The sequence below is a fragment of the Furipterus horrens genome, unplaced genomic scaffold (genome assembly GCF_987537825.1).
Source record: "Furipterus horrens unplaced genomic scaffold, mFurHor1.1.pri manual_scaffold_8, whole genome shotgun sequence".
Lineage (NCBI taxonomy): Eukaryota > Metazoa > Chordata > Mammalia > Chiroptera > Furipteridae > Furipterus > Furipterus horrens.
The window spans coordinates 74,794,551-74,866,639 of record NW_028327178.1 but is presented as its reverse complement, the minus strand read 5'-3'; the positions used below and the strand labels follow the sequence as shown (position 1 = coordinate 74,866,639).

Sequence of the window (72,089 nt, the reverse complement as noted above, 5' to 3'; positions counted from 1 at the left end):
GAAATCTAAGGCATTTCTGTACACCAACAATAAAATAGCAGAGACAGGAACAAAAGAGAAAATACCATTTACTATAGCAACAAGAAAAACAAAGTACCTAGAAATAAACTTAACCAAAGAGATAAAAGACCTGTACTTTAAAAATTATGTAACATTGAAGAAAGAAATTAAGGAAGATACAAATAAATGGAAGCAAATATCATGTTCTTGAATGGGAGGAATCAACATCATCAAAATGTCCATACTACCCAAAGCAATTTACAGATTCAATGCAATCCCTATTAAAATACCAATGACATATTTCAGTGACCTAGAACAAATACTCCAAAAATTCATATGGAACCAAAAAAGACCCCGAATAACCAAAGCAATCTTGAGACAGAAGAACACAGCAGGAGAAATCACAATACCAGACATCAAACAATACTACAAAGCCACTGTGATCAAAACAGTCTGGTACTGGCATAAGAACAGACATATAGATCAGTGGAACAGAATAGAGAGCCCAGAAATAAATCCAGGACTATACGGTCAACTAATATTTGATAAAGGGGAAAGGAACATAAAATGGAGTAAGAAGAGCCTCTTTAACAAATGGTGCTGGGAGAACTGGACAGGGGCATGCAAAAAAATGAAACTAGACCACCAACTTACACCACACACGAGAATAAACTCAAGATGGATCAAAGACTTAAATGTAAGCCATGACACTATAAAACTTCTAGAGGAAAACTTAGGCAGGAAAATTTCAGATATCCCACATAACAATATTTTCACGGATACATCTCCTAAGGCAAGAGAAATAAATGAAAAAATTAACAAATGGAACTACATCAAACTAAACTGTTTCTGCTCAGCAAAAGAACATCAGCAAGATGAAAAGGAAACCAACCAAATGGGAAAACATATTTACCAATGATATCACAGACAAGGGACTGATCTCCAAATTATATAAAGAGCTTATACAACTCAACATCAAGAAAACGAACAACCCAATTAAAAAATGGGCAAAGGACCTGAACAAACACTTCTCCGAATAGGACATACAGAAGGTCCATAGACACATGAAAAAATGTTCAACATCATTAGCCATCAGGGAGATGCAAATAGAAACCACAATGAGATACCACTTTACACCAGTCAGAATGGCCATCATCAACAAATCAACAAACAACAAGTGCTGGCGAGGATGTGGAGAAACGGGAACCCTACTGCACTGTTGGTGGGACTGCAGACTGGTGCGGCCACTATGGAAAACAGTATGGAATTACCTCAAAAAGCTAAAAATGGAACTGCCTTTTGAACCAGTGTTTCCACTGCTAGGATTATCCTCAAAAAACCCTAAAACCCTAATTCAAAAGAATTTATGCACCCCTGTATTCATAGCAGCACTGTTTACAATAGATAAGTGCTGGAAACAGCCTAAGTGCCCATCTGTAGATGAGTGGATAAAAAAACTGTAGTACATTTACCCAATGGAATACTATGTAGCAGAGAGAAAGAAGGAACTCCTGCCATTTGCGACAACATGGATGGAGCTAGAGAGAATTATGTTCAGTGAAATAAGGCAGGCAAAGAAAGAAAAATACCATATGATATCACCTAATACAGGAAACTAAAGAACAACATAAACAAATGAACTAAATAGGACAAGGAGCAGAATAGCAGTCAATAGGGGGGAGGGGGGAGGGAGAGAAAGGGGATAAGGGAAGGGTTTAGTCAAGGAACGTGTATAAATGACTCATTGACATGGACAACTGGGAGGGATATAATTGTGGGAGAAGGGGTGGGCTGGGTGGGGGGAAGCAATGGGGGAAAAATGGGACAACTGTAATTGAAAAACCAAAAAATAAAATTTAAACAAACAAACAAAAACTAATTGCCTTAAAAATAGTGAAACTTTTCCCTTGGATGGCTATTTTTTGAAAGCCATTTTTTGATTCAGAAACTATTTTCAAAAACTATCAACTTTCTGATGGATAAAATCTTTATTGCTACAGTCATTGGTGTTATAGAAAAAGTTTTCACAGATAAGAACAAAAACAATGACAGTATTTCAGACAACATCAACTGTCCTCATTAATTTTTCGAGGATATATATGATTTATACTCTGTTTCCAAAACCAAGACTTTAGGATCTTGTCAATGAATATTAAGGGAGATTGTTTTAGAGAAGATATTCCTTAGACAAGAGGATCATTAAAAAGCTAAGATACTTTCTCCTATGACACACCTTATAGAGACACATAATATTTAGCACAATCCTAACGTTCATAGGAAATAAGACAAAAAGTGAAAGAAGTTTCTTCAAAATCTACTTTAAGAAATGGTCTTATGGTGTCTAGTGGTGTTTTTTTTAATTTTTTTAAATAAGTTTTTACAAAGTGTGTTTAACTGAAAGAAACTTAACTAAATTTAAGTCTACCTCTTCTATGTGCTAGAAGCTCCACTTTTTTCCTCAAAGCCCTCAAACTCAGTTCTTCTTCAATTTATAGGTGTGAAGTAACAAATGCTGACTTTAGCTCTAGAAGAGAAGAAAATTTGGTTTCTGCCAACTTAAAACCATGAACAAATGTTAGAATTAAGATCGGGGTTTGTTTTTATTTTTGATGAGTTTACAATTTCATGTGGAAAAGGTAAAATGTTTTCACAGTATTTACTGTCCTATATTGCAATGTACCATTTGTACATTGGGCATATTCCAAAGAACTGTCTAAACTGTTTTCTGGTTTATAATAAAATAAAATACATCAAGTTTTTGAGCATCAATATTCATATATTAACTGTATTCAGCTCTATTCTGTGTATGCTTTCACTGAAAAAGTGGTTAGCAGCTCATAGGCACTTAGACATATGTTGAATAAATGAATGAGGATGAATGACTATATGATACTTTAATTTTAGACTTAACCTGAAGTGCAGAAATGTTCTTATGAGATGCAATCTTTCAATTGTTTATAAATATCACAATTTTTTAAAAAATGAATATTAGTTTAAGAAACTGATGTTTTACATGGCTCTTATTCAAAAGCAATCCTTTTGAATTATGTTTAATGATTATTCAATTAAAAATTTTACCTTGTGTGCAAGGCAATTTTTTTCATTTTTAATGATGCTTTATTATGCTGTTACAGTTGTACCATTTTTTCCCTTTTCCCTGATCCTCTCAGTAAGCGATCCCTTTCTTCCAGTAATACCCACCCCTTAGTTCACATCCATGGGTCATACATGTAAGTTCTTTGGCTTTACCCTTTCCTATACTATTCTTAAAATCCTCTTGCCTATTTTGTTCCTACCAAACATGCTTCTTGATTCTTGTACTATTTCCCCCTTTCTCCCTTTTCCAATTCCTAGGTGATAACCCTCCAAATGATCTCCCATACCCATGATTCTGTTCCTATTCTGGTTATTTGCTTAGTTTGTTTTCATATTTGTTTTTACTTTTTAGATTCAGTTATTGATAGTTGTGAATTTGTTGTCATTTTAATGTCCATAGTTTTCATCTTCTCCTTTTTCTTAAATAAGTCCCTTTAAAATTTTATGTAATAACAGCTTAGTAATGATGAACTCCTTTAGCTTTATCTTGTCTGGGAAGCACTTTATCTGCCCTTCCACTCTAAATGACAGCTTTGCTGGATAGAGTAATCTTGGTAGTAGGCCCTTGCTTTTCAGGACTTTAAATACTTCTTGCCAACCCCTTGTTGCCTGCAAAGTTTCTTTTGAGAAATTAGCTGATAGTCTTATAGGAACCCCTTTGTAGGTAACTCTCTTCTTTTCTCTTGCTGCCTTTAAGATTCTCTCTTTGGCATTTTAATTATGATGTGTCTTGGTGTGGTCCAATTTGGGTCTAGCTTGTTTGGGACTCTCTGTGCTTCCTGGACTTGTATGTCTATTTCTTTCATCAAATTAAGGATGTTTCCTTTCATTATTTTTTCAAATATGTTTTCAATTTCTTGCTCTTCCTCTTCTTCTTCCCCTTCTGGCACCCCTATTATTCATATGTTCGTACGTTTAAAGTTGTCCCAGAGATTCCTGAGCCTCTCTTTGTTTTGTTTTGTTTTCAATTCTTGTTTCTTTCTCTTCTGGGTGAATGTTTATTTCTTCCTTTTGTTCCAACTCATTGATTTGAATCCTGACTTCCTTCCCATCACTGTTGGTTCCCTGTATATTTTTTCTTTCTTTCACTTTGTATAACCTTCACATTTTTCTTTATTTTGTGGCCGTACTCAATAATTTCTCCCACCTGTGTTTTGCTTGGGACACCTTGCCTGAGGAATAAAACAATCTAAGATGGCTTCCACTTGTGCTGGGCTTAAAAATTTCCGGGCAAAATCAAGCTGTGAATTTAAGCTGACTACTGGTAGTGCTGAGTCTTGAGCTCACTGAGACCAGCTCTTGCTTCTTTGATAGGATTTAGGAAGTTGTGAAGCATGAGACAATACCAGCCATTCATATAGAAAAGCAGATTGCGTGGGCCTGTAAATTGGGTTGGGTCGAGTCTCTGGAGTTCTCCAAGGAGGGTCAAACAGAGTTAGCCAGGTTGATGGAGTCTCAGATATGGCCCAGCTTGCTGGCTCTGTGGGGGTAATGGCCTCTGCTGGCCTCGATGCCAAATAATTCAGTTTCTCTCTGTATACCACTGCTGACTTTCAAGCTGCTACTGCAGTGCTGGAGTTCAGAGGGAGAGAGTTTGAGTAAGTGAGTCCATGTTTGGGTTCTTTAAGAGGAACTGCTTGGGGCTTCAGCAGTTTCTTCCACTGACTCAATCCCCACTGATTTTTGTAGCCAGAAGTTGTGGGGATTTATCTTCTGGAGACTTATCTTCCTGGCACTGGAAACCTGGGCTTGGAGGCATGGTGTGGGGCTGAGACTCCTCTCTCCCAAAGTGTCCTTCTCAAATTTTTATTCACTACACATGGGTGAGAGACCAGCTCATTCGTGTCTGTGCCCCTCCTACCCATCTTGATGAATGTGCTTTCTTTAATTCTATAGTTGTCAGACTTCCTTTCAGCTCAATTTCTGGTGGTTCTGGCTGATGGTTGTTCTATATTTTAGTTGTTATTTTTATGTGGTTGTACAAAGAGGTGAGCTATGTCTTCCTACACTGCCATCTTGATTCCCCAAAGCAATATATGAGTGACATAGATTGTTCTAGTCATCATCTGATTATGGTAAATAACAGAGTAACCCTAAAGTTGAGAATGAGGTCAGAGTAGAAAAGATTTAAAAGCAAAGGATATTACTTTTCCTCAGAAAACATCTCTAGAATTTAGCCTATGCTGTGCAAAGCTGGTACCTCATAGTTTTTCCCATCCCATACTCAAATTTTATTATATCCTTAAACTGTAAGATATTCCCCTTTCTTCCTACCACAAGAAGTCCACTGAAGCAACTTATCAATAAAACATGTCATATGCAGTGTTGTATTAACAGTTCATATTTGAATTAGTCTGCAAGCTATATAGAATCACATAAAAAAAAACATGGATTAAAAAAACAATAAAAAAAAACATTATTCACACAGCCTGTAGAAATCATAAATTATATTAAATGAGCAGTGTCATATCCTGGCCCTCTCCTGTCCTAAAGATGCTGTTTGAATTTCTTTTCCTTTTTTTAATTTCTATTTTATTTTATTGATCATGCTGTTACAGTTGTCCCAGTTTCTTTTTCCTCTGCTCCCCTCCACCCAGTGACCCTCTCCCCCCAGTTGTCCCCCATTTTTAGTCCAAGTCCATTGGTTTTGCATATAGTTCTTCTCAACATCTTCCTGTCTACTCCAATCCCTCCTACTATGTTTTTTAATTCCTGCATTATCTCCCTTTCTTTTCCACCTTCCCCCTCCCTACTAACCTCACCCCAATATGTTCCCCATACCTATATTTATTTTCCCCCTATCATTGCCTACTTAGTTTGCCTTTGTTTTGATTCCCTGTCTTCTGCTGTTGGTTGTGATACAGTTTTCATTTTAATGTTCATAGTTTTGATCCTCCTTCTTCTAAACAAGTCCCTTTAACATCTCATATAACAGTGGTTTGGATCTAACAAACTCCTTCAGTTTTACCTTGTCCTGGAAGCACTTTCTCTGCCCTTCTATTCTGAATGACAGCTTCACTGGATAGAGTAATCATGATTGTAGGTTTTTGCTTTTCATTACTTTGAATATTTATTGCCAGTCCCTTCTTGCCTTCAGAGTTTCTTTTGAGAAAACAGCTGAGTGTCTAATTGGGAACCCTTTGTACCTAATTCTTTTCTTCTCTCTTGCTGCTTTTAAGATTCTCTTTATCTTTAATTTTTGACATTTTAATGATAATGTGTCTTGGTGTGGTTCTCCCTGGGTCCAGTTTTTTTTTAACTCTCTGTGCTTCCTGGACCTGTAAGTCCATTTCCTTTTCCAAGTTAGGAAAGTTTTTCTTCATTATTTTTTCACATAATTTTTTAATTTCTAGTTCTTCTTCTTCACCCTCTGGCAATCTGATAATTTGAATATTCATTCGCTTATAGCTGTCCCAGAGGTTTCTGAGCCTCTCCTCATATTCCTCATTTTTTTGTTTCCTTTTTCTACACTGGTTGACTGTTTGTTCCCTCCCTATGTTCTGATTTGTTTATTTGATCCCTGACTTTCCCTTCCCCACCACTTGTCTTGTATGTATTTTCATTCATTTCAGCAGGACTAGCCTTCATTACTTCCCTGTCTTGATTAAGTCCCACTGTTAGTCTGTAAGCTGCCTTATGACTATAGCTATGAACTGAGCCTCAGAAAGATTATTTGTTCATCGGTCAAGTTCATTTGCTTTTTGGTTAGCTGCATGATTGGTATTTCAATCATTAATTCTGCCATTCTGACCATTTTGTTTATCTTTCCTTCTTGGGCGGGGCGCTGTCACACATCGCATGCTATATTGGGCAGAGCCCTGTGTACTCATCACAACCTGACAACCTTTCTCACCACACTGTGGAGCTTTGCATGGGGACAGGGGTCTGAGATGGATTCCTGCTGTTACTCTCCTCTGAGAGAAGGGGAGGCTCCTCCTCCGTCTCCACAGCCTCTGGGCTTCACAGTCCAAGACAATGGGGGTCTGCCTTCCCCTGTGTTAGAATCGTGAACCAACAAGTCTGGTCTGCAGCCAGAGCTGACTCCCAGGTGCTTCTCTCCTACCCCAAATATGGATGTCTGCTTACCGGGTCCTACTGTTTGTTGCTGCAGCTGCCACCTCCAGCACAGCTCAATCTTTCAGCCACAGGTTCACCCCTCCTACCCATCGAGATGAGCACCACTTGTTTATGACTTCATATGTTGGACTTTCATGTAGCTTTATTTTCTGGAACCTCTGGTTATTTATGGTTTTGCAATAGTTGTAGTCCTTCTTAGTTGTGGAGGGATACAGAGCGTGTTGGTCTATGCCTCCAACTTGGCTGGAAGTCCTGAATTTCTTAAGTGGACTCTAGTTGGTTGCTTTTGATGGGTCTTCATTCAAAGGCTCAAATTGTGAAGATATCATCTTGATCTTCTTTTAATTAGATTCTACATGCAACAAACTTATTTATTCACTCATTTATTTCCCATTCGTTTATTAAAAAAGCATTTGTGATGTGTCAAAAATACAGAGAAAGAGTTGAGTTCCTCACAGTCACACATTCAGGTTTCTTTGGATGAGAGTAGTGGGCAGTGGAGATACATAAGTGAATTAAAAAATATCAAAATAATATGGTAAGTGTTACACTAAGCTATATAAAGGCAATGTAAACATATAGAAGAGAGGTACCTAATTCAGTCTAGATCAGCCTGTGAAGTAGTGGATCTTTAAAAACTACTGAAATAAGAAATTTTGAAGAAAGGAAAAAGAAAAAGACATCCCAGACTCAGGGGACACAACAGCAAGGCAAACACACAGCATGCTCCGGAATCTGCAGGCAGAGGTGTAAGATGCATTTGAAGGGACTGATGAAAGGTGTAGAACAGTAAAGGGATTTGAGGTCTCCTAAAGTTGATGGGCAGCCATATAAGGTGTATAGGACCCACTGCCACAATGGAAAATATGGAGAAAGGTCACAACATGAGCTAAAGTGTTTCTGCCTAATGCATCCGTATTCCAAATGAAACCTTTTTAAATCAGTGTGAACCCACTTAGAACAAGGAGATCATGCACAACATACCAAGTCTGCAAGTGGGACTGATGACATGGGATCAATGAATAAAAAACTCTTAAATCTCTGTGAGTTTATCAGTGCCAGGAAGATTCCAATGTACCATAAAGCCTTTTAAAAATTCAGGCTGGTGTAGATATATAAAATTCTATGACCAAGGTTGTGTTTTTGTCCCAATAATCTCCATTCATACTATATATACTATATATATATATATATATATATAGTATATATAGTATAGGAGCGGTAACACATTAAACCCCACAGGTCAAGCCATTTGAAAGAAGAAAGTAGGTAAGCATTCAGAAGAGGAAACACCAAAAAATGTGAATGAAGACTCCAATTTTCTACAATTTATTCTACATTAACTTGGGAATATTCCCCTATTGTGTGTGTGTTGTGTGTGTAGAATGAAAGAAAGCAGTGATTCTAAGGTCAGAAAACCTGGGCCTGTGTTGTTCATTATCAGATATGGAATTCTCTGAACCTCTGTTGTCTCAACAAAAGGTGATATCATGAAAATGAAATATAATCATATGCACCAAATGAAATAGTGTATATCAAGCCATTTGCAAACCACAAACCACTCTGTAAATTAAGATAATAATCATCAGCATATGTTATAGATATATACGTAAGTATATGTATATACTCTGGAAGTTGGTTTTTTTCTAGAATAATGTGACAGCCTAAAGGAGAACTTTGGTGTTCAAGAAAGGACCTTTAGTTGGTCTTCAGAGTGTTTGGATTAAAGGCTTGAAGTATTCATATTATTTAGTACTAACAAATTCATAATGGAAATTTTTGAAATATGAAGACATTAGATGCTACTATAAACAAAAGTCTACAGTCATGAGTGCCATTAAGAAATATAATAGTCCAGACTTCTGACCAAGATGGAGGCCTAGACAGACACGCTGCATCTCCCTCCACAACTAAGAAGGAATACAACTACTTCAAAACTAGAGACAACCAGAAATTCCAGAAAATTGAGCTGCATGGACGTTCAACAAACAAAGATATAAAGAAGAAATACTCATCCAGACAGGTAGGAGGGGTGGAGCAGGGGCAGAGATGACGTGGTGTGGTGATGGTGGCAGCAACGGCAGCAGCAGGCGGGTGGAAAGCACAGTCACATGTTTTAAAAAGTTTGGAGGGATACTTGGGACATGCTCCCAGCACCAGACTAGACTGCGCAAGCTACGGTCCCATTGCCAGAGAAAACAAAGCCTCATTGCTTTTGACTGTGCAAACCAGTTGGGATTGGGAGAGAGTAAGAAACTGCCAGTCTCTCAGCAGAGTCCACTTGTTTAAAGGGCCCCCACAGTCCAAGAACATTTGCAGACTCACCCACCCTGGGAAGGACAGCCAGGGCAACAGCTAGAGAGGTGCCAGTCCCATACGAAGTGGGAGAAGTGCCTGGAAAAGGGGCAAGTGCTGAGCAAGCATCATTGTTCCCTCTCTGACCCCTCCCCTACATCCAATGCCACAACATGGTGAAACGGGTCACCCTCTACTGATAAGAAACCTAAGGCTCCACCCCTTACAACATAACAAGAGTGACAGTTATACCTAAGACACAGAGGCAAAAAAACAACAACAACAGCACAGGAACCTGTCAAGGTGAGTAGACACAGAAGTATGGCCCGAAAAGGGGAATGAATCAAGGTTCCAGTGGGAGAACTAAGCAACGAGGAGATAGGCAACCCAACAAACAAAGAGATAGCCAACCTAACAGATGTAGAGTTTAGAACACTGGTGATAAAGATGCTCACAGGCTTGACAGATATGCATAAGTATGGCAAATGCATAAGGGAAGAAGTGAAGGCTATGCTAAATGAAATGAAAGAATATCCACAAAAAACCAATGGTGAAGAGAAGAAAACCAGGGTTCAAATCACTGATTTGGAACATAAGGAAGAATAAAACAGTCAACTAGTACAGAATGAGGAAACAAGAATTTAAAAAAATGGAGAGAGGCTTAGAAACATCTGAAAAAACTTTAAAGGTGCAAACATCCAAACCATAGAGGTACCAGAAGGAGAAGAGGAAGAGCAAGAAATTGAAAACTTATGTGAAAAAATAATGAATAAAAACTCTCCGAATTTGGCAAAGGAAATAGACATACAAGTTCAGGAAGCACAGAGAGTCCCAAACAAGAGGACCACACCAAGACACATCATCATTAAAATGTCAAAGGTTCAAGATAAAGAGGGAATCTTAAAAGCAGCAAGAGAAAAGAAGAGAGTTACCTACAAAGGGGTGCCTATAAGACTATCAGCTGATTTCTCAAAAGAAACTTTGCAGGCAACAAGGGGCTGGCAAGAAGTATTCAAGGTGGTGAAAAGGAAAGACTTACAACCAAGATTACTCTATCCAGCAAAGCTATCATTTAGAATAGAAGGGCAGATGAAGTGCTTCCCAGACAAGGTAAAGCTAAAAAAGTTCATCATCACCAAGTCATTATTATATAAAATGTCAAAGTGACTTACTTAAGAAAAAGAAGATCTAAATTATGAACATTGAAATGACAACAAACTCAGAACTATCAACAACTGAATCTAAAAAATAAAAACAAAATCCAACTAAGCAAAACAGAATAGGAGCAGAATCATAGGTACAGGGATCATTCGGGGGTTATTAGCTGGGAAGTTGAAGGGGGGAAATGAAGAAATGGTAGAGGAATTAATAAACATAGTTGATTGGTACAAAATAGACAAGGAAAGTTAAGAATAATATAGAAAAGGGTGAAGCAGAAGGACTTATATGCACAACCAATGGACATGAACTAAGGAGGGTGGGATTGCTGGAGGAAAGAGGGTTCTGAGCAGAGGGAAGCAAAAGGAAAATAATTGGAACTACTGTAACAACATAATCAATAAAATATACTTAAAAAATAAAGAAAAATAAATAAATATAATAGTCCTCCCCTCAATTTAAATGACTACAGCCCCATAGCTCCCATATGGGTGCTCTCTCATAGATTCTGATAACTGTATGTCATATATACCTGATCTGAAAAGAGATACTCTGAGGCTGAGCTCTGTTATGTGCCTTAATCAAAGTTAATCAAGAAGGAGTTGGTCCTGAGTCCCCTAAACTATTTCTGGGATTAGCTCTCTGCCAGCTGTGACTAAAGTCATATTCCCTGCCTTAGTCAAAGAGATGTGCTTCTTTGCAAGAAGTACATACAAAAATCTTTATTCATGAAGAGTTAGTACAGTATCTGAAGAGAGGAACCTAAACTTGCATGCCCTTCCCTGGCTTGACCTACCCGTGAAAGAGGATGTCTGCCCAATACAGGATGACCTGTGTCAGCTCTCCCTCTATCTCCATTTGCTTTGTGCTCCATCCACTTAATACTTTACTCTTTTGTCTCAGCCCTTGCCCAGCTCTGAGGCATTGCTTGCATGTTCTTCTTCAGGCCTTTTTCTTTAACAACTTGTCCTTCTCTTATCCCTTGACATTGTTTGGACTGTGGCCAGAATTCTGTCTTTTCCTTCCAGTCTTCAGGACCCTATGAGTTATGACTCAGGCCCTTCTCTAATTCTGCCCCAATAGTGTCAGATACTGGATAGTTCAGCCAGTCCCAAGTCCCCGGCCTTTGTTCTGGAAGCAGTCTGGCTAAAGAAAAATAAAACCTGTCTCCAAGTGACCTATCCTCAACTTCTGATTTTATGTGCTGATGTATTTGTGTTGTTTAGCAAACTCTCAAAGAAAATGTTATCTAAATGTCACTCTGCTATCTCTGGGATTTGTTGGACTTAACATCTAAGCCTTAAACTGAGGCTAGAGCTGAGAATTCAGATTAATTCTACCTACATATGTCCTTTATTGGAGGTACATAATTTGCTTTTACCCAGTGGTTCAAAATGGGAAAAATTTCAATACTGACAATAATGATGCCAGTAACCAGATGATATTAGACCTATATTTTAGTTTTCTTAGCAGTCCTCATTTATCAATGAATTTTTATCCTGGTAAATGTATGTGTGTGCATATTTGTGCATACAGTGTATTTATGTATGCATGCATGTTTGTGTGTTGTGTGTGTGTCTAGCTTCTGAAGAAGAACCAAGCTGGAGATGAGGGAGGCTTCCCATGGGGAATACAGAGTCCCATCCTCTTAGTGGATGCTGCAGTGTGCTGTCCAGACCCTGCCTTTAGGGGTGAAGGAGGCAGCCAAGAAAGAGACAACTCTAATGTTTGCAACAGCAGGGAGCCATTACCAATGCTAGGAGGGAAGAAACACAGGTTGTGGTATTTATTACCAGTTCAGAGCCAGGGTCATCAGATGGGGCTGAGAGCATGAAGGGATGGGCTGTCCTATATGAGCTGGAATTTCAGAAGAAGCACAGCCACTGCCAGAAATGACCCTGGAACAGAATGAGAGTGGAATAAATATTCCAAGCTTTTCTCCTTCTTACATTGTCAATCTTCTGTTAGTGATTCCCATTGACCAAATGTAAGGGAATGCTCTACAGAGCCGGGGTAACCAGGGCTGCATGAGTTTCCATGATACAGAGAACAGGGAATGCAGCTGAGGGCATGGAGGCAAACAATACCTCTTCAATCAAATCTCTCCAAGCAGAGCCTGGAATCTGCATTTTCAATGAAATGATGTATATGTTCACTAGCATTTTATAACCTTTCCTTGTCAGACTCTTGAACAAGGAGGCACCCTGGGGTAAAACAACCATAGTCATCAGTTCTGATGATGGGAAAACAGTAAATTTTTTTGACCTTCTCCTCCTCTGATTTTTTTAACCAAATCAAATATAATAAATAAAAAACATGGAATATATGACAATTTTTCATTTAATAAAATGTTTCTCCCTTTTGCACAGCCCCATAGGAACTATTAAAAGTGACCAATGAAATGACATTGAACAATAATCCAAAATGTACAGAAAAAGTCAGGTGCATTTGCTTAACATTAGCTGTACAATATAGTACAACTATTTCCAGCATTCATCATTATTAATATCTGTATACTTAATGGTTGAATATAGAAACCTCAAATGAGAAAAGTATCCAAAATCATATTCACATTCATTGTGAATGATCATATTAGCTGGATTCTCTGCACACTTTGACATTTTTTCAATTCAGTTCTAGACTGTGCTGTAGTTAACTCTTAAGGTTTTAAACTGTCTCCCATGTTTAACACACATGTCAATTTTTATGTATGGAAATATTTTATGAATGTACTGATGTGGGAAGCAGATACAAACTTTCTGATTTAATCCATGGAATTCTGTGCAAATAAACTCAAGATGCCTTAGGGGGAAACTCTGTACTGGCATCAGTTGTTTCTAATAAAAACAATTGGTAACTGTGTCTTTGAGTGTTTTTTAGTTTATATGTAAAGCAGGAAAGGAAAACAAGAATATAGAATTAACATGGCAGAGAAACATACATACTTAAAATAAGACTGCTGTCTTTTAAATAGAATAAAGATTTGGAGAAGACAAGTACTCGATTCACCAAGTAGAGTTGATTGATCTTTAATAGCTAATTTACTTTTTTCATATAAAATATTAACATCATTACAATTTGATTTATGTATTGGTATTTCACAAATTTGTCTCATTAGAAACATGGCTGATGATTAATCATTGGTGATTATCGTTGACCCAATCACACTTCTCAGCATTTGTTTCATCATCTCATACAAACTAATGGAGCACTGCATCTGTAGCAAACTGTTTTATTTCCTGTGTCTCCATCTCCAGATGATCTTGAATAAGTCTCACAAAGTCTCTGATCTTTGGGTTCCTTAACTGAAATGACAGGATTGGAACAAAATGACCTATCAGACCCATTGGAACATTCAATTCAATGAGGCTATAATATAAAAACTTACCTGTGTTCCATAAAGGTATTTTGAAATCTTGTTTTCACCACTAATAGCCAATTATGCAGAACTGTTTGCTGTTACTTATTCACATTCATTTTTACCCTTGCTAAAATCCAAATCCCATCCTCACCCATCAAATATTTTTCCATTTCTTAAGGCCATGATCAAATCCCAAAGTTTTCCTTACCTTATCAATTGGCCCAGTTAGATTCATCTCTCTCCCCTTGGTGCTCCCAAAACTCTTCCTTAATACATTTCTTGACTCTTATCACATATAAGACTGTCCAATTTTAAGTAATTTCTTTTTTATTATTTACCCTCTACTTGATTATGATTTCTTCAGTCATTATTGCTTCATCTAATAATTTGTATCCCTGAAGCCTGATACATAATAGATACTCAGTAAATATCTGATTAATTAAATCAAATAGTTTTAAAGATTTATTTGTTAATAGCCAACCTCAAAGATGGCCACACCAGCCCTCACCTTCTGGTGTTCTTGCTCTTGTACAGTCACTTCCCATGGACTGAAAGAATATCGTGAAAGTGATGGTGTGTGACTTCTAAGGCTAGGTCATAAAAGGCATTGCAGCTTCTGCTTGGTCTTTTGGATCTCTCATTCTGAGGAAGCCAGCCACCATGCCATTAGGACATTCAAGTAACTCTGTGGAGAGGCTCCTATGGAGAGGAACTGCGGTCTCCTGTCAATAGCAAACACCAAATTGTCAGGCAGGTGAATGCCATCTTGGAAAAAAATTCTCCAATTTTTGTCAGTCCTTCAGTCATCTGCAGACCCAATATCTAACTTTAACCCCATCAGGGGTCCCCAAGCCTAGTCCTAGCCTAGCCAATCCCACATTCCCATAGAAACTGAGAGATAACAAATGAATATTATTGTTTTAAACTACTACATTTGGAGATAATTTATTATGTAGCAATAGATAATTAATAAAAATTTCTACCTCTTTCCATGGGAGGCAATATGACAGAGTAGGAAAAAATGGGTCTGCCACTGAAATCTTGTCTTCTGCTTAATATTAATAATGTATTATTAATAAGTAAATATTGAAGTTAATATACTATTACTATATCAAAATATTAACATTGTTGCAGTACTAATTTCAAATAATGTTCAAATTATTAAATTCCACTAATATTATAAAATAATATTATTATTATATTATTAAATATGAATGTTTTCATATAAATATTAGTTTTTAATATTAATTTTATCTACTTGTGAGAGAAATATTGTCATCCCTATTTGAATGATGAGGACACTGAAGTTTATAAAAGTTAACTCATTCAAAATCAAACAAATAATAAGATACTGAGCTATTATTCAAAGCAAGATCTGTCTGAAGCAGTATAAATTAGCACTAGAGCTTTGAATTTACTCATCTACACAATTGGTATAGTGATACTTAACCGGCACTACTGTGCACTATTGTTGTGAGAATTAAATAGAATAAAACTGTCAAGTGTTCTGCATGATACATAGATAAGGCACAAGCAACAAATTTCGTTTTCCCTCACAATGTACCAGAGTCTTTCTACTGGACTGAGTCTAAGACCCAGTAACCCAGGCCATTAGAGTTATTAGCAGCACAACTCCACACGGGAAAACAGATCATTTTTACTTAAGACTCTGGGTGTCCTCTGAGATTGTAAAATTTGGGTGACTTCTATTTTCTGTGGAAAAAACAGTGTTTCAACTTAATCTTCACCATTCTCAAACTCAGAATAGATATAGAATGATAGAAATGCTTTACCTTTCAGCAGCATTGTGTACAGTACAAAGCTGTTTTCTTTCTCTAAGCATGAAAGAGTAAGCAGAAGTGACACAGATGTGAATCTCATTGACTATGGAATGAAAATTGGAAAGTATTGTAGCAATAAATCCCCCTTTGATTGACGTACATGCTTCGTTCTTAGAAAGTGTATCTTCTGCAAAAGCAATCTCATTACAACCGATTGGAGGTTGGTTATACAGAATTGAGTTATGGGAGTCATTATCTATGGATTATTTTTTCTTCTTTTTTCACAATTGAGGCATAATATTTTCAGAGAAAGATAAAATTTACCACATCAATCTACTGGGGCTGAGTTAATTATGTGTAGTTAGCCACAAGAACATTCAGTTTTCTGAATATGTGTTTTAGTTTTAAAATAGTTTCTGTAATGTTATTATAACCTGAAATGCTTTTGTATCCATTTTACAAATTGCGTTTGGGAAATAAGTGATGCATTTAAAGGGACTGACCATCCATAGTAGGTTTGATATGACAGTTACTGGTGGAGTTAACTACTTTAATGTGATCTGGCTGTGACTCCCTTGAGCTGAACAGTATTGCTAAATTGTGATAAACCTCACAGTCTAACTGGGTAGAAACTTAGCAGGTAGACCACAGCTGTTTCTTTGTAGAAGGTCCAGTTAAATGTACAGAAATTTTGCTTAGGAGGATTGTCTTGCTAAATGGAAACCAGAGAATGGGGCCCTGGATGTCTATAATTGAATGAGAAAAATAAGGGGACTTGGCCTGAGTTAAAAAAAGGAAATCTGCTTTTTTTGCAAGAATATGGGCTGTAGGCACCTGCACATATATGTACTTAGTCTGTAGGTTACTAAGTCTATAGGTTTTATGGACATGGCTTTACCTTGAAGGAAAACCAAGGAATTAAAGAAACACTTTTTTACTTTTAAACAAGGTTAAAGGCCCAATGTTTCCAACATCATGTAACCACAGAAGCTTTTTTAAAATATGCAATATTTGTTGTTATTTGTTTTGCGGAATTGTTCTTTTAACAGAGAGAGTCTATAGAAGTGAGACACAGAAAAATCTGGTTGAATGGAATCCCTTTCCTTTGTGTCAGTGCTCTTATTCCTCAACTTTTCTTAGTCCACTGCCCACACTGCTGCAGACTCTCAAGTTCGCTAATATGATCTACCTCTTGTCATCACAAGAACTCCTTGTGGTCTCTAATGAGTGCCCTGTGCTGTTCTTAGGTTCATGTGTGTTTGGTCACTAACCCCATTAATCTGTTTTCTCTGACTTGCTACATTCCATACCCCTTCTTTCTCAGATCACCAAAAGCTAGTCTTTCTTTTTCACCTTGCATGAATTTCTAGAAACTTGGCTTGTAAAATCCATGAGTAAGACAATTTTATTACCTTTTGTGTAGGTTTTTGAGCTGCTTTTAACAATAGGCACCTACATTCCTCTTGATTACAAAAGCTCTAGTCTACCTCTGATGATGTACAATAGAAGTACCCTTATAACATGCTTGCTAGTTCTAGAACCTGGTTAGCCTTCTTAAAGTTTCAGTTTCTGTAATAACTGCTTGGTTTCTCACTCCAGCCTCCCTTGACCTGCAGTGCAACTGGAACATGATCAGATAGATATACTAGAGTCATCCGCCACTGAACATTTTGGACTGTTGTTGAGTTTTTTGGTACTAAGTAGTTTTGTAGCTTCATAAATTTATGGGACTAAAAGGTTTAAGGAAGACTAGTATACAATGTTTCATTAAATACCCTAGGATTTCCCAAGTTAATTTTCTTGTCAACGTTAGACAATTTCAACATAGAATATCAAAACCATTGTTTATATGGGGCTATGATACATTCTATTCTTACCTTTAATTTAGTAACAATTAGTTTTTATAATAAGGGACAACACAAACTATGGCCAAAGAAGCAACCAAATAGTTTCAGAGAAATTATTTCACATCACAAATGAAGAGAAGGAAGTTGTTTTTATCCTAATACTGATCTTCACATTTTTTATTTTTCTACACAAAATGTTTAATATTTTCTTCTTGTAAAGTTCCTAATTACATCATTAGCAGATGTGATGCAAAAATTCAGCATCAGCTCAGTTTTTTCTGGATTACAGACATTCTTAAATTCTCTTTTCTCATCATGGCAACTTAACTTTATGATGTATATTGGCAAGAAGGCTTTGAAGTTCATTTCATTTTACTATACTTCAGAAATTGTATTTTATTCACATAAGTATTTCTGTGACGATTGTGTTTTAAGGAAAAAATATTGCACGGTGTACCCAAATCACAATAACTGTAAGATAAACTCCTGTGGGAACAACTAACTTTCAATAAATTCTTGGATCCCATGCACACAAAAGAAGCATATGAAAATAAAAATGATAAGCATCATTTTGTATTCAAAACTGCTCTGATTTTAAGGCAGAATGAACCTTTTTAAAGAAGCACATCTAAAACATTGTGAACTTACAGTCTGATTTTATTTGATAAAGCATATATAAAACTAAGAATGCTTCCTTAAAAGTCAGTTGTTATTATAAGAAGTACAACAGAAAACTCAGAGAGTTGAGGGGACTGCTTTGGCTACTCAACTAATGTATATGAATATGTATATTTCATGTGTCTATATTCTATATATACATGCATGTATGCATATATATTTATAAATATGGTTATAGGTATAAATATATATACTCTATTTTACCTATATTATTTCATGATATGTTTATGTGTAATACTCATTCCATTCTACATGGAGAATTCTTATTTCAGCTTAAATCTCAAATATTAGAGCAGACTTTATTTTTTTTTAATCTCTCATCTCACAAAAGAAGCTCCTTACAATATATTGCTCCATGAAGAGAAGAAATAGAAACATCTCTTGGCAGGATGGAATATTGGACTTAAGAGTAAAGACTATGGAACCATATAGACTAAGTTTACACTGCTTTAATCACCTTGGTGAACTGAATCATTGCCACAATTTTCAACCATTCCCTTTATCTACACCCTTGCTATTGTCTAAATGTAGGAAAAGGATATCTCCTGATTCCTTCATTTTGCCTCAACTTTCTGACTTCCGTTAGCTAATGAAGGGACACAGGAAGTGATTCCATGTTAATTCCAAGTCTAGGCCTTAAAAGACCTCATGTATTTTCATGCCCTGCTCCTGCAGTTTTTCCACCACCATGAGAAAATTTCCCACATAACTTACTAGTCCAGACAGTATGAGAAACATGTAGAGAAGAATGTTAAGAAACCAATATAATATCTCAAGACACACCATGATGACTTCTGGCCAAGACGAAGGTGCAGGTAGACATGTTGCATCTCCCTCCACAACTGGGAATGAATACAACTATCTCAAAACTAGAAACAATCAGAAGCTCCAGAAAATTGAGCTGCATAGAAGACCAACAAAGATATAAAGAAGAAATACTCATCCAGATAGGTAGGAGGGGTGAAGCCAGGGCGGAGAGGACACGGTGTGGTGGCAGCAGAAGCATCGGCAGCAGCAGACTGGCAAAAAGTATAGTCACATGTTTTAAAATGTCAGGAGAGACACCAGGTAGCACTCCCAGCAACAGACCAGACCGCACAGCTCACAGTTCCAGCACTGGGGAAAATAAAGTCTCATTGCTTTGACTGTGCAAACCAGTGGGGGTTGGGGTGGAGGAAGAAAATGTCAGTCTCTCAGCAGAGTCCACTTGTTTAAAGGGTCGCCACAGTCCTAGAAAGTCCACAGACCACCCAATCTTGGAATGACAACCAGGACAACAGCTATAGAGGTGCAAGTCCCATACGGAAGTGGGAGCAGTGCCCAGAAAAGAGGCAAGTGCTGAGCAAACAGCATTGTTCATTCTCAGACCCCTCCCCCACATATAATGCCACAACATGGTAAAACAGGTCACCTGTACTGATGAATATCTAAGGCTCCACCCCTTACAACATAACAGGTGTGACAGCTCTACCTAAGACATAGAGGCAAACAAACACATGAGACTGTCAAGTTGAGGAGACAGAGAATTATGGCCCAAGGGAGAACAGATCAAGGTTTCAGTGAGAGAACTAAGCGACAAGGAGAGAGCAACCTTACAGACGAGGAGATAGCCAACCTAACATATGAAGAGTTTAGAACACTGGTGATAAAGATGCTCACACACTTGACAGATATGCTTAAGTATGGCAAACGCAAAAGGGAAGAAATTAAGGCTATGCTAAATGAAACAAAGGAAAATCCACACAAAACCAATGGTGACAAGAAGAAAACTGGGGTTGAAATCAATGATTTGGAATATAAGAAAAAAAAAATCAAACAGTACAAAATGAGGAAACAAGAATTGAAAAACATGAAGAGAGGCTTAGGAACCTCTAAGACAATTTTAAACCTGCCAACATCAAAATCATAGGGGTGCCATAAGGAGAAGAGGAAGGGCAAGAAATTGAAAGCTTATGTGAAAAAATAATGAAGGAAAACTTCCCAAATTTGGTGAAGGAAATAGACATAGACGTTCAGGAAGCACAGAGAGTCCCAAACAAGCTATATCCAAAGAGGACTACACCAAAACACATCATAATTAAAATGCCAAAGGTGAAAGATAAAGAGACGATCTTAAAAGGAGCAAGAGAAAAGCAAAGAGTTACCTACAAAGGGGTGCATATAAGATTATCAGATGATTTCTCAGAAGAAACTTTGCAGGCAAGAAGGGAGTGGCAAGATGTATTCAGTGTGATGGAAAGCAAGGACCTACAACCAAGATTACTCTATCCAGCAAAGCTATCATTTAGAATGGAAGGGCAGATGAAGTGCTTCCCAGACAAGTTAAAGCTAAAGGAGTTCATCACCTCCAAGCCATTATTATATGAAATGTTAAAGGGACTTATTTAAGAAAAAGAACAATCAGAACATTAAAATGACAACTAACACAACTATCAACAACTGAATCTAAAAAATAAAAACAAAAACAAACTAAGCAAACAACTAGAACAGGAACAGAATCATAGGTATGGGGATCATTTGCAGGGTTATCAGTTGAGAGGGGAAGGGGGAGAAGTGGGGCAATGGGCAGGGACTAAGAACCATAATTGGTTGGTACAAAATAGATAGGGGGAAGTTAAGAATGACATAGGAAAGGGTGAAGCCAAAGAACTTATAAGCATGACTCATGAACATGAAATAAGGGGGGTGGGATTGCTGGAGGTAAGGGGGGTACTGGGAGTGCAAGAGCAAAGAGAAAAGAAATTGGAACTACTGTAATAACATAATCAATAAAATATACCTTAAAAATAAAGAATTATTTGAGACTAATTAAGTCCTTGAAAACTTCCAACTTAAATCCCTTTATTTCAAAGATGAGAAAACAGGGGTTTTGAGTGAGTCTGTCATTTGTTCAGAAACTTTTTTTTAATCAAATTTAATTTACAATGTTTTTCTTTCTTTCTTTCTTTTCTTTTCTTTTATTTATTTGTATTTTGGTATGTTTTATTGATTATGCTGTTACACTTGCCCTAAATTCCTTTCTCTTTGCTCCCCTCCACCCAACAACACCGTCCTCCCTCCAGTAGTTCCCTGACCATGGGTCATGCACGATTTTTGGCATGTTTGATCGGTCACAGCACCTTCTCCATACACTGCACAAATCTTTTCTTTTTTTTTTTTTTTTGGCATTTTAATTGCATTTTTACCTTTATTGAAATAATAAAGCCTAATATGCCAAAAATGTTGCTTATTTCCTTCCATCTTCAACATTAACATGACTACACAAAAACTCACCAATTTTGATGTTTGTTTAATGCACACTGGTATGACAGCTGTCACAATACAATCTACCAAAATTGTTCCAAATAAACTTAAAGACAACTAAACACTATAAGAACCATCTTACAGAAAAAGCAAACAAACTATTTGGCCAACCTAATACTATGCTAAGTGAAATAAGTCAAAAAGAAAAGGACAAAAACCATATAATTTCACTAATGTGTGGCATAATGACTGTCCAGAAAAAGTGCAGCCATTGTTGATATAACAAGAAAGGTTTACGTGACATCAATGTAACCTGGCAGCCAAAGGAGTGGACTAGAATGCATATGCATGAAGAGTGAGAACTTCACTCTACTAGTCAGTGGGGATGGTAGATACCATTGAATGAGCATTTGTATTGTGTGGCTGTCACAGTCAAAATGACTGAGTAGAGCAACAAATGTGCATCAAATTTTGCGTTAAGTTTGAGCATTCCTTCCCAGAAACTATTCAGATGATTCATAAGACTCTGGGGGATCATGAATTAAGTACTGTGCAGATACAAGTGTGGCACATGGCTTCAGAGATGGTTGAGATCTGTTGAAAGTGATCCACATTCTGAAAGGCCTGAAACAAGCAGAATACATGTGAATGTTGAATGTGTACAGGCAGTCATCAACAAAGATTGATGACTTACAGTGCGAGAGCTAGAAGCTGATGTGGGGAGTTCAAAAACTACTGGGTCTGAGTTTTTTTTTAAGTATATTATATTATGTTGTTACAGTAGTTCCCATTTATTTTCCTTTTGCTCCCCTCTGCCCAGTAATCCCCTTCCTTTAAGCAATCCCACGCCCTTTAGTTCATGTCCATGGGCCGTGCATATAAGTTCTTTGGTTTCACCCTTTACTATATTATTCTTAACTTCCCCCTGTCTATTTTGTACCAACCAATTATGCTTCTTAATCCCTGCACCATATCCCCATTCCTCCCTCTTCCCCCTCCCAACTGATAACCCTCCAAATCATCCCCATACCTATGATTCTGCTCCTATTCTGTTTTGCTTAGTTGGATTTTTGTTTTTATTTTTTAGATTCAGTTGTTGATAGTTCTGAGTTTGTTGTCACTTCAATGTTCATAATTTAGATCTTCTTTTTCTTAATTAAGTCACTTTGACATTTTATATAATAATGGCTTGGTGATGATGAACTCCTTTAGCTTCACCTTGTCTGGAAAGCACTTCATCTTCCCTTCCATTCCAAATGATAGTTTTGCTGAATAGAGTAATCCTGGTTGCAGGTTGCCATTCATCACCATGAATACTGCTTGCCAGTCCCTTACTGCCTGCAAAGTGTCTTCTGAGAAATCAGCTGATAGTCCTATAGGCACACCCCTGTAGGCAACACTCTGCCCCTCTCTTGCTGACCCCAGGACTCTCTTTCTATCTTTCACCTTTGGCATCTCAATTATGATGTGTCCTGGTGTGGTCCCCTCTGGGTCCAGCTCGCCCAGGACCCTCCATGCTTCGTGGACCTGTATATCCATCTCCTTCAAAAATTTGGGAAGCTTTCCTCATTTTTTAAAATTCTTGCTTCCTCATTCTGAACTGGTTGACTGTTTTTTTCTTCCTTAAGTTTCAAATCATTGATTTGGACTCTGGTTTCCTTCACTTCACCATTGGTTTTGTGCGGACTTTCCTTCATTTCACTTAACATAGCCTTCACTTCTCTTATGATTTGCCATACTCAAGCATATCTGTCAAGCCTGTGAGCATCTTTATCACCAGTGTTTTGAATTCTGCATCTGTTAGGTTGTCTATCTCTTCACCTGTGAGCTTGGCTATCTCCTTGTCACTTAGTTTTCCCACTGGAACCTTGATCCATTCCCCATTTTGGGCCATACTTCTCTATCTCCTCATTCTGACAGGCTCCTGTGTTTGTTTCCCTACACATCTCAGGTAGAGCTGTCACTCCTGTTACATTGTAAGCAGCAGAACCTTAGGGATTCGTCAGAACAGGGCGACCTGTTTGACCACATTGTGGCGCTGTATGGAGGGAGTGGTCCGAGAGGGAAAAATGCTGCTTGCCCAGCAGTCGCTCCTTTTCTAGACACCTCTCCCACTTCTTCAACAAACTGGTGTCCCTCTAACTGCTGCCCTGGCCATTGTTCCCTGAATGGGTGGCTCTGCGGATCTTCTAGGATCGTAGGGGCCCTTTTAAAAAGCAGACTCTGCTGAGTAACTGGCAGTTTCTGCCTATACCCCAACCCACACTGGTCTGCAGAGTCAGAAACAATGAGGCTTGATTTTACCCAGTGCTGGCACCATGAGCTGTGAGGTCTGGTGAGGAACTGGGAACACTCCTCAGGTGTTCCGCCTGACTTTTTAAAATGTGTTACTGTGCTTTCCACTGGCCTGCTGCTGCCGCCACTGCTGCTGCCACCACACCATGTCCTCTCCACCCCCGCTCCACCCCTTCTACCTGTCTGGATGAGTATTTCTTCTTTATATATGTGCTTGTTGGACTTCCATGCAGTTTGATTTTCTGGAACTTCTGGTTGTTTCTAGTTTTGAGGTAGTTCTATTCCTTCTTAGTTGTGGAGGGAGATGCAGCATGTCTTTATACGCTTCCATCTTGGCCGGAAGTCTGGGTGTGAGATTTTGACAGAAAATCTGGCATGGAATGTGTTGTGGATATATTTGTTCTGCAGCTTCCACTACCAGAGCAAAAGGAACATTGTGTTGCATGCAGTTGCTAATGACTGGCTTCAAACCATTCAAACCACTATCAATGAACCAGTTTTCCTTAAGAAGGTCATACTAGACATGAATCGTGGGTCTATGGCTATGGTCTGCAAATGAAGATCCCATCGTCCCAATGGAACTAGCCTTGTTCTTCATGCCTGAAGAAGTCACAGTGTAGTTGCAGCAAATTCACAACAAGACCATGTTAACTGTGTTTTTTAATTGAGAATGCCTTGCCTACCACTAGCATGCCCCTCCCTCTAGGCCAAAAAATTAATAAGGAGTACTACCTCAATGTTCTTCATCTGTTGAGAGATGTAATTCAATGAAAATGGCCACAGCTATGGGCAACTGGTCATTGGCAGCTTCATCACAACAACACGACTGCTCATGCATCATGTCTCATGCAGTTTTTTGGTGAAAGACCAAATCACCCAGATGACTCAGCCCTCTGATAGCCCAGATTTGGCTTTTTCCAAAATTAAAATTATCTTTGAAAGGGAAGATATTTCAGATGAGATTCAGGAAAATACAATGGGGCTGCTGATGGTGGTTGTAACGAAGGATTTTCTGGAGTGTTTTGAACGGTGGAACAGTTGCTGGGAGAACTGCGTGGGGTCCCAAGGTGCCTACTCTGAAAGGGGCTGAGACATTATTGTCCTATGTACAACATTTACTGTATCTTCTTCAATAAACGTCTCTATTTTTCATAGTACATGGCTGGGTACTTTCTGGACAACAACAAAGAAACTAACGACAACAAAAAACTCATAAGTACAGACAACAGAATGATGGTTATCAGAGGGGAAGGCAGATGAGGGAGGATTAATTGGATAAAAGGGGTCAAATATTATGGTAGCGAAAAAAAAAGTAGACTTTTGATGGTAAGCAAGTAAGAAAGTGTAAAGATATCAAATTCGTCGGCAGCCGTCCGTCTCGAGAGACGATGGTGTAGCTTCTTAAGAGTCTATCTGCACCGCCGAGAATGGCTGTGCAGTCCGACTCGGGAGTGACACGGTATCTGTCTCCTTCCGTGTTGAATCGACATCTTGCGATGACTCTGGAGTGTCCTCTCCAGTGGAGCTGAAGCTACAGAGCCTGGGCAGGGTAATATGGAGGGTCTGCTGTTGCCCATGCAGCAGACACCCCCTCTCTTCGCAGCTGAAGGGTCCAAGGGAAAGACGGAGTCAATACAGCTTGGCTTCAGGTGCGCCGCAGGAGTTGCCGGTGTTGACTACAACGTCAAACCGCCTTAGGGACTCCAGCTCCGGATTTTCTGTCGGGGTTTACTCCCTTAGCCTTTCCCCTGAAGAGGTATGCCGCAAGGCAGCGGAGGTTTTTTGGAGTCAGAGTTTTCCTTCTCTGAAAGATATCAAATTATAATGTTGTATACTGAAATTTATGTTTTTAACCAATATTACTTCAATTAAAATTTTTTTTAAAGAAATGGGGCCTTTAATTATAACTTTCCTCTTACACCAACGTGTAATAATGAAATAAAATTAGGTAATTAACATGAAAAACACTTTGATTATTAAATAGAGTTTTATGCTGATGTCAGTTGACATTGTTATGATGCATTTACCATCACCATTTCTTGATCCTTAGCAACTGATTGTGTTATAAAAAGTTCAAAGAACGCAGGGGCTCATTTCTAATGGTTGAATATAGTTTGTTACCTAGGTAAAGTATGATTACTGCTCTTTCTAAATGTACAGTTTGAACAGAATAACATTTTTCATGTGGTTTGTGTCAATTCATGTTTGTGTATTGCTACAGTTATGTTAATTTTATGTGATATTTTCCCTCCAGCGCTTTTGCTTTGTAAACAGCATAATAAAGTGACTTCTGCTAAATAAATAGGCCTGTTCACAATAACTGATACTTAAGTGAATTTATGCGGAGGTATTTGAGTGTTGCAGACCAAATTAACTGGCTGAAAATCCATTAACTTCAAGGCTCCAGATGGATATTTAGGATAATTTCTGAAGTACAAATGTAAAAGTCATAGTACAAATTTTTTGCATATGTGTATAATTTCTACCATAGGCCCATTTGAAAAATCAATATCATAATAATCACATCAAAGTGAAAATAACAAAGCATGTTGTGCATGATCAGAAAGCTCCCACAAAAAGTCCAGCCACTTCAGAAAAATGAAAGATATGTAATTAGCTCCTGCAATTTTCTTTGCTCCCTGAGAGCCTGACTATTAGGGCATATCATGTGATAAAAAAATATAAATTAGACATCAGTAATGACTTCGGTTGCATGGCATTAAAGTAGGAATATAAAGGATCCTCTTTCATTATTTACCCATCTCCATTCTTGCCTTATATGAATAATCTCAAACCCAACCCTCACAACCTACTTCACTTGGACATTCTCATCAATCTACTGTCCCCTGTTCTACCTGCAGATATTTGAGTGATAAAAATTTATATTGTTTAAAGAGAAAATTTGACATTGCTTAAGAAAAAACTATAAATAAGGAAAAACCTAGAGCACATTGAAGTTCTGCTAGTGCTGCCAACAAAGAGACTGACAGAATCAATGAATCAATTGACCAGAACGGCCTTCCATGACATTATTCAAATCCCCTATGAAGAGCTGATCTGCCAAGAGTTATGAGAGACACTAGGATAGTATCCTTGCAGTCAGGAAGTTTGTAATCCAGTTGGGAAACACGATAATCACATAAAATATCATCAATGTATCAAACATTTCTCCTTCTCCTGGGTCCTTGTATTGCTAATATTTATCGAGTACTTGCTGTGTGCTGAGCACTTATACAGATCATTAGTTATTCCTTGCAGCAGCCTTGTGAGGTAGGTGAAAGCGTATTCCCCATTTTATGGATATGAAAACTGAGCTTTAGAGAGGTTAAGTAGCTTGCCCAAGGTCACACAGCTAGTAAGAGGTATCAGCAGAATTTGTAAGCAAGCTCTCAGGATCTACTGTCCACCAGGCATTATGTGTGTAGTTGTTTTTATGTGTGTGTGTGTGTGTGTGTGTGTGTGTGTGTGTGTGTGTAAGGGCTTCTCTCCTCTACATAGAAAAATCCTCTTGAAAACAGAAGAATTTCTGTCTTACAAGTCCGGTGTCCTCCATAATCCCTACCTTTGCTTGCAGAATTAACATACACATTCAACTCAGTATGTACTAGTGCCAGCTCCATATTTGGTACATAGTGATATATAAAAGAATAAGAAAAAAATCAATATAAAAAATCAATATAAAAATGCCTCATTAATGAATCAGGATACATACCAGCAATATCAGAAATATCATGAAGAAGAATACGATTTTTATAGGAAACATAAAAGCATATTTCAAAATATTATGAAAATATTGTCAAAGTATTATTCTGATTAATATCCTAGAATATTAGAGCGATCACACTTAATGGCACTCATTTATACTATAGTGTAATCAGTTAGTAAAACTACTGTTCTCAAAGTCAAGTTTTGTGGTATATACTAGGTTGAATAGTGTGCTTCTAAAATTCATATCTACCTGGAATCTCAAAATGTGACCTGTTCTTTTTTTTTTTTGGATATAAAGTTTTCAGATATAATTGCTTAAGTTATAATAAGCTCATATGAAATAAGAATAAGCCTTAAATCTAGTGACTGTTATTCATATAAGAAGGCCATATAAAGACCATGTGACTAAATAATGATCGTCGTTGTCGTCGTTGGCAGCCGTCCGTCTCAAGAGACGATGGTGTAGCTTCTTAAGAGTCCATCTGCATCGCCGAGAATGGCTGTGCAGTCCGACTCGGGAGTGACATGGTATCTGTCTCCTCCCGTGTTGAATCGACATCTTGCGATGACGCTGAAGCTACAGAGCCTGGGCAGGGTAATATGGAGGGCCTGCTGTTGCCCATGCAGCAGACCCCCCCTCTCTTCGCAGCTGAAGGGTCCAAGGGAAAGACGGAGTCGATACAGCTTGGCTTCAGGTGCGCCGCAGGAGTTGCCGGTGTTGATCACAACATCAAACCGCCTTAGGGACTCCGGCTCCGGATTTTCTGTCGGGGTTTACTCCCTTAGCCTTTCCCCTGAAGAGGTATGCCGCAAGGCAGCGGAGGTTTTTTGGAGTCAGAGTTTTCCTTCTCTGATGTGCCCTGACTGGAAGATCGAACCAGCGACACTTAGCTCGCAGGCCGACGCTCAATCCACTGAGCTAAACCAGCCAGGGCTTTAAATAATGATCACCTCCATAGAAACACTCAATGTTGGGGAAATGCTTGTTTAAATATTGGTTCCTGGGCACCACACCAAATCTACAACCCATAATGTCTGAGACAGAAGTCAAGAATCAGTATTCTTACTTGGAGGTTTTATGCTTAATAAAGTTTGAAAACTATGACTTTTGAAAATGTGAAATATATTAAGCATATAACTTCCCTACTGGGCATAATTCTTGGTCAAAGAGCTGAATCACATAATACAGCACAATAAGTAATAATCTTACTCATGGCACAAACATCCTATAGGCATATAAAGAAGGAGAGGCCATTGAGAAGTGTGTTAGAAATTCACAAAATTGTATTTGGGCCTACAAATGGAGATACTCAATAGCAGGTTTACATGCAGACCAAATCAAATTTTATTAAAAGTGACAACTACCATTTATTTAATATCAACCTGAGATAATTATTTCACACACATCGTACCATTGAATATTCTAGATAACCCTGTGGTATGTCTATTATCAGCCCTATTCTACCAATGATATACTTAGATTAGAGGAGTAAAACAATTCACTGGAACTGACAAATGACTGAATTTGTACACAAAATCTGGACTGAGTGATTTTAAGCCTAGTTTCTTCACTTTTTCCCATTCTACCACAGGTTCCTAAATAGAGCATTTCTTTCTGGTTAAAGCCAAGTGGCTTGTCTAAAACTGAACCTTGTCATATGAACGGGCTGAACTTGAAGTCACTGGGTAGAAATGCCATCTCTTCTAGGAGCCCCAATTTTATGCAAACATTTTGGGAAAGAAACATTTTTTATACTAAAACAAACATGAATATATAATTGAGTAGAATTTTTAAATAAATATGATTGTAAGGTAAAAGATGCTCATTTAAGAAAAATTCGCACTTCCGGCCAAGATGGAGGCTTAGACTGACACACTCGGTCTCCCTCTACAACTAGAAAGGAATATAACTACCTCAAAACAAAAGATAACTAGAAATTCCAGAAAATAAAACTACACAGAAGCCCAACATATGAAGTTATAAACCAGCGGCTCTCGTCAGACAGGTAGGAAGAGCGAAAGTGGGCGGTGCTATTTGTGGTGGCACCAGGAACAGCGGCAGGGAGACCAATCCCTGCTGCAGTCGAGCCCCAGCAGCTCACGACCCCAACACTGGGAAAAGCAGCCACCACATTGCCTCGGATGGTGAGGTCCATAGGGCGGGAGGACAGATCCCGATCTCCCAGCAGAGACTAAAGGCAGGAATCCATCTTGGACCCCCACCCCCACACAAAGCACCACAGCATGGTGGAAAAGATAGCGGATCGCCGCCTGTTAGGGGGTTGTGACGAGTACATGGGCTCCGCCCCCTATAGCCTGCCCAAGAAGCAAAGCAAAACACAAATCTCTCAAAATGAGGCAGACAACTATAGAAATCCTGGTGACTCAGCTCACCAGGCAGCAGATGAAAAATCTGACAGACGAACATATAAGAAACCTATCAGAGGCTCAATTCAGAGCTATAGTCATTAGGTGGCTTACAGAATTAACAAAAGCTTTGGAACAAGAAAAGAAAGGATTGAAAGCCACTCATACTGAAAAGAACGAAAACACATACGAGACAAGTGGTGAGGAAATAAAATCCAGAGATCAAATCAACAAACCAGAGCATACGGAAGGAACAAACAACCAGTGTGGAAAGAGGAAGCAGAAAGCAAGGAAAGTGAGGAGAGGATCAGAAACCTCTGGGACAGCTGTAAGAGATCGAACATATGGATTATAGGACTGCCGAATTATAGGACTGCCAGAAGGCGAAGAAGAAGAACTAAAGATTGAAAAATTAAGTGAAAATATAATAAAGCAGAACTTTCTAAACTTGGGGAAGGAAATAGACTTACAAGTCCAGGAAACACAGAGTTCCAGAAAAACTGGACCCAGGGAGAACCACTCCAAGACACATTATAATCAAACTGTCAAAAATTAAAGATAAAGAGAGAATCTTAAAAGCAGCAAGAGAGAAGAATCATGTACAAAGGGGTCCCAATTAGACTATCAGCTGACTTCTCAAGGGAGACCCTGCAGGCAAGAAAGGATTGGCAAGAAATATTCAAAGTAATGAAAATCCAAAATCTACAGCCACAAATACTCTATCCAGCAAAGCTGTCATTCATGATAGAAGGGCAGAGAAAGTGTTTCCAGGACAAAATAAAACTGAAAGAGTTTATTAGATCCAAACCACTATTATATGAGATGTTAAAAGGACTGGTTTAGAAAAAGGAGGATCAAAACTATGAACATTAAAGTGAAAACTGCATCACAAGAACCAACAACAGAAGCTAGAGAATTGAAACGAAGGCAAACTAAATAGGCAATGAGAGTGGAAAAAGAACTATAGGTATGGGGAACATATTGGGGGGATGTCAGCAGGGAGGGGGAAGGGGGTAAGAGAGGGAGATGGTACAGGAATTAAGAAGCATAGTAAGAGGGAATGGAGTATACAGGAAGAGGTTGAGAAGAACTATATGCACAACCAATGGACATGGACTAAAAGGGAGGGACAACTGGAGGGAGGGGGGCCACCGGGTAGAGGGGAGTAGAGGGAAGGGAAATTGGGACAACTGTAACTGTATAATCAATAAAACATATTAAAAAGAAGAAGAAGAAGAAAAAATTTGCAACTGACCAGAATTTCTCAGGACATCATCAGAGAGCTGGAGTATGTGAGGATCCTCATTTAGACCTCTCAGCATTCTAGGCTACTTTATGGTAAATATTGTGAAGTAATCTCATAGACTTCCTCACTGCTTTCATCCCACGCTGTACTGCCTAGGATTGTCGTGGACATTTTATTAGTTTGCTTTCATTAGTCCTGTTTCAGTTGGTTTCTACATTAGTTTGCCTCTCCACCATATTCTGAAAAATGAAGACATTTATACAAATAGATTTACTAGATGGAAAGGCAATTTTCTTTAATCTGAGCACCCTGACTTTGATTTCTACTGCATTTTCCCAGTGGGTGACAACATGAGTGCGGTTTTTGTCCATTTTGTCAGAAAAAAGTAATTTCCTGGTTGAGCAACAAAAGGAAAAAAATAGTCCTTCCACTACTGAGCAGAACCAAGAGCACCAAAGCAAGTCTTATGTAAGCCCATGACCCATGCAGTCTAGAAAGGTGCTATGACCCATTTCATACTTGCTGGCCAGAGAAAAAGATGGCTGAAGGTCAGAGTTGCTGATTGCCATTTAAAACACGCAGGATGCTGCTTGGCTAGACTATACAGTAAAGTAAAACGATAACAGCAAGGTCCTCAACACCAAGGAAAGAAAATAACAGCAATATAATTACCCACCAAAAAAGGACTTTTTTCAAAGTGGACCTCAACATAGTTAAAAAACGTATGGCTTCTGCATATGCACTTTACCAAATATTTAACCCGAGTGTTAAGTACAGTTTAAATAATTTGTCATCCAGAATGTGTGTGTGTGTTTCACAACTTAAAAATTAAATTCAATAACAAAATATAAGTCTGTTTAAAGTTGTTCAATGAACACATCCTCAATGGGTCTTTCCAAATATTTTTTCACAAAATTAAATTTTGTCTTTACTTCCCAACCTTCCCCAAAATATAACATAGACAAGTTGTTTGTTTTTAACAAATAAATCATATAGTTAAACTTTATGGAATAAGTTCATATTTCAGGTGGAAAGTTTAATGTGGATTTTGCCAATGTTATTTTAGGAATGTGTCTTTAAGCCATTGAGTAGTTACTCTAAATTGTGCAAATATGCCATTTACACATTCATGTCTTTGCAATTTGGGCACTTCCTCTTCTGCTGAAAGATGTTTAGATCAAACTTTATTAGATACAGCATAAATGTGAATAAAGCATTGTTTTTCTGGAAAAAAAATGCAAAAAAGTATTTTTACTGCTCTTAAATTTTGACCTGTAACTAGCATTGGAAATATCAGTGAAAGTAAGGAAACAGCCACTGCACTGCAGCATTTTGCATCACAGATGCTGCAGCAGAATCAAGTCTAGAAAATAGATTTTTTAAGGATTACAGCAGCAAATGCTGTATAACAAGACTCAGTATAATAGGTAGGACATCTGTTTGCTTTTTCAAGAAGCTATCATTCTATTACCCTCTATTAAAACAATTTTAGTAGATACCTGACTTTTATTATTATTTTTATATATCCTCAGTGATTAAAAAGTTTAATGTACAGTTTTATGTTCTAGTTTTGTTTTCTCTTCCTTTATTTTTTATTTTATGGAGGCAGGGAAGGAAGATGGTTGTTGTTTTGATTTTGGATGTTTGATTATTTTTTTTTGTTTTAATTTTTTGTTTTGCTTGAAAAATGACAGATTTATTTAAATTAGAATGACAATAGCTATTTTGCATTTAGTGTTCTGGATGATCTGAGTTTATACATTAAAAACCACATCCTCAGAGTCCAGCACAGAAGTGTTTAATAGCTCTTAGTCTTTTTCTTTTTCTTATCCTTTTCCTTTCTTGAGATTTTGAAGTTCGTAATAGATTTAGTTTAGAAGACTGAATTATACCTTAAGATTGTAGTACTTGAAGAATAAATACTTCTAGAAGTTCAATTATCTTTATGTTTAAAAATAACTATCTACCATCTATCTATCTAATCATGGAAATGTACCAATATACTAAGCACACTTTATCTATGTCACTAAGTGATGATTTTCTGGAGAGGAAGAGTTCGCCCCCATGGAGCATATGAATCAGCATGCCAGGGAGGACTTGAAGCTAGTTGTAAAACAGAGCCTATTTTCATGGAGGATCAGTAAAAATTGGGAGGAGAAATGTTGTTTTATGTATATATATATATATATAAGCATGAACATTTAATACAGTCCATTAAACAGAGGACCACGTGACAAATAAAATTTTGCAGGGGATACTTTTGACACCATTGCAAATCTCCAAGGGAGATTTAACAACATTCGGGTACTCTCTGATAAATATTTGAGAAAAAACTTAATTGACTAAACCACTAAAAGTTATGAGTATGATTTTAAAACATATGAAGTGGGAACCAGCCTATTTATCTATCAGGGTGATGGCAATGTAGTTTGGAAAGATAGGGTGAGGATGGACATGCCACAGAAGGTCAAGGGAGAAGAATAAAGGCTAGAGAGCCAGAGGCCAGCACTTCTACACTTTTCACATATTGTCTTTCTTTTGGGGGACCCTGTGTCAGAGAGTTGTCATCATTGGGTCATTCAAAGTCTACTTGCTAGTCCAGCAGAGAAGTACAGTGAGGCCTTTTTTATGCCATTCTGTTGACTATATTCATTGCTGGGTAGAAATAGGACTAAAGTAAAAGATGGTGTCTCCCACAAGGGCTTAGAGTCTAGTTGGGCATATATTCCTTTATGGGGAATTCAAAGAAAGTTGATATGAAATAGGTACAAGTAAATAAAAATACAAAGTAACTATCCACAGCTCGAAGCAGATAGTACATTCTAGAGGAGATAAAGAGAGGTTGGAGGGTGGCTGCAAAGCAACATAGATGAAACACTCTCTTCTCTCCCCTCTAACTTTTGTACACTCCACAGAAACATCCACCTATGCATGTAGCACACACATACACTCATCTCTGCTGTCACCACTCAATCTTGAGGGAACTTTTGGATAGAACCATTCTGGTTTGCTACTTCTTATTGTATGAGGCATGAATCTATGGAAAATAACTCAAGAATGATTATTCTCTTGGTGTTTGCCTTTTGAACAACAATAAAAAAAGATTCTTGCTTGCAGGAGTGGCAGGAACACCAGCTTGAGAAAACAGGTTTTGTCCTCACAAAATTCTCTTTGAGATATTAATAAGCTTCCTTTGAACTGTAAATGGTGTCTTCATGAGTTTTGGATGCTAATGGAATTGTTGAGAAAATGAGAATGCTCTGGACAGACGGTTATGTGGTGGCCCCCATTCCATCAGGCATTATGACCAGACTTCAGAGCCACCTTGTGACATGGCACAGCATTTCCATTTTGAGAATAGATTTTTATTTCTTTAGGTCATAGCATTTTTTCAGATTGTGATTTATTGGCTTTATCTTCCATGGGCAACCTCATAAGCAGCAATGAGTGACAATTCTTCCTTGAAATTTTTAATTACTGAGTGAGAAAAATAGAGTAATTATTAACTTTTGTAGCTGAACCACCCCTGAAGAAGTTCTTAATCAAATAAAAGAGAAAGGAAGCAGAACATTCTCAGAAGGAGGAATACAAAAAATACAATAGGGGGCTGCAGCTGGGTTCACTACATTGACAAGAGCACTGCATGAGTGAGTTATAAACAATAGCCTCATCTTTGGAAGGACAACTTCATGTCCCAGGCTATATTGTGAAGAACTTTGAGTCAAAGGCTATTTCTGACACTGTCTTCTCAGATAAAGGGTGCTGACGGCACCATGTGAGTGATAGCAAAATGTAGAAAGGAGGTCTATATCATAACTGCATTAGAAGCTGAGTTATATTAAATTAACATTTGATAGTCTGGGTACTGAGAGAGTAAGTTGATATGTGACCAATTATCTTCTCACCCCTTCATTTGGGTTCTTTGCGAGCAGACCCTGAGACAAGGGTTAGAGTGCTTATGGATTATTTGTGGGTGAAGCAGGGTAAAGAAGGTCAACACAAAGCATGCAATCAAGTTACTACCATAAGCAACCATATTTTCCCCCCCTGGAGAACTCACCCAAGGGTGATGATGTGGGGGTGTTTAAACAGCAGCTCCTGCCAGTCTTTGGTTGAGAGCTGCTAGGATGGGGAGAGTAGTTCTCCAAATTCCCAGCTTACTAGACACTTGATCAGAATCTCCTAGGACAAAGAAAGCCTTCCAGCAAAGAACTGCAAATGCATGGTCGTTCTCTGGCTTCCACTAGTCATACACAAGGGCAAATAGACAGGACACCACAGAGCCTGTCAGACCTCCACTAGAGACTCACTTTCTTTGTCAAGGATGTGTTAAACACCATCTTAGGAATGGACCTCTTACACAAAAGAAAGTCCATTACCCTTCTACAAAAGTTTATACCTACCATTAGAAACAAGAAATACATTTGCAGAAATACATTTCTTTTCAGGTTGGGGTGGCTTCAGATGTGTTAAAACAGACTTTACCATGACTTGGTATGGCTGTCATTGCATCGTCAGTCCTGGGCCCAGTTTCCCATACTCAGAATACAGAGCACAAAGAGCTTTGAGAGTCTCATTTCCAAATGGTGAGTGTCTGGTGAAGCTCCAGTCTCAACAAGTCTACAGTCACTTTATTTGGGACACATTTATAGCTTGTGTTGACTTTTAATGCTCCTTTAAAATGAGTCCTGGCTTCTTAACCATTAGTCAACCTAAGCATAGAGTATGGTTGCTTCTCCACAAAAACTAGGAGCATACTTAGCTGTTGGACACATTCATGCATGATTGGCTGTTGCCACATCTATCATTAGAAATGATGTAGAAACTGGGCATGAAAAGGAAATAATTCAGAATGCCAAAAATAGAAGGTCGTCATAGGTGAAGTTTTCTGAGAAGCAGACTGAGAAGGAGATTTGTAGGCAGGAGGTTTATTGGATCATGCTCTTGATAAACAATTGGGGTACTGGGAGTGGGATGAGGGAAGCAGGATTTGGAAGAGGGAGAAGTTGAACACACCAGGGCCTTGGAAGCTGGGGTGGTGCATTAGTTTTCTAGGGCTGCTATACAAAATACCACAGGCTGGGTAGTTTCAACAGCAGATATTATTTTCTCACACTTTTGGAGGCTAGAAGTCTGAGATCAAGGTGTCAGCGGGGCTGGTTTCTTCTGAGACCTCTCTCTTCCTTAGCTTGTAGATGACTGTCTTCCTCCTGTGTCTTCACATGGTCTCCCTTTATGTGTGTCTCTGTCCTAATAGCCCCTTCCTATGAGGACACCAGTCATATGAGATTAGGGTTCACCCTCGTGATCTCATTTTAACTTAATTACCTCTTTAAACACCCTAATTCCAGATGCAGTCACATTCTGAGATTCTGAAGGCTAAGATTTCAACATATAAATTGGGATGAGGTATAATTTAGCCCATTATCAATGACCCTTTGGAGTTTCATCTAATTGAGGAAAGGGATTAGAGTCTTTAGACTGCTACATGAGTCAATCACTGGATGCAGACATCCTTCAGGAAGTGGTGGTCAGCATGGGTGAGGTGCTCTTTTCCACAGAGGACAGTCCTCTGAGAGGGTCTCCTCAGAACTCTCAGTCACTATCACCTACTGCAATGGGAAGAAGAACAGCTCTAGTCCTGAACAGGGAGGAAAACACATGTAAGTAACACACCACAGCACCCTGTCCAATTCTGAAAAGGGAATCTGTTCTTTATCTTTGACTGGCATTTTCTCTAGGATAATTTCTTTGGTGACAAGGCCATGCCAGTATTTAGAACTGCAGTTCCTAAATGCTTGTGTGGGCCTGAGTATCTTCTAAGCATATGCAGTAGCTTCAAGGACCACAACAGATGTGTCACTTGTGAGATTATCCATTTTGATTGATATGAAACAGGCTTGGAAATTAACTTGTACAAATGAGCCTGCAGCTCAAATCAAAATAACTGTTGGTTCTTCAGCTACATGGCTATTTTTTCTTATAGAGTTAAAGAAAATCAAAAAGAGCAACTTGTCAAAACAAAACAAGGGGACTCTGAATTTTGCTGCCACAGAGAAATGACAGATAAACGAAGTTTGCAAAAAAAAAAGTAAAGTATCCTTTTTATGCATGCAGAAGCAGTTGCACAATGCAAAAATGCCCTTTAAGTGTTTATGGATTATAAATGCTCTCCAACTCATCCAAACATCTCTGGGAACATGGAGAGAAAATTTTACCTACTTTGCAATTTGAAGATTTAAGTAGCAGCTTCTGTAGTGAAGTGCACAAATCTGAACATCCTTAATACCTTTAAAACCCAAAATGATGATATTTGGTGACATTTGACAAGGAAGTTAAAATATCAGAACAGACTCCTGTAGGGTCTTGTAAAATCTTGTCCATTGCCGTAGCCCAACTATTGGTTTATTCTTTTCTCCTTTCTCTCATTGGCTGATATGGTCAGACCCCCACCCTCAAAAAAAAACAAAGAAGACGTTTTGGATATAACATGGGACATCTTTATAAATGTTTTTTTAAGGTAGAATTCTTCAGCAATGTTGAAATTGGAATAAAATGGCCTTTCAGCATACCAGTCCAAAAAAGTGCTACCAATGTTCTCTAGCTTACTCACATATTTCCTTGACCATTTAAAAATATCAACGTAGAAATAAATGACTCAGCAGGTGAACAAGTAAACAATGATTATATCTATATGGCAGCAATGTACTCAGTATTTCACATAGTTTAAGAATAATGACTTTACAAATACATAACCAATGATTATGGAGCATTTACTATATGTCAAACCTTTTGCCAAAGATTTTACATAGAGTATCTCATGTGGTCACTATAGCCAACTGTTGTAGCTAGGATTCCAAGATCCTCCCAAGATCCCCTATGTCTGGTGTATATACACCTTCTCCAAGTTATTCAAATAATAACCTAGGTACTTCTGTGAGAAAATTTTGCAGATGTAATTAAGGTCCCAAATCAGTTGACCTTAAAACAGAGAAACTATCAGGTGGGTCTGACTTAATCACAGGAGTCCTTTAAATCTGTGTGTAGAGGTTAGATATGGAGGAAGTTAGAGATTCAAAATCAAAAAGGATTTTAAATGTCTTTTCTGGCTTGAAGATGGATTTGGGCATCTGGCAAGTAATGCAAGTACACTCTAAGAACTGACAGTGACTCTGAGGTGACAGCCAGTAAGGAAATGGAGATTTCAGTCCTGCAACTTCAAGAAACTAAATTCTGCCAACAGGAAGAATGAGCTTAACAGTTGATTTCGCTCCCCCAGAGAATAATTCAGTCCAGCTGACACCTGATTTTACCCTTATGACGTACTGAACAGATAACCCAGTTACACCATGCCAGAACTTTGAGCTACAGAACCACAAGCTAATAAACAGAGGTTGTTTTAAGACACAAAGTTGTGGTAATCTGTCACACAGCAATAGAAAATCAATATAGCAACCCCCTCAAGGTCAGTGCCTCCATTTGAGAGATTAGGTGATTGAGGCTTAGAAAGCTTAGATGACCTGCTCAGGGCCACAGAGCTGGTACATGGTCAAGTCCAAGTTGGGTTATAGGCAGCTTGTTACGCTGAGATGACTGGTTGTGTGAAATATAAATCTAAGGTGCTCCCAGATGCCCACCCCCTTTTAGGAAAACCTTGTCCAGTATTGTCCACTTGAGTGTGGTGGTACCTATAAATATGATGAGGTAGTAAGACAATTAGGTGAAAGAGGTTTTTATAGATTCAATTAAGGCATTTAATCAGTTGAATTCATTAAAAGGGAGTGTCCTGGTGGCCTGACCTAATTAAGTGGGCTCTAAAAAGGGGGTCTAGAAGTTAGAAATGGAGAAATTCATAGAGACACAGTCTTTCTGGCCTGGCAAATAGGAAAGCACCCATGTCCTGAGCTGCCTTTCAGGGATCCTGTGAAAGGACCCGTAGGTGGTCTCTAGGAGTTATAAGTTGTCCCTGTTGACAGCTAGAAAGGCAATGAGGGTCTCAGTTCTACAACTGAAAAGAACTGTATTTTTCCAACAATCTATATGAGCTTGGAAGAAGACCCCAAGTTTCAGATGAGAACTGCAGTACAGCTAACACTTTGTAGCTTTTGGGACCCTATGGAGAAAATTCAACTCTGTTGGGCCTGGATTTTTCACCTGTAGAAACTATGAGTTAATAAAACTTTGTAGTTTTAAGCCACTAAATTGTGGTAATTTGTTATGCTGCAACAGAGAACTAATACTCTGGGGGAAGGACAGATTGCTTTTCTTTACTTCACTTGACAGGAGAGGACAAACTAGGACCTAAGGAACCCGACTTCATGTTTTTGTTTTTCATTCATCACTAGTGACCTTATACCCATGTTCCTCTATTTAACCTTGAGTTACTCATATCACCAAGTAAGCTGCAATGGTGCTGTTCTTCCACCATTCTCAAAACCTGTCCTTATACAACTTTGCTACTTAAACCTTGAAATTTAATTCATTTATTAGCAGCAACCACTGTTTCATAAAATGCTCAATATCCAAGTCTGCATTGATGACTCTGTTGGTTTATCTTTCAGGAAGGCTGAGACTTCACCCCTACTACCCCTCAGGCTGTACTTACACAGGGTATCCCCCCATCAGTCCTTAGTTAAAACATTATTTTCATGCACAGTAGATCTCTGAATGTTTTTTATTTGTCATTGGGGAAGCAAATAACACTCATGAGAATCCATTCATTCTCACACTATTGTTGAATACAGAATAATCTTTATTGTGTCAACTGCCTTAGGACTGGTAGCTGTGAAAAAAAGGATGTTGACTACAGATATTCCAAACCTACTTCGCTGTGTCACTCTCTTTAGGGAAAGTGGATATGATGCTAAAAAAATTAATAGAATGTAGGTTATCATGTTCATGGAGCATAAAATCCCCAACTGTGGATTAGTGAATATCTTGGTGAAAGAAATACATATTTACTCCTTTATGCCTTGTTGGACAAGCTACAGTGGCATCAGTGGAAATATATGGAGAGACTGACTTCAGGTCAGGTTTTAAAGGACTTTTTTGTCTTCTAAGTCAATGAAAATTGATTTTTGACATTGACCAAGACAACTGTAACAGAAGACTTTCAACCTTTACAAAAATTCTTGTTGAAGTATAACATACAGAAAAGAACACAGATCCTAAGTGCACCACTTGATAAATTTTCACAAACTGAATACATCCATGCAACTAGCACCCAGACCAAAAAACCAGCATCCCAGGCATTACTCTTGGTCCCTTTCCAGCAACTGTCACCCAGAGAAATTGCTATTCTAACTCTAACACCACAGATAATTTTGCCTATTTCTCTAATGTTTTTGAACGTTATAGAAATGGAATCATCTAGTGCATACTCTTTTTTTTTCCTGAACTCGTGTGACTAGATCACAATTTATTTATTAATGCTGCCATTTTAGGCATTTAAGTAGCTTCCAATTTGGAGATATTACAATAATGCTGCAGTAAACATTGTGGTGTGTATCTTTTGGGGAACATATGTGCACATTCTGCCAGAAGTAAACCTAGGGGTAAAATTGCCCATAGTCTTAGGTTATGTGGAAATTCAGCTAATTTAGTAGATATTGCCATATAAATTTCCAAATTGGTTGCATCAGTTTTTACTTTCAAAAGCAGAATATAAAAGTTTTGTATACTAACAATGAGCAGAGTGGAAGAGGGAAGAGGATAAGGGGGAAAGAAGGGGAAGGGTTTAGTCAAGGAACAGGTATGAATGACCTGTGTACATGGACAACAGGGTAGGGATTGACCGTGGGAGCTGGGGTTGGTCAGGGCAGGGGAGAGCAATGAGAAAAAAATTGAGACAACTGTAAAAGAACAACAGTAAAAAAAGGCAAAAATATAAATATTTTAAAAAGTTTTGTTACTCCACCCACATCTTGCCAAGACTTAATATTGTCTTTTCATTTTACAAACGCTTTTAAAACTTTTAATACATTTTAGTTTACAGGTGTTACCATTGTTTGTATTGTGAAACTAATAAGCACCTGTATGAAACATTCTGCATTGTATCATTGGGTAAGATGACAGGTGGTAACAATAAATGACTCATGCTCTGTGTAGAGCTCTGTTCTACTTTGTAAAAGCACCAAGCTCTTCTATAATTCTGTTCTCAGGTCTTCTGGAAAACATAAAGGAAATTTACCTCCTAAATAAGTTAAATTTTTTGTTCTTGAACTAAACACCCTTGTAAAATATCTGGCATATACTTACATTTCAGTCAAGTCTGTTTGTCTTAGCTAATACTCTGGAAATATTTACAGAGCTCATATTATCCATTGGGACCTATGCCATGTGCTGGAGATAATGATGAGTACCACTCAATTCTTCATAATGTTCTAGTTTAAGATATAATAAGGTCTACAGTTAATTCCTAAAAATATAAATGTTGCATTTGTATTATTTGCAATTATGTCTTAGGCTGTGGGCTCATTTGGATTTATTGACAACTGTCCATTTTTTAAAAAGTGTGAGTCATTTTAGGTACACAAAGTTGCTTTAACTACAAAAGAATGGATGCACACTTTAAGATGTTCACCAAGAAGATGAGCTAGGACCAACAAAAGTTTATCTTGAAGGAAATAATTGGAATTTGAGTAACCTTCACAGGTTACATGCCTCCAAAAAGGAATACTGTTATTATTTTTTGTCCTTCAGTGTGTTTCTCTACATGATCTTCAATGATATGGCATTAAAGATTATGTCAGTTGGAGTTTAATAAGGGAAGCTAAACCTGGTGGGTGATATGGAATAAAGGGTTTGGTATAGGGATTAGATTTTATACAACTGTGAAAGACACAAGGGAAATAAATGTCCAGAGAGATGGTTGAGTGGGCAGAGCAAAGCTCCCAACCAGGATCCATGAGAGAGGACTGGTGGAGAAGTCTACAGAAGGTCATTGCCTCTGCATCTGACCAGACCTGGAGTATATCAACTGGGCAGGTAGTCAAAGGGCAAGTTAAGAGATAGTCAACAGGAAAGAATGATGCAAAGTTGAAAAGAACAAGGACAAAGTAGAAGCCCTGAGGGCAAACTGGAAACTAGGGACAAACTGCCATATGCCTCTATCTCTCAGTGCACGGAACCCCCAAATTGTAATGCCCTGCAGAATAGCTGGAGCCCTTGCAGCAGAACTGCATGTATGTCCAGCCAGGGACTCAGACAACTTGAGGCAGGAGAACCAGCAGTAATTGCAGAAGCTGTGGGCCAGATGGTACGCAACAGGTGCATGACCAGCCCAGAGCTTGATGCCCTTCACCCACCTGCCTGGTGCCATGATTGCAGCTGCACTTCCAAATAAATAGAACTTTCTCTGTGGCCAACTCTAACCCAGGACCATTCAGAGAAATGTTATTCCAAATTACCTAAATTGATGGAGTACAAAACTACCACAGAGATAGACTACAACTGAGATTGAAAAAAAGTAAAAAAGAGGATACAATTCAATCCTTTCATCTTTTTTTAAGTATATTTTATTGATTATGTTGTTACAGTTCAATTTTTTCCCCTTTTCTCTTCTCTGTCCAGTACCCCCCCTTCCCTCCAGCAATCCCACCCCCATTAGTTCATGTCCACGGGTCGTGCATATCAGTTCTTTGGCTTCACTCTTTCTTATATTATTCTTAACTTCCCCATGTTTGTTTTGTACCAACCAATTATGCTTCTTAATCCCTGCACCATATTCCCATTTCTCCTCCTTTCCCTTCCCAACTGATAACTCTCCAAATCAGTGGTTCTCAACCTTCCTAATGCTGCAACCCTTTAATACAGTTCCTCATGTTGTGGTGACCCCCAACCATAACTAAAGCATAGTGATTAATCACAAAACCAATATGTGGTTATATATGTGTTTTCCAGTGGTCTTAGGCGACCCCTGTGAAAGGGTCATTCGACCCCCAAAGGGGTCACGAACCACATGTTGATAACTGCTGCTCCAAATGATCCCCCTCCTTATTATTCTGTTCCTATTCTGGTTTGCTTAGTTGGATTTTGTTTTTATTTTTTAGATTCAGTTGTTGATAGTTATGAGTTTGTTGTTATTTTAGTGTTCATAGTTTTGATCTTCTTTTTCTTAAGTAAGTCCCCCTGAACTTTCATATAAATTGCTTGGTGATGATGAGCTCCTTTAGCTTTACCTTGTCTGGGAAGCACTATATCTGCCCTTCCATTCCAAATGATAGCCTTGCTGGATAGAGTAATCCTGATTGCAGGTTGCCTTTCATCACATTGAATACTGCTTGCCAGTCTCTTACTGCCTGCAAAGTGTTCTCTGAGAAATCAGCTGATAGTCCTATAGGCACCCCCCTGTAGGCAACTCTCTGCCTCCCCCTTGCTGCCCCCAGGACTCTGTCTTTATCTTTTGCCTTTGGCATCTCAATCATGATGCGTTCTGATGTGGTCCCCTCTAGGTCCAGCTTGCCCAGGACCCTCCGTGCTTCCCAGACCTGTATGTCCATCTCCTTCACGAAATTTGGGAAGTTTTCCTCATTTTTCTCAATTCTTGCTTCCTCATTCTGCACTGGTTGACTTTATTTTTTCTTTCTTATGTTTCAAATCACTGATTTGAACCCTGGTTTCCTTCCCTTCACCATTGGTTTTGTGTGGATTTTTCTTTGTTTCACTTAGCATAGCCTTCACTTCTTCTCTTATGCATTCGCTGTGCTCAAGCATATCTGTCAAACCTGTGAGCATCTTTATCACCAATGTTTTGAACTCTTCATCTGTTAGGTTGTCTATCTCCTCACCTGTGAGGTTGGCTATCTCCTTGTCACTTAGTTCTTCCACTGCAACCTTGATCCATTCCCCCTTTTGGGCCATACTTCTCTGTCTCCTCATTCTGACAGGCTCCTGTTTGTTTTCCTCCATGTCCCAGGTAGAGCTGTCACTCCTTTTATGTTGTAAGGGGCAAAGCCTTAGGAATTTGTCAGTGCAGGACAACCTATTTTACCACGTTGTGGCGCTTCTATGTGGGGGAGTGGTCCAAGAGGGAACAATGCCATCTGCCCAGCACTTGCCTCTTTCCCAGGCACCTCTCCTACTTTTGCAACAAACTGGCGCCTCTCTAGCTGTTGCCCTGGCCGTTGTTCGTAGAGTGGGTGGGTCTGTGGATGTTCTAGGGCCATTGGGCGCCCTTTAAACAAGTGGACTCTGCTGAGAGACCCGCAGTTTCTGCCTCTGCCCCAACCCCCACTGGTCTACATAGTCAGAAGCAATGAGGCCTTACTTTCCCCAGTGCTGGGACTGTGAGCTGCAAGGTCCGGTGAGGAGCTGGGAACACTCCCCAGGTGTCCCCCCTGACTTTTTAAAATGTGTGACTGTGCTTTCTGCTGGCCTGCCACTGCTGCCGCTGCCACCACACCACATCCTCTCTGCCCCAGTTCTGCTCCTCCTACTTGTCTGGATGAGTATTTCTTCTTTATATCTTTGTTTGCTGGACTTCCATGTAGCTTAATTTTCTGGAACTTTTGGTTGTTTCTAGTTTTGTGGTAGTTGTATTCCTTCTTAGTTGTGGAGGGAGATGCCGCATGTCTGTCTACGCCTCCATCTTGGCCAGAAGTCTTCAATCTTTTCTTTATTACAGCAGGAAAACTGGGGCCCAGAGAGATAATGGCTTATCCAGTGTCGTGGAGCTAGTGACAGGTATAGAAACTCAGTCCCATGTGTGTCGATCTGGGTAATATCACAGAGGAATGCTGGATGTAAAGTTAAGATGCCTGAGGTTTTGACACTAATTAATTGTTTGGTCTTGGGAAGAATAAATCACTCAATCCTGGTTTCAAGTTTTCTTGTGAGAGAATATCACATGAGCTAGGCCCAACAAATTGAAGGTGCTCAGTTAATAGCTAATGAATAAATGAATAAATATAATCTCTCAAGAACAACCATTTTATAAAATTGTTCTAGTGCCTAACATAAAAGTTAAATTAAAACCATGTTACTGAGCCTCAATTTTAGACATTCTCATGTATTCTCATGAAATTTCTCTGGGTCTGGAATGGATCAATCAGGCCCTTCATCCTTTGCACACATCAGATTTTCAGTCTCTCGGTCATGTATCAATTAGACTTTTTATATATTTTTGTCACCCCATTGTGGCTTCTACTTGACTTATTTAGTCCGAACTTCTCAACAGAAGTCCAGTGTTTCATAGCTAAAACAGAAAGAACACCAAAAAATAGCAATAGGAAGAAGCTAAGAGAATACCAGATTTCTAGGAATGTATTTTTATGTTTTGCTCACAAATCTAAGCAGAGTTCAGCAGGAACATCTTATCTCTGCTCCATGTGGCATTATTTGGGCTAACTCAAAAGGCAGAGCTAAAATCATCTAAAGGCAGTAGCTGCTTTCAGCTGGGCTATTGGCTAGAACTTCTACATGTGGATTCTTCAGGTGGTATTTCTGCTCCCTCCTGGCATGATGATTGGGTACAAGATTGAGCCTTCAAAGAGGACCAGGCAGAAACCATATCATATTTTATGACATAGACTTAGAAGTTATATATCATTTCTGCCAGTACTATAGGCATTCCCAGATCCAAGAGGAAGAGTTAAAGTTCCCACTTCTCAATGAGAGGAGTAGCATTACATTTTAAGAAGAATCTGAGGGACCAGACATCTTGCTGCACACCATCTTGGAAAATACAATCTACCACAAGCACTGATCAATACCCATGATAGTTTATGAACACAGAGCTTATAACCAAAATTAGTTCTTGACCAATGGAAAATATGTTTATTCACATATATATAAAAATAAATACATGCACATATGCATACATTACAAGTACTTAGTAAATAAAGTTAATTCTTGGATTCATCTTGCTTCCAAGTTATTTTCCGTGGTATTCCCAAAGGCAACAGCAAGGAATTGGGCCACTCAATCGGTTTAAAGTAAAAGTACTTTTTTCCTCATCATCCACCTTCTCTCTGGGAAAATAAATTAATCTGCTGAATTTTGGAACCATGCCATTTTCATGGTAACAAAGCCTAAAATGCTGAAAGTGGATTATAATTCTTTGCAGTATTTTAAAAACCTGTATTTAGTCTGTGTAGCGTTTAAAAGCTACATTTAATAGCAGTAAGTAGTATCACCACTAATCCTTCACACAAACACGCTTATAACACATATATATGCACAAACATGCAGTCTACATGAGTGTTTAAAAAATTCTACAATTTATACTAAGTGACCATAAAAACAGGGGGAATGAGTATAAGTGAGGTTGTCCAGCTTGTTCTTTTTAGATCTGATTCTGGTCAAATTTTCTTATTTTGATTTTGATCTCATTTAGGTGGTTTTAGAAGCAATCTGACTATTTGAATCCTGGAGAAAAAGTCTACCATCATAGGCAAAAAAATAAGAATAATTATGATGTTTGGAAACTACAAGTAGTTTAGTGCAGCTGGAGAGTAGAGTTATGTCTAACACAAGTCTTATTCATAGTGTTAGAACTTTTAATTATGAAGTATTTCAAAAATACGAAAAAGCATTGAAAACGATATGATAACCATGTAAATAGCTACTACCTATTTGTAATTTTTGGTGAAATCACTTTCCCTTCTAAATAAATATTAACTACTCAGTAAAAGCCTTACTTGTCCACCTCTCCTACCTGCCTTCCTTCCCCAGAAATTATCATCATCCTGAAATTCATGTGTGACATTCCTACATATGGTTCTGTATATTCATACTTATGAATGAGTCCCTACCCATTGTAACTTTGTGCTTTAACAACTTATATAAATGGTATCACAGAGTATATATCCCTCTGGAACTCATTTCTGTTGCTCAACATTGTGATTTTTTTTTTTTTTTTATGTTTAGCCACAGGGCATAAACACACCAAAAAGAGAGTGGAGACTAGCATTTAGTATTGCATAGATAGTTAATCATTTATGCAACTAAATCTATAGTTCACCTAGAGCAAAAGTTGATGGTGGCAGTTTTTGCATTTGAAGAAAATATTAATGATATGCATGGAGGGCTGGATACCAGAAACTCAAGTGAATTCAGGGAAAATAAATTATGGACATTTGTACTCCGGTCCTTCCATTTTTGAAGGCCTGGTGCTTTCTCTCATATCCATTCTACATGGACAGTTACTGTGGCTGCATGTTCTATAGTAATAATACCACAGATAATACCACAGTGAGTCCCCAGGAGGCAGGATATCTAGTGTGAGTCCAGACTTGGGGTCAGGGAGCTACATCTCTGAGCTTCCATCAGGAAACCCCATTGATTTCTTGTGTCCTAGTCCTCCCTCACCCTTCCCATTCTTGTAGATCTTCTCTCCTCCTGGGAACTTTGGACTTGGATAGGGTGAATCTGTACCCCACAAGCTGGTAGAGCAGAGGGCCTGGGTAAATGATATCCACTTGGGTTCTTTCATGTCTGTGTCCTGCCACGTGCACATTCCACTTCCATTTTTTACAGTCATGAGAAATGCCTCCTTTGATGTTCTGTTCACTTACCAGTTGCAGTTTGATAGACTGAGTTATTTTAACTTATTGTACATTGTTACAATAAAGGAACTAAATGGGGTATTTATTTCAAGACACAAAATTGAGTCACGGGTTCAATATAAGATATATGTGAGCTATTGCCCGTACTCCATCTCTCTTTTCTGCTTACCATAGTCCCTCTGAATGTCTCAAAGAAAACTTTTTTTTTTAATTTTATTTTTTGGTTATTCAATTACAGTTGTCCCATTTTTCTCCCATTGCTCCCCCCTCCCAGCCCATCCCTTCTCCCACAATTGTATCCCTCCCCGTTGTCCATGTCCATGAGTCATTCATGTACGTTCCTTGACTAGATCCTTTCCTTACTTATCCCCCTTCTCTCCCTCCCCCCTCCCCCCTACTGACTACTATTCTAGTCTTTGCCTATTTAGTTCGTTTGTTTGTGTTGCTCTTTAGTTTCCTGTATTGGGTGATATCATATGGTATTTTGCTTTCTTTGCCTGGCTTATTTCACTAAGCATAATTCTCTCTAATTCCATCCATGTTGTTGCAAATGGCAGGAGTTCCTTCTTTCTTTCTGCTACATAGTATTCCATTGTGTAGATGTACCACAGTTTTTTTATCCACTCATCCACAGACGGGCACCTAGGCTGTTTCCAGCACTTAGCTATTGTAAACGGGGCTGCTATGAACATAGGGGTGCATAAGTTCTCTTGAATTAGGGTTTCAGGATTTTTTGGGTGTAATCCTAGCAGTGGAATCACTGGTTGAAACGGAAGAACACAGCAGGAGGAATCACGATACCAGACATCAAACAATACTACAAAGCCACTGTGATCAAAACAGTCTGGTACTGGTATAAGAACAGACATACAGATCAGTGGAACAGAATTGAAAGCCCAGAAATGAACCCAGGCCTCTATGGTCAACTAATCTTTGATAAAGGAGGAAGGAACATAAAATGGAGTGAGAAGAGCCTCTTTAACAAATGGTGCTGGGAGAACTGGACAGGGACCTGCAAAAAAATGAAACTAGACCACCAACTTACACCACACACGAGAATAAACTCAAGATGGATTAAAGACTTAAATGTAAGCCGTGATACCATAAAAGTCCTAGAGGAAAACATAGGCAGGAAAATTTCAGATATCACACGTAACAATATCTTTATGGATACATCTCCCAAGGCAAGAGAAATAAAGGAAAAAATAAACAAATGGGACTACATCAAACTAAAAAGTTTCTGCTCATCAAAAGAAAACATCAGCAAGATAAAAAGGAAACCAACCATATGGGAAAACATATTTGCCAATGATATCACAGACAGGGGACTGATCTACAAAATATATAAAGAGCTTATACAACTCAACATCAAGAAACCAAACAACCCAATTAAAAAATGGGCAAAGGACCTGAACAAACACTTCTCCGAATAGGACATACAGAAGGTCCATAGACATATGAAAAAATGCTCAACATCATTGGCCATCAGAGAGATGCAAGTAAAAACCACAATGAGATACCACCTTACACCTGTCAGAATGGCCATCATCAACAAATCAACAAACAACAAGTGCTGGCGAGGATGTGGAGAAACGGGAACCCTACTGCACTGTTGGTGGGAATGCAGACTGGTGCAGCCACTATGGAAAACAGTATGGAATTACCTCAAAAAACTAAAAATGGAACTGTCAAAGAAAAATTCTTACATGCAGAAACTCTCTCAAAGAAGAGAAAGGGACTGCACACACATTTTGCTTTTGAAGTGGCATTTAATTATTCCATAATACTTACCATAGTAAAGTTATATTGGCCTCATATAATTCAATTAACTGTATTTTATTTCTGTTGCATTTTTGAATGTGTTAAGCTATGAGTAAGTGACTTCATGCAAATTAAACTGCAAGAAGCTTTTTAGGCTGCATTCAGATATATCAGGTTTGATAAATATGTTCGTTTAACAGGAGTAGGTAAAAGAGGTTTGTTTACTGACATACTTTATTGCCATTCTGCACATCTCTCATGTGGCTGTTTTATAAGGCATGAAGTCTAGGTATCCTGTCAGAATCTCAGAACTTATTTATAGATCATTGCAGTGACTTATTGTCATTTATTAATTCTTATTTGATTTATATAACATTTTCCTACCAAACAGCCCATGGGTTTGTTTACATAAATAGTACACATACATACACACACACTTGAACTTCACACAGTGCTGTCATGTCGTTAGTAGTTGTTGGCAGCCGTCCATCTCGAGAGACGATGGTGTAGCTTCTTAAGAGTCTATCTGCACCGCCGAGAATGGCTGTGCAGTCCGACTCGGGAGTGACACGGTATCTGTCTCCTCCCGTGTTGAATCGACATCTTGCGATGAAGCTACAGAGCCTGGGCAGGGTGATATGGAGGGTCTGCTGTTGCCCATGCAGCAGACACCCCCTCTCTTCGCAGCTGAAGGGTCCAAGGGAAAGACGGAGTCAATACAGCTTGGCTTCAGGTGCGCCGCAGGAGTTGCCGGTGTTGACTACAGCGTCAAACCGCCTTAGGGACTCCGGCTCCGGATTTTCTGTCGGGGTTTACTCCCTTAGCCTTTCCCCTGAAGAGGTATGCCGCAAGGCAGCGGAGGTTTTTTGGAGTCAGAGTTTTCCTTCTCTGATGTGCCCTGACTGGAAGATCGAACCAGCGACACTTAGCTCGCAGGCTGACGCTCAATCCACTGAGCCAAACCATCCAGGGGTTATGTAGTTAGTAGTACAGCACCAAAAATCTGTAGAGGGCCTTCCTATTTGATTTTAGTTCCAAGACCATGTTCTGAAAAGGCAGTTGCCATATTTTCTTTTACTTTGAGTGTTTATTGTTTGCCTCTAGGTGGATCGCATCATCTTCTGTGTCTTCTTAGAAGTCGACTTCAAAATCTACAAAAAGAAAATGAGCGAGTTTTTCCCTGTAGGTGAGTAAAGCAATCTGTTTCCTTTGAAATTGAGGGTTGAAGAAGTGGAGGCATCACTTATATTTCTATTTCATTTAACATCTTAAAGACTGTAACGAATGTGATCCCCATGCACCAGTCACCACAGGCAATTTGTACCATTGTTTTTAAGAAGTCAAGGTGATGACAGGAAATCTAGGCCCTCTATCTCTCTGTCCCACATAGTCATGGTGTTATCTTGGAGATGTCAGTTATCCCTTGAGTATCAGTTCTACACATCAAAAGTGAGAGAGATGTGGCCACATAATTTCTAAGGGCTCTTCCTCTGGCTCTAAATTGCATGATCTGTGATTTCTTCTCCACACATAAAGGTTATCCAGATCTTTTTAAATGTATGTGTATGTGTGTGTGTGTGTGTATACTTTTTATTACCAAAGTAGTACAGATTTGTAGTAAAAAAAAAAAAAAAGTTAATCTAAAAGAAGAAAATACAAATACCTCCTACCCTACAGTCCAGATAAATTAGATTTTGATGTTTATCCTTCAGGTGTTTTAAAATAGAAAAATGCAAGTAACCAGAAATGTAGTCTTATAACTTGTGTGTATCACCACACATTATGAACATTTTTTCTATCATTATAAAATCTTCCATTACATAATTTTAATGGACACAGTGTTTGCCGAAAACCATACCTTTGAATTGTGGCATTATTATTGTAAATTATTCTCTATTTGCTTATAAGTAACATATAGATAAATACTGACACACATTCACATTTTTAGAATACTTCTCTAAAAGTGGAATTGATTTTTCAAAATGCGCACAAAACCAAGATGCTTTTGAAAGTAATTGTCAAATTGGCCATTGTGTTTGCAGCACTATAGGTGGATGCCATGTACTGAATAACTTAAGGGGTCACCATTCACAGAATAAAAAATATGAACACCAATACTTGCATTAAGTGACACAATTGTCTAGTCTTTTTGAGCTGCTATTACAGAATACCATAGACTTGGTGTCTTATAAACTATATAAATTTTATTTATCACAGTTCTGGAGGCTGGAAGTCTGAGATCAGGATGTCAGTATGCTTAGGTTCTGAAGAGGGCCCACTTCTGCATTTCAGACAGTCTTTTTTTCCCCTTGTATCTTTACATGATGGAAAGAAAGAGCCCTCTGGGGTCTCTCTTATAAGGGCCCTAATTCCATTCATGGCAGCTTCACCCTCATGGTCTAACCACCTCCCAAAGGTTCTATTTCCTAATATCATCACATTGTGCATTAAGATCTCAACATAATAATTTGGGAGACCACAAACATACTGTCCATTGCACAGGGTTTACACTACAGTGAGTAGTATATGAGACTTTACCCCCCCTTCATAAAGAGGCACACTCCATGTTATCACTTTTATATATGCAATAAGGTAAATAATGAGTAACAAAGTATACTTTATTACTAATATGGCTTATTCTTTTGTCAGCAACTTATTTATTACATCTCCAAATCTTAATCAAAATTGCTAATATAACCTTTGCACATTTTTATTGACTATTTCATCTTATATTAAAATTACTAATTCTTTCAAATATATGATGACAATAGTTTCCTCATTTGTCATTTGTCTTTATGATATTATTTTGTAACAAAAACAATGAGGAAAGGTAAAATAAAAACAAAATAAATATGAAAGAAAATATAAAAAAGAAAGGAAGGAAGGAAAGAAGAACAGAAGGGGAGAGGGAAGGAAGAAAATAAGGAAAGTAAAAGAAGAAACAAAGAAGAAGCCTCTTTTTAAGAGAATGAAGTTAAAAACTGAAAACTCAGAAATGACCTTGATATTAAGCCTCTGTACTTAATCCCATAGGAAATCACTTCATTTCTAAATGGAATTGTTCTGAGTTCTACTCCTTAGAAATTTTTTACCCAACGCAATCTGCTTCCTGATTACCAGGTGTCGTAAGAGGAAAAATGCCCTCCCAGCAAAGGTATCTTAATTTGTGACTAAATTAGATTACAATGGCAAAGGGAAAATAAGATTGCAGGTGAAATTAAGGTTGCTGATTAGCCGACCTTAAGATAGGGATGATATCCTGAATTACCTGGTGGGCCCAATGTAATCACAAGAGTCTTTAAATATTGGAAGGAGGAGGCAGAAGAGAGTCAGAGCAGACATGACTATGGAAGAATATTCAGAGATGCAACCTTACGGGTTTTAAAGATGGAAAATGGGGGATACAACCTAAGGAATGTGGGTGGTTTCTAGTAGCTGGAAAGGCAAGAAAACAGATTCTCTCCTAGAACCTTCAAAAGGAGCACAGCCCTGCCAACTTCTTGATTTTATCCCAGTTTGACCCATGTCAGACTTCTGACCTACAGATCTGTAAGATAGAAAATATGTGTTGTTTTAAGCCACTAACTGTGTAGAAATTTGTTACAGCAGCACCAATAAACTAATGAAACAATTGTTCTTAAATAAGTATAAGAAATGCAAGATAAACTGCTTACTTACCCAGTTTGAATTGTATTTTTTTCAAATGACACTCGATGTATAAAAAAAAAAACTACAAAGCGAATGAATTCAGTTTTTGGTTTTTTTATTGTGAATATTTACAGGAACTTGGCATATTTGTGCATATTTGCACACCTTTAATGTGTGGATCACATTGATGTTTAGAAATATACAAGTCGTGTTCTCTGTAACCACGGCATAAATGAGTGGACTGCTTAGGAAATGGGTGAGAATCATTTCCACTTGATAGGCTTCAAAAGCTACAAACACATTTTGCCTCCAATGAAAATCCAGTGAAGTGTGGCTGTAACCAAGCAACCTGAGTACAAGAACAAGCAGCAGGTATAGACAGAAAGCAATCTGTCCCTTCAAAAGCCGGGACTGTGCAGTGTGTGTAGCAAATGCTGATAAACAGCGGAACAAATTAAGACCTGGGGACAGGAGCATTGACTACACAGTTTGATCTAGTTAGGAAGTTCTGATAAAACAAAGACTAGACAAAATGCTGTTGAAGAAGGGAGGATGCCCTAGGCATCTAAACAGAGACCCCTGCTGGGTGCTTTTAAAAGACTCTTCAAACATTCTGAGTAGACTGGTTTCTGTTTTGTAGTTGAAAACACTGGGACAAATGCAAGGGAAAATAATTAATTTTGAGAACTACGATATGAATTAAGTAATTCCTAATAAGACGCAGAAGTAAGAATAAAAATAAAAATAAATAATAGAGTAAATGAAAATCCTCCGACCTATATTGCATTTTACATTTGGGTCTAACTTCTACTCTTGGCCACATGTCTTTGAAGTGTTATGTCCTTTATTTGCTATTCCCTCCAAAATCCACGGCAACCCTGTGATTATCTCTACCTTGCTACCATACTGTCCTTCTTGAGGTTATCAGGACCTCTCTGATGGGTAGAGCATGGTTATTGAAACCAGTGCATATCTAATTAGATGAGTCACATGACCGTTTGTGGCCTTTAACTTACTTGAATGGACTTAAATTTGACAAGGAAATCATATGACCTATTTCAAGTGCCCATCCTTTTAGTTTCTTGGAAGTGAGAAACTACCTTATTAGGCCACTGTTGACCACTCTCCTTCACTTCTCTTCCTGCCATTCCTCTCTGGTATATTCACCTGTGCAGAGGTTATCGCCAGTTGGAGTCCCTCAGGTGTTCCAACTCAACACATCTAAAACTGAATTCAAAATCTCCTGCACCCCATACTGCTCCTGAATCCCATATCTTAATAATGGGTATCATCATGTGCCCAACTGGCCAAGCCAAAAGCAGCAGAACCATGTGGTTTTCTAAGCAGAGCCTTTTATTGATTCATTTATTTATATATTAATGAGATTTGAGTGTTTCTTTGGACCAAAAACCAGTTAGGATAGGGGGAGTGTGTAGCTTTGGGTTTTTAAAAAATTTCTCCTAGCCCTATCAACCACTTTGCACAAAATGAATCTAGCGAATATGAGATTCAGTGGATCCAAGTTTTCAACCCAATGGCACTCCTGCTCTGTGAGGTTTTCCTTTTATCAGTCATCCTTTGCTTGGAATTTATGCTTTGTCAAGTTTCACAAGAAGCCATGAGGCAACCAACATCTTCCTGGCATCATAGAAATCCTAAAAAACTTGGAGCACTTGATTTTTGTGAATATTTTCTTTCTCCGTAAATGCAAATTGCTCCTAGAAATCCTAGATAATGATTATTTAAAGGGGAAAAAAAGACTACAGAAGAAGCCTGTGGTATGAATTTAAACCTTAGGAAAAAATTTTGGAGCACATGAAATAAAATCACTATAATTGTTTTTGCTTGGCAGGCCTGCCCATATGTGTGGATGTCCCTGAAATTTTGACAAGAAAATTGTATTATCTATTTCAGGTACCCATCCTTTTGTTTTCTTAAAAGTGGAGGGGCTGCCTTAATAGCCAATGAGAGTAACTTTCTCTCCTTCATGACACACTTCTTTTTCCCTACAACCTATAGGTCGCTTTGAAGCTGCTCTCTATCCATATACATGTCCCTTAGCCAATCTAAGAGTCCTGGGTATGGCCTGTGATAACCATGCCATCCAGTGCATGATAGCTAGGTGATTTTCTAACAGTAGAAAAATGTAACAGTGGGAAATTGTAACCCACCCCACCATTCTTTTGACATTGTTTCTGTAAGTGCCGACTCTGACTAATACGTAGCATGTAGATAAACAGTATGTTTGTATAAGAATTCCTAGCAACTAACTTCAAAATATACAGACCCATCCTTCAAGCATCCTAGTTCTGGGAGCTTTGCTGACCTTCAATCATGTGGCCAGGATGACATGAAGCCAGGATGACATGAAGCCAGGATGATGTACACCAGACCATCATTTGCCTTATCAGAATGGACTGTGCTCCTCTGCACATAGAGAACTTTGCAAACCCCTCCCTTTATCACTTTGTTATGTGCCCTTCTCCCTCCTTACAAAAACAAAAACAAAACAAACAAACAAACAAAAAAACCAACCTCTGCCTCCACTGAGATGGGGAGATTATCTTTGTGATGTGAGTCCCCCATCTTCCAGATGGCCAGCATCTGCAAATAAACCATTTTCCTTTACATCAGCATCTGCATCTTGAATATTGGCTTTCATAGCAGCAGGCAGTTGGACCTGCATTTTGGTTATAATTTCAAGTCCAGAAGAAAACACATACTATTTTATGAAGAGAATACTATTCTTCAATCCCAGGAACTGCATGATGTAGGCACTCCTGTATCAGCATTAATGTTAGTTAGACATCACAGTTTGGATATGCAAAAAGCAGAACAGCTACTGTTTCTGTAAGATTCTCCTCCAGCATACACAAATATCAGTATATTTTTAGACCAGAAATTCTCAAGCTTACATTAGGTGAAGGAGTAAGACAAATCCCAAGTCATGGCAAAAATCCATGGTATATTTTGTTTTACAAAGAAGGGTAGGACTGTTTGTTGTTGAGGAATGAAATACTTCTCCAAAGATGGGTATCTTAAAGACAACAAACTTTCATATTAACACTGTATCAAAAAAAAAAAAAAAGGTGAAGTAGATATTATAGCCTTCAAAACATGTTAGATACTTCCTTATGAAGGGGTTTCCGAAGTGTATAAAGCTAACTGTTACTGAAAACTGGTCATTCATGGGAAACTAGTTGGTTTTCACACTCATTTTTTATTAAAATAAGAACTTCAGTTGTATTTGTACTTCCTGAGCAGAACTCAACAGAGTAATCTGACAGAGAGTGATGTTGTAAACAAGAGCATCTATTATGAAATTAACAACAGAGGCCCCTTGAGATGAAATGGAGCTGTAGCTTCTGGCCAGTCTCTGCCTAGGGATGGAAGGGGATTTTCTGGAATTGGATTTCTCGACACACAGAACTCTGTCATCGGATGGATTGCTCTCTATGTTCAAATGGTATCTTTATCACTTTGACTAACAACCTTTTATTTCATTTCCATTCTCCAACACAGAAGCATGATGCTGGGAGAACTGCTGAAAAGGGCAGTGGCTCCATCAGTCTTCTAACTGCTCCAAATTTTGAATGGTGTGATTTCCTGTATCCATAGGCCATCTTCTTTTATATATTGTCTCTTTGGTTTCTGGTTGTGTTAGAAAAAAATGCTTGTTTCATAAATATGGCTCAAGTGAACATGTTATATAAAATAATGTTGAAGTGAAATGCATTTCATTAATAAGTAGCAGCACATTCAGTGCTTTGCAGTCCAAAAATACTCTGTGCTTGATTTTTTTATACAAATAACATCAAAATATTAAGGCATGTGTTTTTTAGATTTTTAGTAAATTTCTCTCATAAAAAAAATGTTATTGCTCAAAAGATAGTGTGCCATTCCTCTGTTTAAAGTTGTTTAATTTTCAGAATTAAGTTTAAGTGCTTCAACCTAATCAGGATTCTATAGAGAAACAGGACCACTAATATATATATATATATATATATATATATAGCTACAGCTCTTGCCCGCCTGCAGACCCGTGCTTCCCGCGTCTACCCAGAGTCCCAGTGTGGCTTCAGAGCTGGCCGATCAACAGTGGACATGATCTTCTCCCTACGCCAGCTGCAGGAGAAGTGTCACGAGCAGCATAAACCACTCTACCTCGCCTTTATCGACCTTACGAAGGCGTTTGATCTGGTCAGTCGAAGCGGTCTCTTCAGCTTGCTACGGAAGATTGGCTGTCCACCACATCTGCTTGCTGTGGTCATGTCCTTTCACGACAACATGCACAGCACGGTGTCCTACAACGGCGCAACCTCTGAGGCCTTCCCAGTCAGCAGCGGAGTAAAGCAGGGCTGCGTCCTCGCGCCTACGCTGTTCGGAATCTTCTTCTCCATGCTCCTCCAATACGCCTTTAAGGACTGCAGCGAGGGTGTCTTCATTCACACCAGATCCGATGGCAAGCTCTACAACCTGGCCCGTCTATGAGCCAAGACCAAAGTCAAAGAGGTGCTCATCCATGAGATGCTCTTCGCCGACGACGCAGCTTTGACATCACACTCCGAAGAGGGACTCCAGCAGCTAGTCACTTGCCTTTCCCACGCATGCAAGGAGTTCGGACTAGCCATCAGCCTGACGAAGACGAATGTTATGGCTCAAGGCACGGGGACTCCCCCATGCATCACCATCGACGGGTACACCCTGGAGGTTGTCAACGACTTCACTTACCTCGGGTCCACCATCTCAAGCTCTCTGTCAGTCGACTTGGAGGTCAACCGGAGAATCGCCAGGGCAGCCACAGTTATGGCCAGACTGAACCGGCGAGCGTGGAACAATTCCAGCCTCACTGAGAAAACCAGACTGCGCATCTACCAAGCCTGCGTACTCAGCACTCTCCTCTATGGCAGCGAGACGTGGACCACCTACGCAAGGCACGAAAGGAAACTCAACAGCTTCCACATGAGGTGCCTGCGACGCGTCCTGCATGTCGCCTGGCAGGATAAGGTCCCCAACACCGAGGTGCTGAAGCGAGCCAATATAAGCAGTTTGCATGCAGTTCTTAGCGAGAGATGCCTCAGGTGGCTCGGCCATGTCAAAAGAATGGATGCAGGCCGTATCCCCAAAGACCTCCTCTACGGCGAGCTAGCAGAAGGCAAGAGGATGACAGGGTGCCCAAAACTGCGGTTCAAAGACATCTGCAAAAAGGACATGACACAATGCTCCATCAATCTCAACACATGGGAAGTTCAAGCAGACGACCGCCTAGCCTGGAGGCTCGCGGTCAGGCAAGGTACGTCACGTGCAGAGGCTGCGCGCAACGAGGAGGCGGTCCAGAAAAGATCAAGGCGGAAGCAGCGTCAACAGCAGCAACAACGGCCATCTGCCTTCACCTGTACCAAGTGCGGCAGGGATTGTCACTCCCGAGTCGGACTGCACAGCCATTCTCGGCGGTGCAGATAGACTCTCAAGAAGCTACGCCATCGTCTCTCGAGACGGACGGCTGCCGATGGATATATATATATATATATATATATATATATATATATATATATATATATATATATAAAGAATTGGTTTATACAATTATGAAGGCTGACAAGTTCCAGAGTCTCTATTTGGCAATTCATAGATCCAGGAGATGTGATGGCATAGCTCTAGTAGGCATCTGAATACCTAAGAACCAGAAGATCCAATTATATATTTTCAATCCAAATGCCTGCAGGCTTGAGACCCAGGAAGAATTGATGTTTCAGTTTGAGTCAAAGGCAGAAAAAATCTGATGCCCAGCACAGGGAAGTTTCCTCTTACTGGTGGGAGGGCCAGCCTTAAATTGATTGGATGAGGCCCATCCACATTAGGGAGGGCAATCTGCTTTACTCAGTCTACTGATTAAACGTTACTTTCAAACAGAAACATTCTCACAGACACACCCAAAAGAATGTTTGGCAAATATCTGTTTCCCAATAGAATCTTGGTTTACCTGCTCCAGAGAATTTGTTACTTCCTCTTCTGATAGTTGTTTTACTTTTCTATATCACCTGCTTCTTTGTGAACTCTTTGAAGAAAGGAATTGTCAATCTGTTTCTTCAGGACCTCGCATAGTTCTGGCACATGGTGCTGGTCAGTAAATGGTTTTTAAGTAGTAAAAGTAGTAAATACTGACATCCTAACAGTGACAGCCAGTATTTATTGGATGCTCATTTTGTGTAAGCATTGTACATGTATTACCAACTCTAGAAAATTAGAACGTGCTTTTAGTACCCCTATTTTCCAGATGAGAAAGCTAAGGTATAGGTTTGAGTAGTTTACCCAAGATTACACAGTTATATAAAATTGGACCTGCAAGTAAACCCAAACAGTCTAAGTTCAGATCCTTGCTATACTCTTCACAAGTATATGAATAAATGAGGGAATGAGTAGAATGAATGAATGAATGGAAACACCAAGTCTGACCTACAATCCATAGGGGTTGTTCTGGGGATGATGCTATTATTACAGTCTGTGAAGTTCAAAGATCTGCTCTGTTGCATTTTCTAACCCATCCCAATAGCCCATTAGAAGCATCTATCCTTTCTCTGACACCTTTTGTAATGGCACTGACAACCCTCTACTATGTGTTCAAATTTATCTTCATCTTCATATCCTAGTTTCCTTACTAATAATAGATTTCTAGACAATTGCTTAAGAGTGATTCACCTTGGTGTTTTCTACTCCTGAAACACAAATGCTTGCACACAGAGGGCTACCTGTGAGTGTTTGCCAGATGGACTGATTGATATATGGTTGGCAAATAAAGAGATTTTGAACTCTTTCTTTATCTTTTCCTAGAAATGCTAGAGACTCTTTTTCACCCTCTCTGAGATGCTAGAGAGCCTCTCATCATAGATATTTTTAATGATTCTTGAAGTACAATTCTGTTTAAATATATTAAGTTCAGGGAAGAACCTATGAAGAGCTTACTTTGCAACACTTTGATAATCATTTAGTTAGAAAATTTCATTTCTAAGAAATAGGTATCCTTTCTCCCAAAATTGCATTCATAGGAAGACTGAAAGAAAGAAATTATATAGAAAATCAATAATGTTTCTAACATATTGAATGGAAGAAAAATTATTTCTTTAAAAGCTAATGATGGCCATCAATAATTACCTTTCTAAAACCTCAACTTAAATACATTTTCCTTTTCTACTAATATACCTCTAATATTTATTTATAATTAAACTCAAAAGAGTGCCATATTGAATAAATTTGGCTAAAAAATGACTATGCTATAAAACACATCCAGGAGGAATTTGCAAATCTTTACTGAGTCCTCACTGTTTTCAAATGATGACATAGATACATGGTGTCCTACTATGCAGGAGTGACATAGGAAATAACAGAAATTTAATTCAGTGGAAGCTTCTTTATTGATTCTAGTACATAAAATGCATTACATTAGGTACCAGGGAATACAAAGGAACATAAGACATGGTCTTTATCTTTGCAGAATTTATGATCTAGAGGTGAAGATAAGGAAGACAGATATGTTAACAAGTAACTGTAGAATTTGATGGCAATAATAGCTAATATTTAGCCTTTAATGTCTCAGTAGCTGTCCTAGTGCTTTATGTGATATTATCTCATTGAATCTTACAGCTCCATAAAGGAGGCAGTATTATTATGGTTTATGAACCTGAAACTCAGTAAAATTAGGCAACTTCTCTAAAATCATGTGCCTAGTGAATGGGTGGGTGAAGGAGCCAGTATGCAGACTTAAATCCAAAGGTCCTTGAAGTTTATACACTGAGGGCAGTTAAAATAAGATATGTCAAAGAGAACACGATTTATTCAAACGGGTTGAGCAGATGTTGTGCCATCTCAGCTTGGCCTTGAAAATGAATGTGAATAGATGGAGCAGGGCCTTGCTTCCAAGACTGAGGCAGATAAAGGAAGCTAAAGAAGCCCTTGAGAAAATAGAGAAGACTCAAGCATTTTCTTGCATGTGGGTGGCAGCATGAGTGGAACAGAGGTGGTGAAATTGAGAAAAGTGGTTGGGACCAGATATCTTGACCTTGAGTGTTACCCCAAAGGGCCTAAACTTTTCTCATCAGACAGAGAGGAGCTAATGATAGGTTGTGAATCAGATCAGAGCTGTATTTTAAAATTGATTTGGAAGCTAAAGGCAAAAGGAATTTGAGTCAGAAGTTGGGAGAAGAGAGGACTGGTTTGGAGACCATAGGTAGGGCAAAAGGCACTGATAGTCTGAATTTGGACTGCAGCATGTGAGTGAAGATGAGAAAACATGAAAACAGACAGGATTTGGCACTGGATATGAGGAATATTTAAGAATAAGAGATGACAACACAAAAGTTCAAAGTAGCAAACAGGTCACCAGTGTACAGAGGAAACACATGTCCTTATCTATCCAGTTAAAGGGGGCTGAACTGGGAGAGGAGAGGAGAGGAGTTAAATGGGAGTGGTACAACTTGTGGCCCATGTAAAAGCACATTGTTAAAGGCTGGGATTTGCAAACTGGTACTTCTTATTATGCAGTGTAGAGATTGGTCACTGTGTTCATCACAACCAAATGGTGATGCCCACATTTCTCAGATACTTAAGGTGAGAATGCCTATATTTTTAAAATGCAGGAAATATGGCATTTAACATCTCTGGTTTTTATTTTTTAAGAATTTAAATAAATTAGTGGCCACACATAATTTTTATAACAAAACAAATTATTGCATATATAGTTTGTTATAGATATATAATATTTTTAAAGAAATATAAGCCCTTAGTGTTATATTGTGCTCTAATGTGTATACTTTCTTCTTAATTTAGCATGATAATATCACAGTAAAAATGCATGATTTATCATTCTCATTTCCACTAAGATTTTTTCTTTTTTTTAATTAGTTAAATTGAAGAATTCTAGCTTTCATATGAATTGTTCTTTGCTTTCTTCTGTTTTTAATAGGTGATAATGAAGAAAAAGATGTTGACATGAAAGAAGATTCAGGTATTAATTTATGATTTTATTCTTACTCTAAGGACAAGATCATTCTGTTGATTATGCACACTTCACTTTTTAAAGAAAAGACAAAATAAGGTTAATAAAGTAGAAGTGTGTATTCAAGATCATAAGATAAAGTAGTTTTGCTAACTCTTACGCTAATACATTTACTATGTTTAAGTATAAAACATGACTTTGAGCTTCCTGACAGGTAAAAATGATACATGATGTTGTAGTTAATATAATTGTGTAACAAATCACCCCCAAAGCTTAGTGGCTAAAGCACTTACTTACTGTGTTCATAGATTCTATGGGTCAAGAATTCAGACAGAATATAGTAAGAGTGACTTGAAAAACCTGCTTCACAAGACCTGAGGTCTCAGCAGGAAAACTTAACATCTTGGGGCTGAAATCATCTGAAGATACCCTCACTCACATGTCTGGTTGGCAATTGATATTGGCAATCAGCTGAAACCTTAGCTGGATAGTTTTCTGAAACACCTAAGCATGGCTTTATGTGGTCTGGGCTTTCTCACAACATAGCTGCCAGGTTCCAAAGTGGTTTCTCAAAGGAGAGTGAGCAAGCCAGAGGGAGCTTAGCACTTTATAGGACTCAGCCTCAGGGGTGCCATAGCACCACTTCTACTGAACATTTTTCTTTGTAACTGTCAGTCAAGTCCACTCAGGCTCACAGGAAGAGAAAATAGACTCTGAGGTTCAGCAAAACCTGTAGGACCTGAAATATTACTGGGGCCATTTTTGGAAAATATGCTTTGTACATATGATATGCTCTCATCAGAAGTTAAGATGCCTGCCAAATGCTAGAGAAAGATTAGTGTTTCATGAGAGAAATTTAGTGGCTAAAAACATAGGTTCTGGACTGAGATAGCCACTCAAACTGTGCCTGATAATGAATGCATGAATCAATGGGCCTGAATTCAATTCTAGTTCCATCACGTTTTGACTTTGGGCAAGAGTCTTTTTCTCATAACCTCAGTTTACATCTCTGGGGGCAATAACTCACCATACAGTGTTGTTTGGGGATTAAATTATAACAAACCTGAAATGTTTCTTGGACCATAAAAAACACTTCTTAAAGTATTGCTTTTTTTCTCTGCCATTCTAACAGATATTGGAAAGGTATAGGGCTTAATTCTGTTGTATAAGTTCCCCATTTAGATGACTACACTACTCTAGGTATGAAATAGGGACAGGTTTCAAAATTAAAATAGGTATCTTAGAGGTCTTAATTTTGTTTAACCTCCTGTTTAATTCCAGAACTCCCTACAAATCAATGACAACCTTAGTCTGAGCAGCTCCATTAATAGGGAACACTTTAAATTCCAAGGCAACTGATTTCATTAAGTAAAGTTTGGTTAAAATTGTTCTTCTCCTTGTTAAATAAAATTTCTCTCCCTCTTCTGACCTCTCATTACCTTCATGGAGAAATAATACCAGTTCCTTTCTTTATAACAGTTCTTTGGAACAATGATCATAGCTTCTATCTGCTCTTCTTCAGCCTGAACATGTCTGATTCCTAAAGTTCCCTTGGTCTCCCAAGGGCAATGGATCAGAGGGCATGAGAAGCAGAGGGGGAATCAAAAGAAAGAATCAAGGAGGTGTAAGTGGGATGGTAGCAATAGCTGTAAGTTTCCTACCTGTATCCCTGTCAACTGGCTGTCACCTTAAAACACCAACAGCTTTCTAAGGAAAGTTCTTGTGACTCTCAGCTGATGTTTTCCTCGGGTCATGAAATCAAACTTAAAATATCTGATAATTTATTTGGAGCAGCCTTCAACCAAGAATGGACCTGAGCTGATCAGTACCCCTGCAGGGACACATCAGAGGCATGTTCTACTACCTCCCCGTACAGTAGACATATAATGTGAGCCTCAAATGTGAGCCTCATGTATAATTTCAGATTTCCTAGTAGTCACATTGAAAACTAAGAAAAACAACTGGATTTAATTTATTAATAATAATATTTAATAAAATATATGTTATATAATATATGTAATACATTATCATCTCAACATATAAACAATATAAAATTATTAGTCATATATTTTATTTTTCTTCATTCTATGTTTTTGAAATTTCTTTGCATTTTACATTTACTTCTCGATTGAGACTAGCCACATTTCAAGTACTCATGGGCAGTACGTGGTACTGGGAAGCAAGATTCTATAGCATTTCCCAGAGATCCCCAAGAGATCTGAGCCCTGATTTTCTACTGCGGAACTTGCTCATTAGCACACCCACTATTGGCTGCCTTCCTGCCTTCCCTTTTCTGTCTCACTTCCCTACTCCCTTCTGGTGTTTCCTGGGATAATCTCTCAAATGAGTACGAGCATTCAAACCTTTGTCTCAGTGTCTAGTTATGAGACTATCCAAGCTAAGACAGGACTCTGATCACCTTTTGTAAAACTTAAAGCCCAAGATAAAATTTCAATTAAATTGTCAATTCTTATAGAATGTTTCATTATTTAAAATAACTATATGTTGAATAAAGACTAAGTGGTCACCTTGTCTTGGATTATATTCCATGAATTTAATGCTAATGTTTGCTCTTCTCATTTAGCCTGCTCACATAAAGTATCCTTGGAAAATCCTTCAACTGTGGGGAGTGCTGCCCTTTCAGTTTGCCAGCATAAACTTTATCTTGCTAAGGATAATTTGCCTAAGTGCCATAAATACACATTTCTAGGAAAAGGGAGTTGACCTCTTAATGAGATGCAGCTAGCTATCCAAAGTGTTGAGTGATTTTAAGGAACTCATTATTAGTGCTAATATAGAGCCCATGAGGTTGGAGTCAGCATTTGAGGTTTGGGGACCTTAATTGGATTATCATTTCTGATTTTAGTCCCACCAGGTTTCCTGGAGGGTTTGTCTCCAAACAGCTGGTTGCAGCTGTTCAAATCATGCTCAATGGCTCAAGAGTGCTGTCACTCAGTGGCACAAAGATGTAGGCTGAATGGGCTTCAGAAGCGGCTCTCCATTCCCTAATCTGATTGCTGAACTCATGGGGGATTTCTGTGCTGGATGGTTTCATGATGTGCCTGCTGGCCTTGCCAGACATTGGTAAACAAGCTAGTTTCAGTTCAGATCTCATATTTGGGCATGCTGGTCTCCTAGAAGGACCTTAACCAGCCTCCCAAGACCATTAACTGCTGCCTCCCCTTTACCCTGCATGACCTCTTCTCATACAAGTATAATAGAAATTCTGGAGGGATCTCTAAGAATGGAATTTCCTAAGTGGAAGGGCTATGTGGGTGAATCAACCAGCCAACAAATTCTAGTGAATGATAGTGAATAATAATTTGAATATTTAAAAACAGTGAGGTGCTGGTAAACTGACTTCTCTGGGTGGAAGAATGCCCACTGTGAAGAATTTGCAAAATTTTCTGGTGTGAACACACCTACTATGGTTATTGCTCAATCTATCAAGCAGGAGGTCAACAAATTTCAGATTTGAGGAGAGATGGGTCCAATTAGTTGGTGCAAGCTGGCTCAGGTCAGCCCCAGCATACTTCTGCTGAGTCATATTTTAATTGAGCATGTATCTTGAACTCATTTAAGATATGGAACAACTCTTGTAGGTAGAGACTGTTACTATTGAAGTTTAAGAGCATTAGCTCCTTGCTTAAATATCAGTGCCAGAATCTATGTGTATCTGATCTCAGAACTCACAGTCTTAACTTTGTGCTCTTGTCTTCAGACTCTAATAGTAAGAAGAGGCAGAAATATCTCAGATGCTGTCAAACTAGGTCATCCTCAAGATGAGACTCTGCCCCTGTGAAAGGTGGTAGAAACAGATTGGCTTAAATGCCTACAATTTTTTTTTAAGTCCTTTAATGTTTCTTTAATCCTAGCATAGTAAATGTTTTCCTATGTCCTCCCATTTGCAAGACTATGTACTGTTGAAATGGACCCCAAACTGAACCAGGAGGGATAGAAAATCGGCAGCCACCTATTCCATTTCAGTCACAGGAGAGCAAGGAGCAGAGCTGAGTCTCTCAGCTGGCAAAGCCACGTGGGCTCATGGCAAAAATCCAGGTTTCTGCCCTCTACCAGAAACAGAAGCCAAGTATGTAATGTGATACATACACTGTCAAGGAGAAGTATCAAGTGCTTTTTAGAAATGTTTCTTTAGCTTCCCAGGCCAAGAGGGAGAGTTGTTTCTGCTGAGCCACAAGTAGAAACCTGAGCATAGTGGCTGTATGTATCTGTGATTTTTATTTGAGTGACTCCATGGGTGTTATGAACTGATACTATACTTCTGTCATAGAAGACTGTTCATAGTTAACAGGTATCCGTACCCACAGAGCACCCAAGGAGTGTCCCACAACTTTTTTCAAAATTGAAGTAGTAGTACTTTTGGGGTACTTAAAATCTCAAAAGTGGGCAAATAGATGTCTTTTTAAATCACACTTGCTCTCTAAGAATTCCCATTCAGGTGGAAAATCAAGATTTAAGACTTTAATTCTCAAACATGCACTTTCATGAAGCACTGCTTTGGAGTTGAATTCCCAGCATTGAAAATATTCCTCTTGGTGCATACATTTCAGGGTCAAGGAAGGGTTAGTCCACTCCCAGGGAGATTTCAGTGCTGCTTTGCCCATTTTACAAATCCCCTTGAGCTCAGCATCAGTGAGCTCTTTCAAGCACCTTGATTCTTGTTTTGCTGAACCCATTCTGAAGGGACATTGTCAGTTTCACACCTAGTGACAGAAGTTGTAGTCACTAATGTAGTCATTAGCAACATATTTTACCCTGACTGTGTAATGGCCTTAGATGTGACTGACTTGCAACCACAAAAAAACCTAACCTGGTGCCCGAAAACCTTTGTAGTCTATAATGCCAATGTTTTAATGGCACATCTAGCAAGTGCATTTTTATCTTATTTATCTTTTAATAAATTGGAAAAGAAAATTTTAGAAGCCTGGCATAAGATGACAGCTGCTAAGAAATTGAGAATTAGGCAAAGGTACCATTGTATCTTGGCCTTAGGTGAAGGGAAAAAAAAAACAGAATTGGAAATGAAATTCTCAAGGCACTGCTAGGCACCAGGAACACAAGAAACTTGTATAAATGACTCATGGACACTGACAACAGGGAGGGATATGATTGCGGGAGAGGGCGTGGGTTGGGTGGGGGGGAGCAATGGGGGAAAAATGGGACAACTGTAATTGAAAAACCAAAAAATAAAAGGAAAAAAAAAGAAATATTAGAAAAAATAAATGCTCTTTTCTAATAGGACTTACTTTCTTGGGTGTGGGGTGGAGGAGGAAGACACACAATAAAGAAATAAACAAGGGGACAAGATGATTTCAGATATACCATTTCATGTATTTAGGAGAGATTTTCTTTGCAGAGATTCTTCACATTCCATGGTCAGGGAAGGCCTTTCTTGGGAGCTGAATTTGATCAGAGATTACAAAGAAGGCAGACATATTAGGCTGGCTTAAAAGTTTCTTTGTGTTTTTCTGTAAGATTGCTCTCATAACTCTTAATTGTCTTTAACTTCATTCTAAACAATTTTGTTAGATTGTATTGTGACAGCTGTCATATCAGCAAGCATTTAAAAAACTTATCAAAATTGGTGAATTTTTGTGTAGCCATTTTTAAAATTGTTTTTCAATTATAGTTGTCCCACTTTTTCCTCCATTGCTTCCCCCCACCCTACCCACAGTCAATCCACACCCCATTGACGATGTCCATGAGTCATTTATACTAGTTCCTTGACTAAACCCTTTCCCTTCTTACACCCTTCTCTCCTTCCCCCTTGTCACTGTTAGTCTGCTCCTTGTTTACATGCCTCTGGTTCAATTTTGGTTTATTTGTTTGTGTTGTTCATTAGTTTCCTGTATCAGGTGATATTATATGGTATTTGTATTTTGTTGCCTGACTTATTTCACTAAGCATAATTCTCTCCAGTTCCATCCATGTTGCTGCAAATGCTAGAGGTTTCTTCTTTCTTTCTGCTGCATAGTATTTCATTGTGTAAATGTACCACAGTTTTTTGATCCACTCATCTACAGATGGACACTTAGGCTATTTCTAGCAGTTGGCTATTGTAAATAGCACTGCTATGAACATAGGGGTGCATAAGTTCTTTTGAATTGGGGTTTCAGGATTCCTTGGGTATAATCCTAGCAGGGAAATTGTTGGATCAAATGGCAGTTCCATTTTTAGTTTTTTGAGGTAATTCCACACTGTTTTCCATAGTGGCTGCACCAGTCTGCATTCTCACCAAAAGAGAACTAGGGTTCCCTTTTCTCCACATCCTCGCCAGCACTTGTTGTATGTTGATTTGTTGATGATGGCCATTCTGACTGGTGTGAGGTGGTATCTCATTGTGGTTTTTATTTGCATCTCTCTGATGGCTAGTGATGTTGAGCATTCTTTCATATGGCTATGGACCCTCTGTATGTCCTCTTTGGAAAAGTATTTCTTCAGGTTCTTTGCCCATTTTTTAACTGGGTTGCCTGTCTTCTTGGTGTTGAGTCATATAAGTTCTTTATATATTTTGGAGATCAATCCCTTGTCTGAGGTATCATTGGCAAATAGGTTTTCCCATACGGTTGGTTTCATTTTCATCTTGCTGATGTTTTCTTTTGCTGAGCAGAAACTCTTTAGTTTGATATAGTCCCATTTGTTTATTCTTTCCTTTATTTTCCTTGCCTTAGGAGATATATTGGTGAAAATATTGCTATGTGGAATATCTGAAATTCTCCTGCCTATGTTTTCCTCTAGGACTTTTATGGTGTCATGGCTTACATTTAAGTCTTTTATCCATCTTGAATTTATTCTGGTGTATGGTATAAGTTGGTGGTCTAGTTTTGCTTTTTTGCATGTCCCTGTTCACTTCTCCCAACACCATTTGTTGAAAAGGCTCTTTTTACTCCATTTTATGTTTCTTCCCCTTTGTCAAATATTAGTTAACCATATAGGCCGGGGTTTATTTCTCGGCTCTCTATTCTGTTCCACTGATCTATATGTCTGTTCTTATGCCAGTACCAAACTGTTTTGATAACAGTGGCCTTATAGTATAGTTTGATATCAGGTATTCTGATTCCTCTTGTGTTCTTCTGCCTCAAGAGTCATTTTAATATTGTAGATGGAATAAATTATGCAACATTTTTGGCATATTATGCTTTATTTCAAGAAAGATAAAAAATACAACTGAAACACACATGAAAAAAGATTTGTTCAGTGTTTAAGAAAGGTGCTATGACTGATAAAATGTATCAAAAGTGGTTTGCAAAGTTTCATGCTGAAGATTTCTCTCTGGATGATGCTCCGGATTGGGCAGACTAGTTGAAGTAGATAGTGATCAAATCAAGATATTGACTATGAACAATCAGTGTTACCCCATGCAGGAGATAACCTACATACTCAAAATATTGAAATCAATAAAATTATTGGTGAAAATAAAAAATGTGTTTTTCATTTTACAGAAAGAAAACATAGAGACTTTTTGGCAAATCCAATATTAATGTGTGTGCATGTGTGTGTGTAGGAGGGAGTAGAGAAGAGCAGAAGGTGCAAAGGTCCTGAGGTAGGAACCAGCCTAGTAGTGAATGAAGAACACAAAGGGAGCCAATAAATCTGAAGCCAAAGAACAAGAGGGTTATGAAGCTAGCGCACTAAGTGAAGCTCAAATTACATGTTGTTCTGGATCATAAAATTGTATTTTAAGATCAATGGTTTAGATCTTATTTTAAGAGCAATGGTTTTTTAAAAGATGAGCAACATAATCTGGTTTATGCTTTAAAGATAACTCTCTGGCTGCTACATGGAGAATAATAGAAGGTTTAGAAAGCTAGAAGTTAGAATTCAGAAGGTTATTGTATTAACCCAGATAAGAGATGCTACTGGTTTAGACTGGGATGATGATTGCATAAGATGAGCCCAGTGGATGAATTTTGGATATATTCTGTAGCAGAGCTGATGGGAGTTACAATAAAACTTATGGTTGCTTTACTGAAAAATTAAATGAAGAGAAATATTATGGATATCTGTGCCTTGTGATATGCTATACTATGGAGAGAAGAGGTTTCCAGGCATGTATTTTTTTTAGAATTAAATTGCACACTGACAACTGTCAATAAGTTAAAGTTCTGAAGAAATAAATAATTCGAGGTTGCTTTATGAAGAAATTTTAATTTTTAAAAAAGCACTTAATACTTCACATTTGTGTAAATCATTAATGTTGTCAACAACAAAAATTATATTTAAGCTTGAACTTTAAGTTTGTCTATTTTCACAGGAGAATTGACAAAATTTAGCTCCACCACTAACGACAGATAAATCTACAATTAGGCCTCATTGTATGGGCAGGTTTACAAAGAAGAAAAAATCTTTAAACTTTAACATAATATTGAATCCTACTTGTAAATATTTAAATAAATGTGTTTTAAATCTTTGTGCTTCCAGAGGGATTAGAGCCAAAAGGCCTCTCTCCACCCCACAAGAAAAGCAAAGCAAAGAAGCCAGAATGTTTCAAAGATTCTAGTGAGGGTAAGTCATGTTGTACCTCCTTTCTTTAATAAATTACACCAGAAAAAATTTATCTTCAATATGCTCTTATATTCAGATACTTCTAAGTGTTCAAAAATCACAGAAAAAATTATTATTTTTTCTAATATGTTTACTATCCCCTGAATGTGAGAATGAAAAAATCCAATTCAAGTTTAATATCTTAAGATAAAAACCAAATTTTAAAAATTATTTTCTTAGTGTGATGTATTTTCTATTTCTGACAAGTTGTGGGTAGTGTTTTAAAACTATGTGAGATTAAAGGTTGATATCTATACATAATGAGCAGCACCATGACTATTGGCTTGTTAGGATCATTTTTTTCTCATGGACATGTTCTGGGTCCAGAATCAGACTTCAGCAATGAGTGCTAGAATTGCTTCCTGTTTTTAGAGTTTTCTTCTATTTTCTAGAAGCCAATGTATCTTTGCATTTATGCATTGAATATGCAGGTTCAATTGGGCGCAGTTTTATAAAGAAATGACTGTCTCTCTTTTGCAACACTAGTACCACTTTCAAGATATACAAATTTTTCTTTTAAAATGCAGATGAGGTTTTTTTTTTAAATGATTCTCTAATTTTAAGAGTATGCACAAAATTCCAAAGCGGAACACATTGCCCTAGCAGGTGTGGCTCTGCTGGTTTGGAGTCATTCCACAAAGCAAAAGATCAAAAGGTGGATTTCAGTTCAGAGCACATGCCTGGGTTGCAGGTTTGGTCCCCAATCTGGGTAGGCATGAGAGGCAAACAATCAATGTTCCTCTCTCACATAGATTTATCTCCGTCACTTTCTCCCTTCCCTCCCCTCTCTCTAAAAATAAATAAATAAAATATTTTTTTAAAGAGGGAACACACTTATGCCTTTTGCTTTCTTCCTGAAACCCCACTTTATCCACTATGAAATGGAGAGGATAATAATACTGATGATTTCAGCTTGGGTCTTCCAGGAGGAAGATGTCAAGATGAAGTAGAAGATTAAGAAATTAATATGGGGAACGCGTGTGAAGGACGCAGAGAAGCAGCACTGAGAGCAGGAGTAGGTGGAAGGAGAGAAGGAAGGCGAAAGAATTAGGTAGGAAGAGCCTCGGTCTGCACTGCAGTCAGAAAGTCCAGGGAGGGCCAAAGCAAGGATTGGTCGTTAGAGGAGCCATGCATGGGGCAAGAGTGCTGCGGCTGGAGCATCCCTTTTCCCTGGCTCGCTCACTGGCTGCAAGCAGCTTGCGGAGGAAGTGGCCTGATCATGAATATTATGCTGCAAGTAATCTCAAAAGTGTGGGAGCTGGAAGCTGTCAGCTAACCTCATTCCCAGTAGTAGGTTCTGTCTTGAAGGAAGATCTTGAGCAGCTACTTTCATAACTGCAGAGCATCTGTGAGAGTGCCAGGTTTCTAAATGATCGGTAATGACACTGCCTTCACCCTCAAAGGTTCAGAACCAATTTAGAAGGCAAAGCTGTTTTTTCTCCCTGGCTCATCATAGTGAGGGGAAT

General features: G+C 38.5%; 1 long non-coding RNA gene across 1 annotated transcript; it reads left to right on the top strand.

Moving 5' to 3' along the window:
• Window positions 1-50,556: 50,556 nt before the first annotated feature.
• Window positions 50,557-70,578, top strand: LOC150003174 (uncharacterized). Its single transcript, XR_016512654.1, has 3 exons — window positions 50,557-50,604; window positions 62,026-62,067; window positions 70,501-70,578. It is a non-coding gene; the product is annotated as an uncharacterized LOC150003174 (long non-coding RNA).
• Window positions 70,579-72,089: the final 1,511 nt, after the last annotated feature.